This window comes from Sminthopsis crassicaudata, chromosome 3 (genome assembly GCF_048593235.1).
Source record: "Sminthopsis crassicaudata isolate SCR6 chromosome 3, ASM4859323v1, whole genome shotgun sequence".
NCBI classification, from domain to species: domain Eukaryota; kingdom Metazoa; phylum Chordata; class Mammalia; order Dasyuromorphia; family Dasyuridae; genus Sminthopsis; species Sminthopsis crassicaudata.
Window position 1 is genome coordinate 514,838,844 of NC_133619.1, and position 63,163 is coordinate 514,902,006.

Sequence of the window (63,163 nt, forward strand, 5' to 3'; positions counted from 1 at the left end):
CTAAAACAGAGAACATATAAGAAGGGAAGTGACATAAGATAAGGGCATTAAACTAGGCTGGAATCTTGAGTTATATAATTAATATAATAAAATATAACATTATATGCACATACACATATACATATGTTATTTGGTCAAACAATGGGAAACCACTAAAGGTTTTTGAGATGAATACAAGATAGGATAGGCTATCTACTAAACAGAGAGGACACAGTTACTACAGCTCCTTTAAGAATTCAGGAAAGTAAAAAAGAGTTGGATAGGCGTGGGTATGGGGGAAATGAAATTTGAATTTGAAGCCTGGTTAAAATCTGTCAAGCTGGAAAGAGGAAATGAGGGCATTCCTTCAGGAATAGATAGCATGAGTAGAGAAGTGGAAGGGAGGATGAAGTTGGTATATGCAGGGATTGCAGCATGGATTATAGAGTATGGCAAAAGGAGTATTGAGAAATGAGACTGGAAAGGTGGATAGCCTTGAATGTGACTCTTGACATTTACATATTTTTTGGTAAGAGGGTCTCAAAGTCCTTGAGCAGGAAGCAAGATGACAAAAGATTAATCTGTTTAAGTGTGTTTGGGGAGGAGAAGAAGAAACTAATTATGAAGTATAACAGCTACAGTGTGAGTTACTTGGTTTGAAAATCCCACAATAATCCAAAAGAGATCGTAAAAAGGGGGAAAGACCCACGTGTACAAAAATGTTTCTAGCAGCTCTTTTTGTGGTGGCAAAGAACTGATAATTGTTGGGATGCCTATCAGTTAAAGAATGCCGAACACGTTGTAGTAAATGAATATAATGTGATACTATTGTCTGTAAGAAACGAAAAGCAGATTTTAATTTCAGAAAAATATGGAAAGACTTAAATGAATGGATGTTGAGTAAAGTAAGCAGAACCAGGAGAATATTGTTACAGCCACCTTATGTGATCATCCACCATGATAGACTCAGTTCTTCTCAGCAATACAATGATCCAAAACAATTCCAAAAGACTCCTGATGGAAAAAGCTATCCATATCCACTGAAAGAACTATGGAGTTTGAATGCAGAATAAAACATACTATTTTAACTTTTTTGATTTTTCTTTCTCATGGTTTTTTCCTTTTATTCTGATTTTTCTATCACAACATGACTAATAAGGAAATATGATTAACATTATAGTAAATATATAACCTATATCAGATTGCTTGCTGTCTTGGGGGGAAGGGGAGAGAGGGGGGAAAATTTAGAACTCAAAGTGTTACAAAAATAAATGTTGAAAACTATATTTACTATAATTAATTGAAAAACATAAAATATTGGTAAATACCAAAAAAAAAAAAAAAAAAAAAGGTTTGGAAGAGACTTGAGGATCATATATCATTGTCTTCACTTTATTTTTTTAATTTGTTTTCTTTTTAATTTATTAACTAAAACAAGCATATCCATAACATAGGGGAATAAAAAAAGATGATTATAAAACAAAAAAGAAAATCTCACAATAATATGGCTCTTTAATCACTCAACAGAACCATAACTAGCAATTGTGGTTGCTACAATTATAACTTGCTAACTGGTGATTTATAAATTTCAGCACCTTGAGAAAAGACCCAGTTGTTCTGTCCTAGTTATAGCTATGACCCAGCACGTCCCAGAAGAAACCTACAAAAGGTCTGGGTAGAGATTAGCAGATTGGGGGGAACCACCCACATTCCCAGAGAGCGGGAGACTGAAGTTAGACTAGAAAGTCAGACTGTTTTAGACAAGGACAAAGTGACAGGCGTGATTCAGGGACAGATATCAATGATTCAGACCTGGGAGGAACCTCAGAAAACAGAACATTTTAGAACAGAGAATGCTGTTCTATTATGTCTGAGCTGGAAGGGTCTCAGAATATGGACGATCAGAGCTAGGAGGACACAGAACAGAAAGTATCAGACGTAGGAGAAGCCTTAAAACAGAGAATGTTAGAGTTTGGAAGGCAGAGCTGGGAGAGAGCTTAAAACAAAGAAGGCCTGAGCTGGAGATACCTTAGAACAGTGTCAGAGCTGGGAGGAGCCTTAGAACAGTGTATGGCAGTGTTGGAAGGGAGCTAAAACCACTGAACATCAGAGCTGGCCAAGACCTCAGAGACCATCCATTCTAACTTTCTTTATAAAAAAAGAAAAAAAAAACAGATGAAGAAATTGAGACTAAGTGACTTTCTTGAAGTCACACAAGGAGGGGAGTGGCAAGGCTGAGGCTCAAACACAGATCTCCTGATTTCTGACCTGTGGCTCTTTCTACTGTCCCATGTTCCATGTTATTGGAAGGAACGTTACACTTCAGAACATGGAGGAAGGAAAGTGAAGGGAACAAACAGCTAATAAGCGCCCAAGTGCTTTCCATATATTATCTCCATTTGGTCCTTGCAATCCTGAGAATGGAAAGTCTGAAAAGAAAGGATTGAGGATCTGTTCATCTCACTCCCTGATTTTACAGTGAAGGAAACAGTCTTAAAGAAGGTATTTCACAGTACCATGCACCGAGGGAATTTTGGCCTCTCTCTCTTCCTACGGCATCTTGGGGTCCACCTTGTGAGACTGACTCAGACTTTGTGGTGGCTTCTTGCCCAGCTAAGCTACCTTCCCTTCTCTGAAAGCTTGCCTAGGTCCTGGCTAGAGACAAGAAGCATGGAGAAGCCATTCCTCCATTCTCCTGCCTCTAGTTCTCTGCCATTAGCTTCAGCCTCCTAAAAGGCGCTCATCCCCTCCCACCACTCCTCCTCCGGGGTCCTGTGCCTGGGCAGCCCCAGGAAGCCACGTTCCGAGCAGAGAGGAAGGATTCCACTGACGAGATGAAGGAGGTTGAGAAGAAGCTGGGACGTCTGGCAGAGGGACAGGTAGAGACTCGAGGCTGAGATTTCACCACTTTGGGGGACAGGTTTTGTGGAAACAGCAGCATTCTTTCCCACATACACATACCAAAGGCAGCAGAGTTTCCCAGCCTCCCCCAGTCTGGGGCTTAGAGACAGCAATTTGTAGTCATGGGAGGGAGAACAGGGCAAGTCTTCTGTGCCAAAGGGAAAGTCAGCTGTGTGTATCAGAGAGGGTGCGGGATTTGGAGTCAGCAACGCTGGGTTACAACCCGTGCTCTGCTGCTTGTTACCTGTGTAGCCTTCACTTCCCCGCTGAGTATCAGTTTCCTTATATATAAAATGAGGTAGTGAACTAAATTGTCTCCCAGGCCCCTTCTCCAGCTCTCTTTGCCTATTAGATCCATGACTTCCCCCTGTGAGACATGAGTCATCAGAGACTAGAACAGACCCTTCCCCACCCCCAATAGAGTCTCAAGGGAGAAGCCATAACGCCCTGGATAGGGAATGACCTCACAAACCTTCCCAGTGCCGACAGGAGATGAGACTGCAGTGACTAACTGGCTGGGCTTTGTGCAAGCTACCCAGGGTCACCTCCCCACTGAGTGGGCATCCGTCCCCCCAGCAGCTCTCTAGAATTCTCTTTTTCCCACTGAGGAGTATTCTACTGTGGAATGAGAGCTGTTTCCCCCAGCCTGGGGGAAAGGGTACGGGACTTATAGCAGGAATCAAATTCATCTCTCCTTATATTCATACCTAATAGCAAACTGAATGTGTAGCAGGAGCTCAGGAAATATGTGCCAACTGGTCAATTGACTGATTTAAGACTTCATTGAAAAGGGAAGGTCGGGGCAGCTAGATGGTGCAATGACAGAGTACCAGCTCTGAAGTCAGGAGGACCTGAGTTCAAATCTAACCTCAGATACGTAAGACCTATGACCCTGGGCAAGTCACCAATTGCCTCAGGAAAAAAAGGAAGGAAGGAAGAAAAGGGAAGGTCGAGGTGAGGGCCCACAATCTTGGGTGCAAGGGTGAGGATCTGTGCAGGCAAAAAGCAGTAGAATATCATGAAAGAGTATTAGTCTAGAATTCAGAAGTCCTGGATCCTACTGCCATTTCTGCTCTTTAATCACTGTATGATAATAGAAAAGTTGCTTTACTGATGGAGATCTCAGTTTTTTCATCTGTAAAATAAGATAGTTGACCTAGAGGTTCCCCCCACAGCCACCCTTCAGCTTACACATTCTATGGCTTAAAGTCCCTACATCTCTGGCATTCTAGGATTCCTTCCAGTTCAACATTCTCAATTGTAAGGCCCTTTCCAGCTTTGGTATTCTCAGTTAATAAATGCTAATTAAGCAGTTACTCTGTGCCAAGCATTGTGCTAAGCTTTGTGGATACAAAGAGGAAAAAGAGCTTCTAAAGAAGCTCACAATCAACTCGGAGAAACAACATCAAAGTACAAACAAGCTATATAAGGATAAACTAGAAATAATCAACAGAGGAAAGGAACTACGAAATTCCATTCTAAGGTTCTCACTTTCTAAGTTCTAAGGTTCCTTCCAACTCTGACATTCAGTGTCCTAACGTCCCTTCCTTAGGCTCTCCTTCCTGCTAGCTCACACATTCTTCTAAGGTTTCCACATTGTGTCCTCAGCTTCCTTCCAGCTTTAATGTTCTAAGTTCTAAGAGTTTCCCCCAACTCTGATGCTCTCTGTTGAATGTCCTAAGATCCCTCAGCTCCGTCCTGCCATATTCTGTCTTCTTCTATGTCCCTGGTAGGCTCACGTGGCCCAGAGGCTGGGGCAGACATTTAAGGAATGATTAAAGGGAGCCTGGGTGTATGGCTTGACTGCCCACAGTGAGCTCTGGGGATGGAATAATGGTTCACAAATATTTGAGATATATAAACACCCTGGGGGAGGAGGAAGGAATGAGTTTGGGGGGAGGTAGAAAGGAAAAACTAACAGTAAGAAACCACCAAGAGAAACATCTTCAGCTTCATGAGACTCTTAACAGCGGCCTGACCAGGGCACCAAGCCTGAAAGTACTAACCTCGGAAAGAGGAAAAAAGAGGAAAAAATATTGAATCTGAAGTTAGGAAACCTGGACTCTGGTTCTTATTAGTTGTGTAAACCACAGACAAATCAGTTCACCTCACTGGGCCTCGGTTTACTCATCTGTAAAACAAGAAGATTGTATTTATGATTTCTCAGGTCTACTTTAACACTGACATTCTAAGATCCCATGACTCTTCTCTCTGGGGATCTTGTAGATGGATATGGGTATGATCAAAGGCAGCCAGATAAGTACAATGTTGAGTCTAGAGCAAATGTGTCCTCAGTCACTTACTGCATGTGTGAGCCTGAGAAAATCACTTAATCTCTATATCAACTGATGCTGAGTGAAATGAATAGAACCAGAAGATCGCTGTACACTTCAATGCTGTATGAAGAGGTATTCTGATGGAAGTGGAAATCTTCAACATAAAAAAAATCCAACTCACTTCCAGCTGATCAATGATGGACAGAAATAACTACACCCAGAGAAGGAACACTGGGAAGTGAATGTAAATTGTTAGCACTACTGTTTATCTACCCAGGTTACTTATACCTTCGGAATCTAATACTTAACGTGCAACAAGAAAATGGTATTTACACACATATATTGTATCTAGGTTATATTGTAACACATGTAAAATGTATGGGATTGCCTGTCATGGGGGGAGGGAATGGAGGGAGGGGGGAATAATTTGGAAAAATGAATACAAGGGATAATGTTATTTTAAAAATTGCTCATGCATATATAATGTCAAAAAATTTATAAATAAAATTTTAAAAAAAAGAAAAGAAAAGAAAATCACTTAGTCTCGGTTTGTTTTAGCTTCCTCAACTAGAAACGGGGGTCACAGTTAACATCTAATTCCCATGACAATTGTTCAGATCTGGAAGACAGTAATCCCATTCCCCTCCTTCTCCACACTAAGTAAGTTAGGTTGAGTGGAAGGACTGTTGGGAACTGGGGGTTCCTGCACTTCAAGAGGGAGCCCACCCACCCCAACCCCCAAGCCCAAAGTCCACAGGTAGAGAGAGCAGGATGGAGGGATACTGGTTACCCCGTCCCCAGGAGATTTGGATGGCCTTGACTACTCTGCCACCTATTGGTTATACGTTAGAAAAGCAGCTGGTCCCCAGAAGTAGCCTCTCTGGGTGTTATGAGGGGTTAGTGCAAGCTTTACAGACCTTTCTCACTTCCCACTTTGATGGGGAAGTTTGGGGAAGGAGGTGGTGGAATAATTCATAGTTCTCTGACCTATAAAATGCATTTCCTACGACAGGCCTATGACACGGGTATGATTGTCTCCATTTTACAGATGAGATAACTGAGGAGCAAAGATAGAAAGTAGCTTGCCCAAGATCCCATGCCTAGAAAGGATCAGATGGAGAAGTGGAGAAAGGAAGCGTTGGCTGCTTCTTCAGAGACTCCCAGGGTGCTGGGATCCCAGAGCTGGAACAAGGCTCAGAGGCTATTTAATCCTGGCTATTTCTGACAGGAATTATAGAGATTCTGATTGGACACCAACAGAGACAGATGCTCGTTCTGCAGCAGCCACAAACTGCACTGTTGGACAGCTCCAATTACGAGTTTCCTTCCATTCCTCTTGGACCTTGGATAGCAGAATCCAACCACATCACTTTACAGATGAAGCGCCAAGGTCAATGACTGGTTCTGGGTCACTCAGCTCAGAATCTGAACCCAGCTCTCGGGGACTCCCAGGATCCTAGCCACTACACCACCTTGTCTCAATCAAAAAGCGCTTATTAGACTGTGTGCTAGGCACTGAGCAAGACTTTAAATATGCAAAGGTAAAAGTGAGTCTGTGCCTGTCCTCAAGAAGCTTACGTTCTACTGAACTTGTGGGATTCTACAACTTACCAAGCACTTTCCTTAGGATGACCTGAGAGGGGAACAGATTGGGTATCATCCCCTTTTTAAAGATGGGCAAGTTAAGCCTCAAAGAAGTTAAATAAATTGACTTAAATGAAGTCAACTCAACTGCATAAGTCTTAAGCCCAGATCCTCTAACTTCAAGGCTCTTTCCATTTTCTCCTGCCAGCTCTGATAAAATGAAGTTAGAGAGATCAGTAGATAGATGAATACTGGATAAATGGATGGATAGTGGATGGATGGATTAACATATAAAGATTATAAATCTCTAACTTTCCATATGTTGAATTTGAAATTTACTATTTATATGACCTGAAGGAAATCACTTCCCTTTTCTTTTCATTTTCTTCTCATTTGTAGTTTAATAAATGCTAAGGTCCCTTGTAACTCTGCTGGGATTCCACGATCCTATGATTCAACCACTTGTCCAATCTGCCGCCCAAATGCCAGCCCTCTATCCTGCCCCATGTGTAGTCTGAGGCTCCCAGACTCCCAGACAGTCCCTGTGGCTTGGCTTGGCTAGCAGCCTGCATCTGAGGTTTCCTGGGCGGGACACACCCTCGGGGTTGATGAGTGAGCAGGAGAAGGCCCCTTTCAGAGGTCTCCTGCTGCCCAGGGTCCCAAAGAGAGCTCATAACCTGGTCCCATCCTCACTTGGGAATTCGGGGGCTTCTCTGGACTAAGGATACAAGGAGAGGTGTGTACAAGGAAAAGTTAGTCCCTGAGTTTCCTCGAAAGATGAAGAAGTCAAGGCTGTGGGCCCAGATCCTGGTGGTTGTAGATCTGAAAAGACAGCCTGTTGGGAGGCCTGAGGGAGAGCAACCACAGGAAAGTACACAGAGGTAGAGAGAGGGCAGCCAGCAGGGACAGAGTCATCATTGCTCTTTGGGTCGGAAAGACATGGCCTGCCTGGAATCCACCAGCCAAAGATGTCAGCACTTGAAGAGACCTTTGGACACAGAAGGGTGTAGAAGGGATGGAATGGCAGTCAGAGGAAAGGGGGCTTGGACTTGGAGTCAGAAGACTAGTTTCCAATTCCAAGTTGGCCACTTACTTCCTAGGTGAAAGTCATAAAAATGAAGGGGTTTTGTGATGTAAATTCATGACCCCATGAGCATAGAGTGTCAGAAAGAGAGGGGACCTTAGAACAAAAATTTGAGACCAGGGAAGTGCCTTAGAACACAATCTAGAATTTGAAAAGATGAAGAAATCTCTGGGATCCTTCACATTGGGGATGACACATCCAAAAAGATGGGAACATCCATAAGGAGGAAGAGGCTGTTAGAATTAGAAGAAACCTCGGAACACGGACTATCAGAGCTGGAAGGACCCTTAGAACATACAAATCCAGGCTGGCAGGAGCTGGGGAACAGTGTCAAAGCTAGGAGGTGCCTCAGGCTAGAAGGATAGGAACAGAGAAAGGCAGAGGTCATCCTTCCTCTCATTTTATACAGGACACTAAAGTCCAGAGTGGGATTTGCTTAGTGCACAGAAACCCAGATCTGCCAACAGTATTACCAGTGACATGTAGCTGCCTCTGACGTGGCCTGAGCAGGGAAAGCCACCCAGAAGCTATCCACAGTCTGGGAGCAAACTATCCTCTGAAATGTCTTCTGTGTGCCCAGAGAGGAGCATGGGGAGGGTACCTACTCAGGTTCTATCCAGGGAGAGGACTCACATGGAAAAACTCTCTGAGGGCACCATGACAACAGTAAGTGCATTTCTCCCCTTTCTACTGCCCCAGAGCATCTTCTGAACAATGAAAGCTCACACACAGAAGGTCACTGAACCTTGTGCTAATCCTTCCTGCTCAGTGGATCCCCAGTTGCCTACCTGTAAAGTGAAAGTGTGTGAGGGGCTGGAGGTAGGGACGGCCAGATCATCCCAAGAGCCCCTTCCAATTCTGACACTTTATAACTCACCCCTTACCTTCTTCCCACAGCATAAACTAGCCCACGGTTAAACATTAACCATAGAATGTCAGAAATGGAAAGGAACCTGAAAATCATCTAGTCCAACTCCCAAATTTTAAAGGGGGAAAACTGAGACCCAGAATGGGTAAATTACCTGTCTGAGGTCCCACGGAGAGTTAAAAGTTAGAGCTTGAACTTGTTTCCTGATCCCCAGCAGGGAATACTTTCAGCTCAGCAGAGACTTAGAGATTTATTACAAGAGCAGGAGTGGGGTGAGGTCAAAAGAACACAGGACTGCTTCTGCTACTTCCATGCTTGTGAACTTGACCCGTTCTGTCAGTCTCAGTTTTCTCTTTGGTAAAATAGCAAGTCTGGGCTAGATGGCTTCCGAGAACTGTTCCAATTCTAATAACCCACGTGTCTGTGAAATAAGTGGGGCGGGCGTTATTATCCCCATTTTCAGAAGAGGTGGGCGTGCTTCAGAGGGAGATTGATTTACCCAAGATATGGTTTTTCCTTTCTAAATGGGGGAGAGAGGGGGTGGAGGGGGAAGTCATTGGGGCACTACCCATCTCCCAGAGATGCTGCAAAGTGCCTTTTAATAGTTCTCCAAAAGCAAGGACGTGTTGCTAAGAATGAGACAGGTGTGAGCATCGTGGGTTCAGAGGGCAACGAGGAGAGTGTCCTGCACACCGTCCAAATACTGTAAAACATGAATTCTGCCCATTGGAAAATGGGAGGAAGCCAGGAGGCCCGTTGGAAACTGCGTTTCCTTCTGTACCCCCTCTGGGGCCCGTGAATATTTATGTACTGTTGGAGAGACCAGAAGAAAGTTACAGGCACAGAACTGCAGGGAATGGGAATGCAGCTGCTGGCCTCTGCAGCCCTGAGTGAGCTTCCTCTCAGCTTCCTCCCCCCAGAGCCAGGAGTGCTGAAAAGCGCAGCCCCCTGTATTCACCTGTGACTCAGGTGCTTTGTCAACAGATGATTAGGGCCCTCAAAGCGGCCCAGAGAAGCACCTCATTGCTGACCAGCAGTTCTATCTGTGCCAGCATGAGGGGCAGTGTGGGAGAAAAAACAAAATAAAATACTTGTAGAATCAGGATATCTCCTTTCCTGTCTTACCTAGCTCTGTGGCTGACTATTAGCTACCTTCCAACTATTCAGCTTTCCGTTGTGAATCTGAGTTATCTCTCCTATAAAATGGGAATAATGACACCTGAACTCAATAAATATTTATTAATTTTCTACTGTTCACATGGCCCTGTCCTCAGTCCTGAGGATACTAAAATGAAATGATCTAGCCTCAGTTCTTCCGTCAAGAATCTAATGCTCTACCTTCCTTAAAAGGCTGTAGAGGAGAGCAAAGGGCTCTTTGTAGATAGTAAATTGTTAGAGAAGTGGAATGTGTTGTTATTATTATCAAAGAATGTGAATGATTTTTAAAGTATTTTATTATTTAATTTTATTTATTTAAATTAAATTTTTTATTTGTTTTTATATATTTTTTAAAAATTATTTATTTAAAAATAATTTTATTTTATTTATTTAAAGTAATGTTTATTTGGCTTGTTTTTTTTTAAGTGATGAGGAGGTCACTCTCAGCATTTGCTTGCTCTGGGGGAGTAAGACTTGAATTGGTGGCTGCTATGTTGAGGAGTTCCTGCCTCTCTCTGAGGTATAAAAGGCCCAGTCTATGAGGAGTCAGAGGGCCTCAGTTTTGGGCGAGTCAATGGGATGCTACAACTGAGCGTCTCTGATGGCTGAGCTAGAAGCCGAAACAGAGGAGAGCTCTGATTCCACCTGAATCGCTGTTTTATCCCTATCCATCTTTTTTATGGTTGAGTAATTTCTCTTTGTTAAATATTTTATGGGTCACAAGTGCCTCATTGCATTCCAGTCCTGAGCTGAATCACTACATTGGCCTGAATTAGGTCTTTGTTGTCTTTGTGGTTCAGTTATTTTTCAGACACGTTCAACTCTTACGCCATTTGGGATTTTCTTGGCAAAGATACTAGAGTGGTTTGCCATTTCCTTCTCCAGCTCATTTTACAGATGAGGAAACTGAGGCAAGCAGGGTTAGATGATTAGCCCAGAGTCACAGGGACCCAAGAGAACATCCAGTCCAATCTGTACTAGAACCAGAACCTTTTCTATAGCAAACCTGACACAGACTCGTCCAGCCAGTGATGGGGGACTATCTACCAAAACTGGCCAATTTCACTTTCAAACAACTACAGATTTTTAGTCTTTATGTCAAGACTAAATCTGCTTCTCTGTAACTTCTTCCTTCCTCTTCTTTCTCCTCTTCCCCTCTCCTTCTCCAGGGACTAAAAGCAAGAAATTTAGCCCTTCAGATACTTGAAGACAATTCATATTCTTCTCTGTCTGCTCCTCTTGAAGCCCAGTGTCCCATTTCTTCAACTGATTTTTGTGCCAATGGTACAGTTATTAGTTGCCTTTCCCATCCTGCCTCATTCCACTGTGTCATTTTCCTTTTAAAATATGACCCCCAAATTAGGAATTTTACTATTAAGGCCAGGCGTTTCCTCAGAGTCATATTCTGACAATAGCTCAACCAGGCTGTTCCAAGGTCAATTCTATCAGTGGATGCTTCTTCTCCCCTCCCCCCATCCTAGTCCCATAATCAAATAGTCCTCGATGCCATCCTGGCTGGGTCCTCAGAAAAGTACCTTCTAATGGCATCAGGAGGCACACCTCCTCCTGGGCTTTCCTCCCTCTTTACCTCTTCTTCCATCCCTACAGCCTTGGCCCAGGGTCAGGCTCAGGAGGTAAGTTTCCTGGCAGAGGGAAAAGGAAATGTCTTTGATCTCTATGCCTGGAATGTCCTCCCTCCCCCTTTTCCACCTGTTGAAATCCATCCCAGCCTGTAAGCCCCAATTCCAAGGCCACTTTCTCCAGGAAATCATCTTTAATCCCTCTAAGCTTTTGCATAATTTATGGTTTGCCCCTTCCTAATGCATTTACATAATATTGTATATTATAGACATCTGTTTATGAGCTCCCTAAGAGCAGGGGCTTTGAATTGCTCCTAAGAACCAGAACAGAGTAAATGCTTTAAAAAAAATGCTTGTTATTGAATTAAGTGCAAATCAACAAGGAAAGATGGGGGCCTAGGCACATGAGCCATTTTTTGCTTTAGTCAATCCTTGATGTACACAGAAAGAAACATGTACAAGGAACAGCAAGGAGCCGGAGTCAGGAGCGGGCTCCGTTATTGGCTTTGCTCTGACTATTCATTTGACCTGGAGGGAATCAGTTGTCCCCTTGGGACCCGCTCTCAGTCTCACAGGGGACTGGCCTTACTATTAGCACAGCCCTTATGAGGATAAGCAGAGGGCTCAGCTAAGCCCATCCTCCCTTAACTTCGCAGCATTTTCACACATTCCAGGCCAGCCATGTGATAAAGAAGAGATTTTAAAACTGACTGAGCAGCCAGAACTCGGGCTGAGAAGCTTCCCAGAGGCACCCTGCCTCCCTGTGTGCCGGCGTTCTAGTGAGAGAGGGGAAAGGCTCGGCTCTGCTGGCCATGGCCTAGGGATGAGGGCCTTCATTATAAACCTTGTGTCCATTCTTCCATTCTAAGTAAAACAGATTAAAGATGCCGTTTTGGATGGCACAACTAATAATTTTTACACTTTTAATATATATACTATATTATTAGTATATAGTATAATATACTAATAATATTTATACTTTTGACCCCTAGGTAAAAGCTAATTGATGTTAATTGGATAAATGGAACTAAAGTATTAATCAATGGCAATTAAAAGTGGGACAAATGGGGCAGCTAGATGGCTCAGAGGATAGAGCACCAGCTCTGAAGTCAGGAGGACCCGAGTTCAAATCTGGCCTCAGCTGTGTGACCCTGAGCAAGTCATTTAACCCCAGTTGCCTCAGGAAAAGAAAAAGTAGGACAAACACAGCTTAGGGGAACAAGCTGATAGCATTCTAGAAATCGCTTCCACACCTTTGTGTTTCTGCATAACACAATATATGCAAATACACATAACACATACATCCTAGGATCCCGAGAGAAAGATACAGCAAGTCTGGCTCTCTGAAAGTGAAATCAGAGCAATCACTGGAATGGAATCGCAGCATGTCAGAGATGAAAGGGATTTTAGCTGTCATCCAGACCAGTCACTTGTTTAGTTTTCAGTTATGTCTAATTCTTCATGACCCCTTTTGGGTTTTTCTAGACAAAGACACCGGAGTGTTTTGCCATTTCCTTCTCCAACTCGATTTACAGATGGAGAAACTGAGGCAAACAGTGTGCCCAGGATCACATAACTTGATCTCTGGTCCTCCTGATTCCAGCTGGCACCCTATTCACTATGCTATCTAACTGCCCTAGCCCAATCAATATCTGAAAATAAATTCTCTTCTACATCATCTTAAATGAGGGTGCATTTAGCCTTGTCCAGGGAGCTTCTTCCATGTCTCCCTATTTAATCCGTCCTGTCTTTGCCTATAAGCAGCTCCAGATCTTCTCCCTCCTTCAAAAACCTTGATGCTCCTTTACCCTCAGTCACGTTACAATCCCTGTGCTTTCCACTGATGAAATCATCATCCTCATTTTTAATTAGCTGTTGGGAATGTCTTTCTGATCAGTAATTATGTACTTACTAGTTTGGAGTGTTAGTAATCTAATGATTTCAGATGAGCTGAATTATGTATAAAATATTATTTCTGGTATTTGTCCATACACTGTTGAGTAATTATTTTCAGGAGAACTAAAGCATGAAAATACTGTTTTCCTTGCATCAGATATTTCACGTACAACTTTCTTCAGTCCTTTAGTGCCATGGTAGGAATATGGACTTTTGATTCTTACAAAAGGTTGTATAGCAGATGGTGGGTAAGATTATACTAGGTTCCTTAAGCATGGCCCTGCAAGAGTTATCTGTCCCATCACAACTAGATTGAGTATCATTTTGTTCCAGAGTTTTTTTTTCTCATTCACTTCTCTGTATATTTATTTGCTAATCATTGGACCCATAAATAGACCCATACTATCCCACTGTGGAGAATCTTCTATTAACTGTGTCCCTGATTTAGTCCTTTTCCCACTGTAACTCCAAAGACTTTAGTTACTAGAATTTACCGAAAGGGCATTCTTTTTCCCTGAAACAGCACTTTGGCTAATCAAGGTATTCAACTCAGTAATTAGGACTGATGATAAAATGGAGAATGAGATTTGCCGCCTCTTGGTGGTATTCCAGATAGAATAGGACCTGCAGCATATTCCTCAATGATTATGAATGGGAAGTGAGATAATAGGAGCACTTTTCCTAACACTCTCTCTATATTTGCAAAAGTCACTACTTTCTCTGATACTCAGCTTCTGAGCAGCAAACAGTTGTTCCAAAGCTCAACTTTATCAAATACTGAGTGTGACTCTAGGACAGCACATAATATGTCTGAGACCCATAAAGGCATTATCTGCCCAAGATATTTGGTGGATGAGGATAACTGAGGAGGGGGAAATTATTTGCTCACCATCATAGAATGAGGCAAGGAAAGAACAAAGATTGAAACTCTATTCTCCTGATCTGAAGTCTGGGATAGTTTCCAGGAGGTCATATCAGATGGACAGAGCATCCAGCTAGTACAAGGAATAGAGCCCTGGGCCCAGAGTCAAGAAGTCTCCAATCCAGTCTCAGATGCTTACCAACTGGGTGACACTGAGCAAGTAACTGAATTTCTATTAGCCTCAGTTTTCTCATCTGGATAATGGAGATAATCATCCCTGTTTCCCAAAGTGGTTGAAGATAGAAGGATTTTTTTTTTTTTTTTGTGAAGTTCTTCGTGTTTTCATAGCCCTTTAAGATGGGCAAAGCTCCTCCTTTGGGGACACCTCTAAAGTCCCTTCCTCCTGTCCGGCTCAGGACAAGGGCGCTGAAGCCAGAGAGAAGTCACAGAGCCGGCACTCCGGGAGGGAAAGAAGGAGGGTCACCAAGGCGGGGAAGGGATGGGTGGCTCCTGGGAGGATCAGCGGAAGCAAAGCCAGAATTTCCTGGCCAGAAGTGTCTGCAGCATTCTCTGGGCGGCCATCCTTCTAATCAAACCCTTCCCCAGCTCAAGGTCTTGGGCTCCCAGCGGGCTCCAGCCGGAGGTGCTCCCAGCACTTTTTGGCTCTTCCTGAAGCTGCTCCCCGGGTCTTGCTAATTTAGTAACTGAGTTCAGGAAAGGGAATCCAGATTGATGGAACCGCAGCTGGGCCTGGGGCCTACCCTGAGGAGCTGAGCCTCCCTCAACAGAGGTCATAGTTGGGGAATGAGCACGGAGGAGAGCGGGCGACCCCCCCTTCCCCCCCTGCCCTGCCCACTCTTAGACCCACCAGTACCGACGCTTCTGACTTTTAAAACTTCCACAATCTTTGTAACCTCCTTATACAGTCTCCTCTCCTAATACCTCCACATGGGACAGTCCGTTAAGCCTGGGCTCTGTGAACCCTTTAAAAATATTTTGAAAGCTGTATTTCAATAGGATGGTTTCTCTATAATTCTATTTTATTTTTTGCATTTAAAAGCCTTGTTTTGAGAAGGGCTTCCCCACACTGCCAAAGGGGTCTGGGACCCAAGAGAGGTTACAAAGCCCTTTCCTTACATACAAATATGGCCTTTTTTTTGGTTGCTTCTCATACATGACCCTCTCTCCCATCTCTGTACCTTGGCACCGCTAATAATTTTATTGTCACTCAGTCATTTTCAGTCATACCTGACTCTTCATCACCCCATTTGGAGTTTTTTTGGCAGTGATAATGAAGTGGTTTGTCATTTCCTTCTCCAGGTCATTTTACAGATGAGGAAACTGAGGCACAGTTAAGTGACTTGTCCAAGATCACACAGCTAGTAAGGATTTAAGGCCAAATTTTAACTCAGGAAAACAAGTCTTCCTGATTCCAGGCCCAGGGTACCCCCTACATGCTCATATAGCACTTAGTGAGTGCTTAATAAATACTGACTGACTGGCTGGTTGAGTAATTGTTTCCCCTGTCTTGGTCTTCATTTCTAAATCAGCTAAGTGTGTTTTATAGTCAGCATGGTGCAGTGGAAAGGACTCCAGAGTCATTCAGGAGAACTGGGTTCAATTCCTACCTCTCCTGTTAACTCAGTATGATTTCAAACAATTCAATTACTTTAACACATTTTGTGATCAGCAGACACAGATTTAGGACTTGGAGAATGCATCTGATCTATCCCTTTATTGTGCAAGCCAGAAAACTAAATACAAAGAGAAGCACCAAGATTCCTCAGCTAGTAACAATTGGAAGAGCAAGTGTGACTACTCTTTCCCATAGGTCGTGCTACTATTCTCTACTCAGGGTCTCAGTTTCCTTGTCTGTAACTAGGGAGAGCAATACTTACCAGACTGAATACCTCAGGTTGTTATAAGAGTCACATGCACTATGGAGAAGAAAATCACATTAAAGTGAGACTTTGGTTATTGTAAATAATTTTTAATATTTTTATTGATGTCTTCTATTTTTACAATGCTAAGATCCCTCCATATTCATTCTCCTCCTCCCATTGTAGGCAGCCATCCTTGATAACATTTTTATTTTTTATAATAGCTTTTTTTGTTGTTGTTGCTGAGGCAATTGGGGTTAAGTGAGTTGCCCAGGGTCACACAGCTAGTCCAAATTTGAACTCAGGTCTTCCTGCAGGGATGGTGCAACTATTTTATTTTTCCAAATATATGCAAAGATAGTTTTCAACATTCACTTCTGCAAAACCTTATGTTCCAAATAATTCTCCCTCTCTTCGCCCCTTCCCCCTCCCCTGGACAGCAAGTAATCCAATATAGGTTAAACACCAGCAATTCTTCTAAACATATTTCCACATTCCTCATGCTAACAAGAAAAGTCTGATCAAAATTGGAGAAAAACATTTCAAAGAAAAAAACAAAAAGCAAACAAACAACATCACCAAAAAAAAAAAAAAAGTGGAAATACTCTGCTTTAATCCACATTCAGTCTCCATAGTTCTCTTTCTGGTTGCAGATGACTTTTTCTATCACACGTTTATGGAATTGCCTTGAACTTGATAACATTAAAAAAAAAGAAGAAAAATAATTCAATAAAAATGAATCAATATATTGAAGATATTACATAAGTAATATCTGCATAAAGGAGAGAGGTGTTTTCTCATATCTTTACTTTGAGGCTAAAATTATTCTTTGTAATGGTGCTCTATGTCATAGGGGGTTATCCTTTTATTTACATGGTTGTAGTCATTGTGAATATTTCTCAGCTCTGCTTACTTCCTTCTATATCAGTTCATAAAAATATTTCTATGATTTTCTGTGTTCCATTCACTCATCATTTCTTATAGGACAGTAATATTACATTCATGGACCACAAATTATTGAGCCATTCCCCAATGGAGATGCATCTATTTTGTTTCCTTTTTTTTTTTTTTTTTTGCTACCACAATACTGTCATAAATATCTTGATTTATATGATTTTTATCAATGACTTCATTGTATATCTGTCTAACAGTTTAATCTCTGGGTCAAATGATAGGAACATTTTAATCATTTTGCTTGAATAATTCCAAATTGCTTTCTAAAATGAATAATGTTGATTAAATAATTAATGTTATTACTCCCTTAGATTGTTAGTTTTCAAAGCACTTTTTCATCCATTATCTCATTTCATTCTCATCTATAGTTTAGGGGTAGGTAGTTTAGATGTATTTCCATTTGGGGTAGCTAGGTAGCCCAGTAGATAGAACACTGGGTCTGGAAGTAGGGAAGACCTGAGTTTAAAAATCCAGCCTCAAACATTTATTAGTTATGGTCCTGGGCAAGTTATTTATATCAGTTTCCTCATTTGTAAAATAAGCTGAAGAAGGAAATGAAAAACTATTATAGTATCTTTGCCAAGGTACTTAAATGGGCTCATGAAAAGTTGGATGGGATTGATCAACAACCTCCATTTTAAAGATATGGAAACTGAGACCTAGAGGAGGGTAAATGATTGGCCTAAAAATCATGCAATAAGTAGACAAGGTTAAAACTGTTTCTTTAACAACATGACCACCTACTGTGGGCGTTCCATTCTAGGAAAGATCACCTGGGCTAAACAGATCTCAGCACCTTCACCCCATTCCGTGTTCTATCCTTTGATGATGTTCCTGATGTCTTACCCTTATTTCCTCCTCACCTCAAATAACAAATGTGAATTTTAACAGGGGCCTCCTAAAGACAATGTGTTAAACTAAAGATAGGTTTTAAACATAGAATGTCAGACACCATGAAAGATGGCTTTGGTTCTCCAAAAGCACCAGAAGAAATAATCTTTAGATGATCACTGGGTCCAAGGGGTCAGGAAATCTGGAGCCTAATGCTGGTTAATTTATTATAGGTCTTGTCCAGAATACTTCCCTTCGCTGGGCATCTGTAAAAGTAATAGGTCAGGCTAGAGAGTTTATAAGTTTTCTTTCTCTCTCTAACATTTTCTGTCTAACTGCCACACTCTCAGTGTTTGGGGCACCAAGGTGATGTGAGGAAAATTACTTTTCTTCTTCCTCAGCTCCATTTTTCTTAGGTTGTTGTAAGGGCCAAATGAAACAATACATACTTAGCTCACCTTAAAGTGACATATAAATGTTAAATATTCTTATCATTCTGTAAACAAGAAAGTTGCACCAAATTATCTCTAAGATCGCTCATATCTGCATTCCATGTTTTAAGGTTGGACATTCTGTTCTAAGATTTTTCCTATCTCTGGCATTTGTATTTAAAAGTCCTTTTCAGCTTTGAAACCATATGTTCTTTTTTCTAAGCTCTCTTCTAGGTCTGACATTCCTGAGTCCTTTCCAGCTTCCAGATTCCACATTCCTTTTCAACTCTCACATTCTACTTTCTAACATTTATATTCTATATTTCTTGCAGAAGTGACATTCTATCTTCTATGTTCTAAAGTCCTTTCCAGATTTATGCTACTTTTAATGTCCTCAAGTCCTTTTTAGCTCTAATATTCTATTTTATGTCACTCTTATATTCTATGTTCTAAGTGCTCTTGCAGATCTGACATTCTATGTTCTAAGGTCCTTTCCAGATTGACTGTGCTACATTCAATATTCTCCGGTCTCTTTTAGCTCTAACATTCTATATTATATTCATTTTATGTCCTATGTTCTAAGTGCTGTTGCAGATCTGACATTCTATGTTCCAAGGTCCCTTCCAGATTGATCTGCTACATTCCATTTTCTAGGTTCCTTTTAGCGCTAATATTCTATACTGCGATATTTTATGCTCTGGGGTCTCAGATCCCTCCCACCTCTGACATTCCATGGTACTGTAGATTTAGATTTGATGCAAAAGACAATGCTGTCTAGGCCAGACGCTGACCACCAGTAATCCCCTGCACTGTTTTCCACATTGTAGATTTTCACAAACCCAGCCAGCCTCTGGTCTGACACCCTCTCCCCACTTCTGGATTTCTTTCCAGCATCCCTGGCTCTGGCAGAGAAATCAGTCTGCCCGGCGCCTCCACAGCCTTCCATGCCATTCATCTTGCTGGGCCCTGAAAGGGCTGGGCCCTCGGTCAATTTTCCTCTGCTGCCCTTTCCAGAGGAAATAGCTTCCTGTCTTTTCCCTTCCCCCACCCTAGAACCAACCATCACTGACTTTAAGGAGTGGGGGGTCAGCTCTCTAGTTAGGGAAGATAGATTCCCAGCTTTGCTTAGCACCCGTCCACAGTACTGAGCATGAAGGAATGATGTCATTCATCACAACAAATACCTGTAATTATGTTATATTATAATGATCAGGACCTTAAACACAGTAGGTGATTAAAAAAAAAATATTTATTCCTGAGGAGCAAAGTAGGGCTGATGTGCTTTATAAAATACACTAATTTATTTACAAGCAAATATTAAGCACCTACTATATGCAGAGCATGGTGTTGGACTCTGGAGGAGTTAGAATTATGAAAAGAGAGACTCTCCCCTGAAGTAAGGTAGTCTAATAAGAAGTTAAACAACGTAGAGAGTTGTATGGTAAATGTGATATCGAGGAGCAAAGTGCTATGGGATGTTGAATCCATGATTTCCAAGGCTCCTTCTGTCTCTAGTGTTCTGCGATCTAAGGTCCTTTCTGCTCAAGCATTTTCCAGCTCTGACTTTCCATGTTCTAAGTTCTAATATTGGCCAGAGAATGGACTGAGATACTGGGATTTATAGTTCAGAGGGATTTGGGACTATGATGATCTTTTACCCATAAGGCAGTCTTCATCTCTTCTCCTTCTCAGTCTGTCTCTCATATGTGCCCCCTTAAGAATTTCAGGCACACAAAAACTGGAAACTGAGTGGATGCCCATCAATTGAGAATGGCTGAATAAATTGTGGTATATGAATGTTATGGAATATTATTGTTCTGTAAGAAGTGATCATCAGGATGATTTCAGAAAGGCCTGGAGAGACTCACATGAACTGATGCTGAGTGAAATTAGCACGACCACGAGATCATTATATACCTCAACAATATTATATGATGATCAATTCTGACAGGCAGCCCTCTTTGGCGATAAGATGAACCAAATCAGTTCCAATAGACCAGTAATGAATTGAACCAGTTACACCTAGGGAAAGAACTCTGGGAGATGACTATGAACCACTACATAGAATTCCCAATCCCTCTATTTTTGTCCGCCTGCATTTTGGATTTCCTTCACAGGTTAATTGTACACTATTTCAAAGTCCGATTCTTTTTGTACCGCAAAACAACTGTTTGGACATGTATACATACATTGTATTTAATTTATACTTTAATATATTTAACATGTATTGGTCTACCTGCCATCTTGGGAGGGAGGAGGGAACAAGGGGAAAAATTGGAACAAAAGGTTTTGCAATTGTTATTGATGAAAAATTATGCATATATATAAATAAAAAGGTATAATAATAAAGAAAAAAAAGAATTTCAGGCACAATTCAAACTGCCTTCATGTTCAAAGATCTAATAGTCCCAAATCACTCTCATGGGGGGTGGGGTTGGTAGTTTTTATCCTTCAGTCTCAGAGGACCAAAATGACATCATTCTTTTAGAGTCAAGTTAGTGTATTCAACTGTGCTTGATGGATGGGAGGGTAATGCTTGTCCCTCTGAACCCCTAATCCCATATAGCTGATTAGTTCTCAAGTCACTACTACCTTTGATTCATCTTCATTCTTTATTCTGTTTGCTTTTAATTCTGAAATTCTGTGATTCTATGAATATTTTATGTCCCATTTAAACCCTCTGTAAATTTAATATTTAACCATTCTATTTTCTAAATACAAGGGTGGAACTGCACCCTTATAAAATTACTTATTTCTATTAAATAGAAATACTTCTTGAGTGAACAACCAACCAGACCCAAGTATGAATAGGCCCCATATACCTCCTTGAATTAATCAAAGTCAGTATATGAGTAATCAGATCATGCTCTAAGGAATCTGTATCTCAAGACTAGAGAGATATTCTGAGGATCTGGTTTTGGGTATGTTATTGTTAACTTGTATCCGACTCTTCATAACCCAATTTGAGGTTTTCTTAACAAACCACTGGAGGCTATTTCCTTTCCAGCTTATTTTACAGATGAGAAAACTGAGTCAAATAGGGTTAAGTGACTTGCCTAGAGTCAGTTAATAAGTGTCTGATGCTGGATTTTAATTCAGGCCTGACTCAGGCCCAGGGATCTATCTGTTTCACTACCTACCTGCCCTATCTGGATTTGAGAGATTGGAATAAACATGGAATTCCAAAATGCACTAAGGAGCAGAAGTAAAACGGAACAGTGACAAAGAATCAATCAATCAATATTTATTAAGCATCTATTATATACCAAGGAGGATAAAAGAGTCATATTCTATAGGCATCTAAGAAAAAAGTCTTGAAAAAGGTTGGCTCATTCCCCAACTTGTGTTCACAGTGACTGTCTATCCACAGATATAATCTGCTATTTAGTTACCCAAACATTTCCAGTAAACTGAATTTTGTCCCAACCACAAAGAGGCCAAGGATAAACTAGAGATAGATATAAATGTAAAGTTAGGCAGAAAGCCCAACCTCTTCCTAAATGTTAGGAATTTTACTGAGGGCTCAGAGCAATTGTGATTGAACTCATCATTTTTTTGTCTAAAATCAACTCTCTAAAGCTGAAGGAAGCATGAACCACATGGACCTTAGGAGTATTGTATTGCACCCTAGGCTTAAAGTGAGCAAAATCATAACAGGGTATTTCATCTGGTTCTCTTCATCCCTTACAGTTTGTGTTCTAAGGTCAATTCTATTTCTAATATTCTATGTTTTTGCTTTAATCATGTATGCTGTAAGGAACTGGTTCTCAATCTATGAACCATGTGGTTTCTATAGAAGGTCCATAAATTCATATGGACACCATGGATTATTATCTGATTACAGTAAGAGTTACAGTAGGAGTCACCTCACAGTTGGACAACACTATTTCAACACATGGACAACACTCTTCTCTTTTCTTTTTTCCCTTTCCTTTCCCTCTGTCCACATAGGGTATCAAACCCTACCTGCTGGCATTCTGCCCAAAGGAATATAAAATTTTGATTACTGAAACCTCCCAAGACACCTTGGGGTTTATGAGCTAGATTTCTTTCTTAAAGACTATGCTTTAAACCCAAATCATTCTGACTCTAGGTGATTGATCAATAATAACCTCAAAATGACCTGACCTCATTTGGCCATTATTTGGGCCCAGATTGTCTCAGAGTGAATGTAAATAGCAAGAGGTTCTGTTTTAGCCAGAAATCTTGAGGATCTTCCCTTCTCAGATGTGTGTGTATGTGTGTGTATTTTTACTAGATAAAAAAAGGCCATTCTCTGTCTCATTTCTTGCCTAATCTTAATCACTGATTAAGAGTTGCCTCAGTCAAGCTGAAATCTGTTAAAGACCTTAGCTTAGAAAGGACAAGGTCTCTCACTGCCGATAGAGCCATCTCCAGTCATCCTGATGTATAGCTTGTTACTGGACCCAGAAGACTCTGGAAGAGAAAGTGAGGTTCGTGACTTTACATCATCTTAAATCCAATTCACTTGTATGGCATAGCATCATCTCCATAATGTTATAGTTTTCTTCTAGAATGAAGGACAAATAAATATAGTTCCAACAGATTAGGCAACATGAAAATAAATCTTTCACACACTTATGTCAGTCAATCATTGAATGAGCATATGATATGATTAGTAAATCCTTGCAGTGTGTCTTACTAGGGATACTAGTACAAGGCATGAAACAATCCCTACTGGAAATGAATATGCCATCTAATTGGGGAGGACAAGAAATACAGATTATATAAAAATATAGATATACACACAGATATACTCATACATATACACTGGCTTTGATTCATTCAAAAAGATATACAGATCCTGTTCACATAAAGTTAATAAGACATTTATAAATGTCTTCAAAGTAGCTGAAAATAAGGTAATTTGAAGGATCAGGAAAACCTTCATAAGAAAGAACTGCATCTTAAAGAAAAGACACTATGAAGCAGAGTGAGAAGGGAAGTCATTCCACCAAAGCATGGTTCATAGGTATGTAGATGCTAGCGTAAGCAATGAAATATGAAAAGTATCAGTTACAATTTTAAAATCACTGATGAATCATAGTATCTTTTTAATCACTGAGTGCTTTCTCCATCAATGGTACAACTACTATCATGTTGGGGTGTCTGAATTTTTTAAGGTTTAATTGCTTATGGAATTATTCCCAAAGGCATTCTATGCACATCCTCTGATCCAGCAGTGTTTTTACTGAGCTTCTATCCCAAAGAGATCTTAAAGGACAGAAAGGGACCCACATGTGCAAAAGTGTTTGTGGCAGAAACTGGAAATTGAGTGGATATCCATCAGGTAGAGAATGGTTGAATAAATTGTGATATATGAGTGTTATGAAATATTATTGATTAAGATTGATTAAGAAATGATCTGCAGGATGATTTCAAAGAAGCCTAAAGAGACTTACATGAACCAATGGTGAATGAAATGAGCAGGACCAAGAGATCATTATATACAACAACAAAAAGACTATATGAAAATCAATTCTGATGGACATGGCTCTTTCCAACAGCAAGGTGATTCAGGTCAGTTCCAATGTTGTGATGAAGAGAGCCATCTGTACACAGAGAAAGGACTATAGGGATTGAGTATGACTCACAACATAGTATTTTTACTCTTTGTTGTTATTTGCTAACTTTTTGTTTTCTTTCTCATTTCTTATCCTTTTTGATCTGATTTTTCTTGTGCAGCATGATAAATGTGAAAATATGTAAAGAATTGCACATATTTAACATACTTGCTCTCTAGGGAAGGAGAGGAGGGGAAGAGATGGAGGAAAAAATTTGGAACACAAGGTTTTGAAAGGATGAATATCAAAAACTATGCATTTGTTTTGAAAATTAAAAGTTTTAATAAAAAAAGTTTAATTGCTGCCTTTTGCTTTTACATGACAATTATTTCTAATATAATTAGAAATAATTCAGTTTCCTACTTCTTATAATGAATTTTCCTCTATAACAAAAAAAAAAAAAAAAAGTAATTACATCTGATGGTTTTACTGCATTCCATATCCATAATTCCTGCAGAGAAGTTTTCAGTTGTGGGCATCTCTTTGGAACCCCATTTGGGGTTTTCTTGGCAAAGATATTGGAGCGGTTTGCCATTTCCTTCTCCAACTCATTTTCCAGATGAGAAAACTGAGGTAACAAGATTAAGTGCCTCTCTCGGGGTCACAGAACTAATTAAGTAATTAAGGTCAGATTTGAACTCAGGAAAATGAGTCTTCTTGACTCAAATCTAGCACTCTATCCACTGAACTCTCCCTTCAATGAAAGGAGGAGATATATTTCAATCCAAGTCAACAATCAAATGGTTCCTTTGTGCCAGGCATTGTGCTAAGTGCTGGGGATTCAAAGTAAGCAAAATAACTCTACTCCCAAGAAGCTCATAATCTAATGGGGGAGACAACATATAAACAAATTATGGATAAGATAAATTTGGGGTGATCTCAAAGAGAAGGGACTAAGATTAGGAAGGATTAGAAAAGGTTTTTTCCTTGTGAAAGATGATATTTTATCTGAAACTTAAAAGTAGCCAGAGAAGCCAAGGGGCAGAGATAAGAAGAAAGAGAATTCCAGTGATGGGGAGCAGGCAATAAAAATTCAGTCAGAAAATGAGTGTCTTTTAGGAGGAGCAGCAAGAAACTGCTAGACTGCAGAGTACATGAAGGGGAGTAAGATGTGAGAGGACTGGAAAGATAAGCAAAGACCATGTTATGAAGGGCTTTGGATGCCAAACAGGATTTTCTATTTGATCCTGGAGATGATAGGGAGCCACCCATGTTTGTTGAATGGGAGGAGCAACACAACCAAACCTGCATTTTAGGAAGAGGTGTTTCATTGCCAAAGAGGACAAATACCAACCAAAAATCTATTATGGTTCATCTAGGTATGAAGTGATGAGAGTCTGACAGGGTGGTTTCAGTGCCCTTATAATTCTCCCTCAGGGGCAATATATATGTCAGTATAATTTAGGTCGGTGAAATTTTAAGAGGTCCTTCTACTCCAACATAACAAGGAACCACTATTCTAACGTCTCTTCTAACGCTGTCTGACATTTTGTATGAAGTGAGGATGTTCCTCATTTTACAGGTAGAAAGGATCACCTTGAGAACTAAGAACTAAAATGGAAATAAATTGTAAGCACCTATCTGTGGTCAGAGCCCCAAATGGCAATACCATAATATATATTCACTGATAGATTCTTTCTATGGGAGACAATATTTAGCTTCATAAGCTCATTTAGAGCAGATTAAGGAGTGGAAAGGTAGAAAATTCTATATGATTATAAGAAAACATATCCCTTCTCAAAATCATCTTTAAGCATAATTTAAATGCATATAAAAGAGGAGTGGAGAGAGAAATGAGAATAAAAGAAGGGAAGGGGAGGCAAGGGAAGGGAAAAGGGAAGGGAAGAGACAGGAAGGGAAGGGAGAGGGAGAGAGAGAAGAATCATCTTCCCTTGGGAACTATCCCAGCGCTTTTGTGAACTGGCAAAATCACTCTTGAGCCCTAGGAGGGTGGCAAGGAAACAACCACCACCTATCACTACATGAAGTTCAATGACACCCAACAGATCACATGCCAAATCAATGGTTCTAGTGCAGGAAAAATAAGAAAGGCCATAATTCCAGTCCCAGTTCTGATACTTTTGTAGGACAAAATATTTCTATGGACTCCTGTTTACTCAACTCTAAAATAGCAATAATGCTATAGTCTTTATAAACTCTGAGGATCATCAAAACTCACATTCACCCCGATAAATCAGGTTCCTTAGAGCAAGGACAATCTCTCAAAATTCCAGGACATTCCCCTGAGGAGCTAGATTGATTTTTCTTTAATCCCATTGATTTAAGCTTCCATTGTGGTCTGTTTCCTCAATATCAATTGCCAGTTATAATTAATTTCTCTCATATCATTCATATAAGTGATTCTATCCAATGATTAGGTGCTCCAGTTTCATTTAACCAATTAATATCAATTTACTTACAAAATGATTTATTCTGAAGATATCTCAAGAACAGAAGCTATTAAATATTTCCCATCTATTGCTTCAAACCTTGGGAATAGAACCACTGGGCTGGGTCACAATGGTTCTTCAGAGTCTCTGTTTCCTCCTCACCTATGTATGCTCAGCCTCCAATAAATCACAACATGGCCTCCAGCTCCTAGACTTTTGGTACTTGCTATTCTAATTTTGTGACTGTCACAAGGTCACAGCCTAATCAAATATTCCTTCACCCAAAAATCAGAATGAGCCAATCCAAAGGGGCAAGAAGCAGAGGCTCATATACATGGAGCTACTTGATGACCATGGTGAAGGAAAAGGTAGATTGCAGAGGAGGCCATTATTGGTACTACCATTTCCTCTCTCAGCATCTGCAAGACCATGTCTTATAATGTCTTCAGGGAGGTTTTGAAAGGGACAACTGTAGCTCATTTTCCTTACTCACTGCCAGAGAGGAGAAAAGGGGTCAAATCCTCAATTCATGACTTTGTTAACATTCCCAGCTCTGGCTTAAAACAAAAGCCTCCTCTACTTCTCATGGTTCCCAGACCAGAAGCAATACTTTACAAGTTGCCAAGTCCATGTGGGGATTGCATCAGAAGAGCATTCTGTCCACAATTATAAGGGCTGAACCTTGCCGATCCCCTTTACAATAATACCCATTAAGGACATTTATATGGTGGTTAGAAGTTTAAAAATGAGAATGATAATACCTGCCTCCTTTCCGTGTCTGTTCATCAGATTTAAAATTGAAAGACATGTTACAGATCATTTAGTTCAATCCCCATTTTACAGAAGAAACAAGTTCTAAAAAAAAGTTGAATGATTTTCCGAAGATCATCTGTCTGGTAAATGGCAGGGCTGGTACCTCAAGCCAATAGTTCTCAAACCTTTTGATTTATAGAAAAAGATTCTTTACCATGATGACCAATATGTCAAATGCTTAAGCTGGCCTTTTATTTAAATAGTCCTTTTACTATTTTACTATTTGTTGGAATTATTGGTCACTGGCACTAACTTATCTGTTCCATAGAATATGGAAATGGGCAACCTATGAAAAGTGTCTAGCAAAGGGAGGTTCAGTGTATCTTTGATGATGATAGTAGTCTCTTCCTCTATAAAATGGGAATAATAGTTCTACCTCACAGAGTTTTTGTTAGTCTGGATAACCACTTGTAAGTCTTACTGTAAAGGAGATTGTTTGGCAGGTACCTGTTGGACTTTCAGATTCTTTCCAACTCTAAACTATAGACTATAAAAAGATCCTAAAACCCAGTAAGTCAGAGTATGAAGGAAGCAACAATATGCTCTATATGTCCCCAAGTCAAAGAATTCAAGTTTTGACTAAGAATCCAAAAGGATGGATTCCAGACTTAGCAGCTACTTGTCCTATAAGCTGCTCCTCAGTTATAAATGCAAGAAAAAGCTCTCAGGATAGCATTCTTGACAAAGTCCATTACAAAATGCCACTTACTTCCAGGAACAGGGTTGGTGATTGAATGTACAGATCCATGTACCCTAAGGTTCATTTTAGGGGAAAAAGTTTGAGTTCAGATAATTTTCCTCACTCTCAAGTGCTAATTGGTGTTGCATCTACAGCATTAAGAAAAAGAAAGGGGTTTGAAGAGACAAAAGGGAAGTAAAAAAATTTTAAAAGTAAGTATAGTTTTACATAACTACTAGTGCCTTACACTTCACAAAACACTTTGTTTATAACAATCCTATGAATGCAAATGACATTTCCTTTATAGAAAGAATAAAAGATATAGATGGGGTTGATAACAGGGAGAACAGATTAAGAGAGACATCAGTCAAAAGCAAAACAATCTTCTGAAAAGGAATGGGATTAAAAATAGAGGAAAAAAAAGAATAAACAGAAAAAAATAGAATGGATGGAAATACACAATTAGTAATCATAACTATGAATGTGAATGGGATGAGCTCACCCATAAAAAAAAAAGAAGATAGCAAAATGAATTAGAAACCAGAATCCAAAAATACATTGTTTACTAGATTTATATTGGAAACAGAAACACACACAGAGAATTTAAATAAAAGGCTGAAGCAGAATTTATTATGCTTCAACTGCAGTTTAAAAAAAAAAAAGGTGGAGGTGGCAATTATGATCTCATACAAAGCAAAAGCAAAAAAAAAGAAAAAAAGAAAAAAAAAGATCTAATTTAAAAAAAAATTAAGGAAATTGCATTTTGCTAAACTGTACCATAGACAATGAAGCAATATTAAAAAATAATTTACAGGAAGTTTCTCTGATAAAGACCTCATTTCTAAATATATAGGGAACTAAGTCAACTTTGTAAAAAAATAAATGCCATACTCCAGCTGATAAATGGTCAAAGGATGTGAACAGACAATTTTCAGAAGAAATCAAAGCCATGTATATATAAATCAAAGTCAGATAAAAATGCTCTAAATCATTATTGATTAGAGAAATGCAAATTAAAAGAGTTCCGTGGTACCATCTCACACCTATTAGAAACAACAAATGCTAGAAGGGATGTGGGAAAATAGATACACTGATAAACTGGTTACAACCATTCTGGAGAACAATTTGGAACTATGCCCAAAGGGACATACCCTACATAAGCATACATATCCTTTGACACAGCATTACCACCACTAGATGCTCAAAAAGTTATAAAACTGCTAGCTTTGACCTAGCAATGCCACTATTAAGTCTGTTTCCCAAGGTGCTTGGGGAAAAAGGAAATGATCCTATATGTTCTAAAATATTTATAGCAACTCTCTTTGTAGTAGCAAGAACCTGGAAATTAAGTGGATGCCCATCAATTGGAAACTGGCTGAATAAATTATAGTATATGAATGTTATGGAATATTATTGTTCTGTAAGAAATGACCAGCAGGATGATTTCAGAGAGGTCTGGAGAGACTTACATGAACTGACTGATGTTAAGTGAAATGAGCAGAACCAGGAGATCACTAATCAGGGCAACTATATAATGATCAATTCTGATGGATATGGCTCTTTTCAACAATGAGATGATTCAAGTTCCAATAATCTTGTGATGGTGAGAGCCATCTACACCCAGAGAGAGGAGTGTGGGAACTGAGGGTGGATCACAGCATAGTATTTTCACTTCTTTTGTTGTTGTTTGTTTTATTTTCTTTCTCATTTTTCTTCCTTTTTGATAAGATTTTTCTTGTGCAGCAAGATAATTGTATAAATACATATGACTTAAAAAAAAAAAAAAAGCTCAAGAGTAAGGAAAAATCATGGCCCAGTGAATTAAAGAGGAAGTTCAGAAGCAATCAAAAAAAGCATAGGTCAGACCCCAGGAATAGAGTTGTATCTCAGTGTCAGTTTTTAGTTTATTCTGATGCCTGTAGAGGAGTAACAAGGGTAGGAATCTGAAATATTTAAACATAATTAAAAGACTTCAAAAAATATAAGAGAATGTAATATCCTATAGCAATAACAAATGGCCTAAAAATGGAGGAGAAAAAAAATATAAGAATCGCTGGACTACCAGAAAGCCATGACCCTTTCCCCTGCCAAAAGAGCCTAGAAATCATATTTCAAGAACTCATGAAAGAAAACTGCTCAGATCTCTTAGAACCAGGGGCAAAATGGAAATAAAAGAAATCCACCAGTCACCTCTTAAAAGAAATCCCAAAATGAGAATTCCTGGGAACACCACAGTCAAAAAAAAGAAAAATTGCTGAAAGCAGCCAAATAGAATTCAAATGTCAAAGAGTCATAGTTAGGATCATATGTGATTTAGTAAACACCATTATTAAGGAGTAGAGAATTTGGAGTACAATATTCCTGAATGCAGAGGATATAGGCTTACAGCCAAGAATAACTTACCCACAAAACTGAATATAATCCCACAGGGGAAAATGGATATTTAATGTTATAGAGGACTTCTAAGCATTCTTGATGCTTAGAGACCAGAACTACATGGAAATAACCAAAGGGATTAAGAGAAATATAAAAATGAACACTCATAAGGGATTAAATATAGATAAACTAGTTCTGTTCTAATTTGGGGAAATGATACATGTGTTCTCTCTGACCCTTACCATCATCGGGTCATAGTAGAAACTTAATTAGACAGATAGCCTAAAAATGATTCTGTCATATCTTGAAAAATCTTAAGAAAAGAATGGAAAAAGAAGGGCATTGTCAGCTAACGAGAAAGGAAGGTTAAAGAAAAATTATCTCACAATCAGGACATGTCAGTCAACTTTTATACAAACAAGAGGAGGGAATGAATAAGGGGGTGAACAGTGGATAGTTACACTTCATTCCCACCTGAACTAGTTGAAGGAGGGAAACACACACACACACACACACACACACACACACACACACACACAGAAGTTGAGTAGGAAATTCACTTTACTCAATAGTTACATAGCAGAAAAAGGGGGGAAGGGTCATTTAGAGTATTCAGAAATTAAGGAATGAATTAGTTCTAAGCAAAACAAATTTTACTTAAGGATGTACAAAAAATTTTGCTGCTCTTTTTGAGGGAGTGCCCACTAATTGGGGAATGGGTGAAGGTTGTGGTATATAAAAATATATATATATAAAGTATATATACATATATAAAATAATAAAGGAATACTCTTGTGCTATAAGAAAAGGAGATGGTTTCAAAGAAATCTGGGAAAGCTTGTATGAACCAACACAGAGGGATGTGAATATGACCAGGAGAACATTTTATATGACAACAATATTGCAAAGATAAACAACTCTAAAAGACTTAGGAACTCTAGTCCGCATAATGATCAACTGTGATTTAGAGGAATTGTGATGAAACATGTTACCTAGCTTGAGAGGAAGGTAAAGGACTCAGAGTAAAACACACATATAATGTACATGTAGCAGGGTTAGCCCTTGACCATGAGAAAATCTCCTTCTTTCTTAGAGAAGGAAAGAAAATGTCAAGGAATTTGGGATGAAGAAAAAATAAGAGGGAGTTCACATCAAATAATCTGAATTTTCTCAACAAATAGACAAGATTCTCTACTGAAAGAGAAATAGCAGAGGAAGTGTAAGAGGCTTAAGGAAGGAAAAATATTTGGAATAGCTTTTTGAGGAGTGAGATAAGGAATCAATTAGGAAGGAATAAAAACAACTGTCTCATTTCAGTGAGGGTCAGTTGAAGCTGTAGAATATGAATTTAAAATATTCCAAATCAACACAATTATGAGAGGGCTTCCTCCAATTCCATTCGGTTATATTTTAAGTAGTAGTTGAAGAGGCAAGTGGAGGACATAATTCAGGGTGATGTTTGGCAAGAGATGAATAATGATAGGACATGAGGCAGGGCTTCTAGAGCAATGAATATCATTGAGGTAAAATGCCTAACAATGGAATCAATATTGAAAAGGGAATTTCGGAAGTTAGACCAGACTTGAGATTGATACTAAGGGATGGAGAGATTGGAGGTATTTACAAGAGCAAACAATAGGTGTAAGAGGATGAGATATAGAGAGCTAGAATGACAGGAGGTTTTACTCAAAGAAATGTCATAGCTTCTAATTAAAGGAGTGGAACACTAGACTGTGAGAGCCTTAGAAGCTAAGATTTTCTTTGTATTCCCAGTGTTTATCACAACCCCTCCCACATAGTAGGCACTTAGTAAACGTTTATTGGCTGAGTAATTGTCAATAATGGTGTAATACAATGCGCAACCATCATTATGTGTAGCTAAATTGGAGTGGAGGAGTAGATTATAGGATTGAAGGCGGTTGAGGAATTGGAGAGCCAGAGTCTTAGAGGAAGAATTAATTTCTCTAAATCACAAGATTATATTAATAGGTGCAAAAAAGACTTTTGAGACTGAATTTTTAAAAAAAAGACTAAAAAGCTCTGATATCTCTAGCAATTTGTTCAGTTCTACACTTTCCCTTTTAACTTTCTGATAGATTAGTCCAAATCTGAAAGGGAATTAAGGCTTCTATTACTACTGTGTTATTATGCACACACACACACACACACACACACACACACACACACACACACACACACATATATACATTCATAATTCAATGGGCTTTTCCTTTTTTTTTAATCTGAGTCAAAACGGTATACACAGCCTTATGGCTCTTGGAGCATGGTTCCAAATTGTTTTCCAGAACAGTCAAACCAGTTTAGAGCTCTATTAGTATACCTATTTCCCTTCATCTTCTTTAGCATGTCATTTTCCTTTTATGTCATCTTAGTCTAATGGGTATGAGATTGAGTATCAGATTTGTTTTAATTTTCATTTCTCTAATTTTTAGTGATTTAGAGCATTTTTTTTTTTTTTGAAGCTGGGGTTAAGTGACTTGCCCAGGGTCACACAGCTAGGAAGTGTTAAGTGTCTGAGACCAGATTTGAACTCGGGTCCTCCCGAATTCAAGGCTAGTGCTCTATCCACTGCTCCACCTAGCTGCCCCAATTTAGAGCATTTTTATATGTCTATGGTAGTTTTGATTTTTTCCTCTGGAAATTTCCTATTCATAGTGGTGGGACTTGGAGGCAGCCACAACAGCAGCAGAAGTAACTTTGGGAACTCTCGGTTCAGAGATGGTAAGAGAATTTTACAATTGGTTATAAAGAGATTATGAGGCACTCTGCTAACACTGGATACAGCTGATAATGATTGTCAACTCTATTGTCCATACATAGCTCTGTGTCATAGTTCCTGGGCAAAGAGGAGTAGCTTTGATTGGTCACAAGGGAGCAGGGATGCTGGTCACAATTCCTAGGCAAGGAGGAGAGCTAGTGCTTACCATTCAAGAGAGCAGTGGACCTGGTCATAGTTCCAGGGCCTTTTAAGATGCTAGCACTTGTAGCTGCAGGGGAGCAGGGTAAAGATCAGAGAGCAGACCAAGGGATCAGGACCACATTTCTCCCACTTTTGAGATACACCTTTTTGGTGTATCTTTGGAAACATAAAAAGCTTGTAGAATTCCAAGACTAGCTCTTAAAATAGCAGTATGAAAAAGCCTGAAGCTTAACAGTCCCTCCACATCCTCCAAAAGAGAAGAACCCAACTTTAACACAGTTAAAAGTTAAGAAATAGGTTGGAAAAAGTGACCAAACATGGATGCCCATCAATTGGAGAATGGTTGGGTAAATTATGGTATATGAATGTTATGGAATATTATTGTTCTATAAGAAATGACCAACAGGAGGAATACAGAGAGGCTTGGAGAGACATCAACTGTTGCTGAGTGAAACGAGCAGAACTAGGAGATCACTATATACTTCAACAACAATACTGTATGAGGATGTATTCTGATGGAAGTGGATATCTTCAACAAAGAGAAGATTTAGTCAGATCCAATTGATCAGTGATGGACAGAATCAGCTACACCCAGAGAAGGAACACTGGGAAATGAGTGTAAACTGTTTTCATTTTTGTTTTTCTTCCCAGATTATTTTTACCTTCTGGATCCAATTCTTCCTTTGCAACAACAACAAATTCAGTTCTGCACATATATATTGTACCAAGCATATACTATAACATATTTAATATGTATGGAAACGCCTGCCATCTAGGGGAGGAAGGTGAAGGAAAGGAGGGGAAAATTTGGAACAGAAGGGAGTGCAAGGGATAATATTGTAAAAAAAAATTACCTATGCATATGTACTGTCAAAAAAATGTTATAATTATAAATTAATAAAAAATACAATATTAAAAAACAAAAATAAATCCCCCCAAAAAAAGAAAAAAAAAGTGACCAATGATAAAAAAGAATTTCAACAATGTGAAAACTACCCAAAAAGCCTCAAAGAAAAATGCTAATTGGACCCAACTTCAACAAGAATTTCTGGAGTAGTTAAAGAGACAAATAGTAGAAATTTAGTAACAAAGATTTTTTTTTCCTTATTCTACTACTTTGCTTCTTAATTTTAGATGCCTTAATTTTTCATGTAAAAAAAAAAAACCCTTTTCAACTTCACATAATCAAAATTATCTATTATATCTTATGGAATTCCCTCTATTCCTTGTTTGATTAAGGATATTTTCCTTTCAGTTACATGAAAAGGATGTGATTTGTTAAAGATTATAATATTTAGTATTCTGAAGAAAAGTTGGGGGAAAATAAGAATAGTGCTAGCAATTTATGAAAAGAGAATTATAGCTTGGTTAAAAAAGGCACAAAAAATACTGAAAGAAATAACACCTTAAAAAACAGAATTGGCCAAATAGAAAAGGAGGTGCAAAAATTCACTAAATGACTTCTTTAAAAGCAGAATTGGCCAAACAGAAAAAGAGGTCCTAAAACTCACTGAAAAAAATTTCTGAAAAATTTGAATTGGGCAAGTGAAAGCTAATGATTCCATGACATAAAAAAACAATATAACAAAGGCAAAAGAGTGAAAAATAGAAAGGAAACTGAAATAACTCATTAGAAAAAACAACTGACTTGGAAGATAGATTAAGGAAAGATAATTTAACAATTATTAGACTACCTATGAGCCATGATCAAAGAAAAAGCCTAGACATCACATTTCAAGAAATTATGAAAGAAAACTACCCAGATACCTTAGAACTAGAGGGTAAGGTATAAATTGAAAAAAATTCACTAATTACCTCCTGAAAGAGATCCTGAAATGAAAACTTCCAGGAACATTACAGTCAAATTCCAAAGCTTCCAGGTCAAGGAGAAAATATATCAATTAGTCAGAAAAAAATTCAAATATTATGGAGCTATAGTTAAGATTACATAAGACTTAACAGCTTCCACAGTAAAAAAAAAAAAAAAGAGAGAGAGAGAGAGAGAGAGACAGAAACAGAGAGAGAAAGGGAAGGGAAGGAGGAAGGGATGGAAAGGGAAAGGAGGGAGAGAGGGAAGGAAGAGAAGAAAGGGAAGGGAGGGAGGGAGAGAAGGAAGAGAAGAAGAAAGGGAAGGGAGGGAGGGAGAGAAGGAAAGGGAGGGAGGAAAGGGAGGAAGGGAGGAAGAAAGGAAGGGAGGAAGAAGGAAGGAAGGAAGTACTTTGCTTGATTTCAGAGCCCAGAGGAAAAAGACCAGACACTTGGGAAGGCCTGATTGATTGGCCCAAGAGGGAATTGACCTCTCTGTAAATTTTAGATGACTAGGACACAAGGCTGTCACCTGCTGCCTGGGAGATGGGAATTCCTTCAATCCTAAAGAGTCCAGAGCAGGGATAGTGGAGGGATTATTCTATATTCTAGGGGTACAGACTCAGTTCAAAGCCACTTCTTCTGCAGACCCCAATTAATGCCTTTCCTTTTCAGAAGGCCTTCATCTATCCTCTCTCACATCTATACCTTATTATTTACATGCTGCCATCTTCAAGTATTTTCAATTTAAATGCAGGGCCTGTAAGGTTAGATTCAATTTTTTTTTTTTTTTTTTTTTTTTGGCTCTTACATTGTATCCCCAGAGCTTAGTACAATGGTTAGTGCTTGATAAATGTTTGCTGATTGAGAATGGAAAATTCCAGGTTTTTCAAGAGTTATATCATCAGTAAGAACAGCTGGAAGAAAGGATAGGATAAAAGCAGTTAGACTACAGAGAAAGCAGTCCATGAAATAGCCTATGATGAGTCTAAGTAAATATGTATTTTATAAATTTGATTTACAAAAAATTCAATTACATAAACTTCCCTTAGGGGCAAATCTATTGTATAGCAAGACCATGAAATCTAAGAGATCTAAGGTCCTCATATATATGTGAGATAAAGGAAGACTACTTCCTAAGTCTCCTCAGGAAGATATATTATCAGAGACTTACCTATTAGTGTAATCAAATTATATTGCTTCTGGAAGAGATATTGATATTTTAAGCATACTTTTACTTGCATAAAATAAGGTTTATCTCTATTTAAATAATTTCAAGGATCAAAGGACAAGTGAAAGGGTTTTTGTTGTTGGGATTTTTTGCCAGAGGAAGTGAGACTTAAAGGAGGTCAGAGACTTCCCATTGTACCACTAAAACAGGAGTAGATTGAGGCAGTGCAATATAAGGTAAAATAATATTCCCCTCCTCTTAAGAATTCCTCTGGAAATTAGACCTTAAAAGGGGTCATTAATATTGAAATCAGATTATCTGAAAACCTTTCACAGGAAGAGAACAGAAACTGTTTCTAAAGCAAATTTTCAAAATAGTTATTGTCATATATATTCTGATTGTCAGGCAAGGAAAATCCCTCTTCAAGGCAGACTAGTTCTCTCTATGCATCTCATCCTTAGACAACTATGAGGTTCCACCTCATACTCAATAGATTGGCCAAGATCAATTAACTGATTGATCCACATTTATTAAGGACCTATTATGTGTCAGGCACTAATAAAAAAAGAAAATGGCAAATGTTGAAAGAGCTGCAATACAAGTTATATTAACACATTATTGGTTCTGTGAATTAGTTTAGGTTTAGCCATTTGGAACTATAGCCCAAACGGCATTAAATCGTATACACCATTTGATCCAACAATGCTGCTACCAGGATCCATACATACAAAAATATTTACATAGTTCTTTTTGTAGTGGCAAAGAGCTTGATCCTAAAGAGGTGTCTAAAGAGGTGTCCATCAAGTAAGGAAACCATAATTTCTGAGAAAACTGGGAAGACTTGAATGATCAGGATGAGGAATAAATTTTTGGACAAGGAAAATACAGGAATTTGTTCTGCCTAGTTGTATTTGTTAAAAAGAGTTCTATTTTACTTATTTTATTTTCATTAAGGTGTTACTGAAGTTCATTTGGGGTAGAAAGAAAATAGGTACCTATTACCTGAAAAATTAAATATTTTTAAAACTGTGAGAGTTGCTTGGGCTTTGAGAAGTTAAGTGATTTGCCCATGGTCACATAGCCATGATGTGCAAGAGATGAGATCTGAACCCAGGTGATCCATGCTCCCAAACAAACTTTTTATTCACTATGCCATACTTCCTCTCATAATGTCTCATTAGACTAAAAATAATGAAAATTACTTGATAATTAAAGAAAATTCACATTTTATTTAGAATGAATAAACTATACAAAAATTGCTTTTTTTTTTTTTCACCAAAAATAACAGTAATATTTTCCTCATTACTCCTAGATAAACCACAAAATCCTAATTTGCAAGTTCTCCAGGTTAGGTTTACAAGTCAAGATGAGGCATGGAAAAAAGGCAGAATAAACACAAACAAAATCAGTTTTTTATGCTTGTGAGATTGGCTTCAAGATCATAGAACAGAATGTTTAATATATAACTGTGAAAAGTTCATGAAACAGTTAGTGTGGAGCCCCAACAGAGGAATGTAAACCACAACAATCACTCATTTATGAGGAACAACATTGGCTCTATCACTTAAATTTTAAGTGAACTCATTCATTTACATTCACTTGATGAAGTCAGAGTCAACATGGAAATGGTATGAGGTCGTGAATTAGAATAGACTCTTCTCCAATATATCTTTTTTTTTTTTTTTTTTTTTTTACTGTCAATGGTACAACATTAAAAAAGAAAAAAACAACCAACAAACAAACATAGGAGTCAGTGGTCAGTAGCGAGCTTCATTTTAACTTATTTTTTTTCTCCCACTTCTCCTCCCAATACTTATTTTTTTCACAATAACTAAGAAACCCAAAACCTGATAGTTGGATTCCTGGCAATCACAAATTATATGTCCAGAATGAAGATAACTAAAATATCTCCAGAGCATTAGCTACCAGCAGAAATCACCAAGAAATGAAATCAATTTTCAAAGACTTCCAATTCATCGAATAGCAGTTTTAACATACAGATTATCAGTGGCTAACATATCCAAATGGAGATCTAAAGGCAAACTTATCTTCAATGATTGATTATGTGACCTCCCAATGTGTAAATTCAGGGAAAAAACCTATTTTGGTCAATTTCCTTATGTATTTTCAGTTATTTCTGAATTAGTTGTGGGAAGAACTTCTTCTTGGAGGTCCAACTTACTCGTGTAGAGTTTAATGTAAGTGTCCACCATTAAATCTAAGTCATGTTTTATGTCAAAGTTTATGTTAAGTAAAGCCAAGTTACTTGACCTGTGAGATGTCAAAGTATCCCTTAAGTATGCTTTAAGACGTTTTCGACCATTTTCATATCTCTCATTCTCAACCTTCATCACTGGGAGTATGCAGAGGACTTTAAGTAATGCATAAACATTAGGAAAAAATTTGATATCTGGTAGATGCAAGGCTTCATAAATGGTTGCTGGGAGCTCAATATCTTTTCCTCTGTGTTTCCATTTGATTCTCCAACAGTGAAGTTCTGCAGAAAGAGTGTCTGGATTAGGAAGGTCACTTTTGTACATATCAGCATGGTGTTCTTCAGATGTATTAAATTTCAGCTGTCCCATAACAGAGGGCACTAAAGACAGACATTTCAGTGCTTTGAGGTGCTGTTCAGAGAAGATGTCCTTCAGCTCCTGGATGATGTGCTCCACAGTGGGGACACTAAGTACCTCTTTATAGTAGCTTTCAGATGTCACCTCAGGTTCTAGGTTAGCTTGCTGAGATCTGCGAAATTTTCCAGGGAGCTTAATTTCTATATCTAGCTTAGTGGCCAAATTTGTGGCTTCCTCAAACCAAAATTCATGATAAACTTCAATATTTTCCATCACTTCATTTAAAGAATGTAACACTGCAGTCAAACTGCTGGCTGCAAAGAAGACATCAGAGGTCTGACCCTGGAGATTCTTCCCAAAAGCTCTTGTAAAAGAGAGTATGTTTTTCAGAACCACAACAGTGACAATGAAATCAAAATCTACTAATGCACTCCCAAGAATAAAGGCTTGGCCAGCAATAAAGTTATCCCATCTAACAGTTGTATCGCTGTTGATATTATCTAAACATAAAACAAGTGCTTGTAGAAGGTCCACTAAAATCTCAAAGGCATCATGTCTGCCTGTCCATTGAGAACGGCAGATCTCCTTTAGCTCGTTACCCTTCTCTTCATTATTCTGAAAGAGAACAGAGATAACACTATCAAGTTCCACCAGCAACTGTGGAGACCGATGGAAAAAAGAACAAATTTCTTCAATGATCCCCAAAGCAACAGATACTCCCACCACAGGAATGGATTTTGCCAGCCACGTGTTTAAGGCACAGGAGGAGCAGAGGGTGTAGACAGCTTGGGGATATTTCTCCAAAAGTCTCATAGCCACAACTTTCATCTTTGAAGAAAACCCGCTGGAGACAATGTAGGCCTGGCCCCGACAGTACTCCATGTTCAAGCCCCACTTTTCAGTAATAGTAGTATGAAACTTAACAGCCAAAATTTCAGCATCAGCTTCATAAGGAAGAAAACCTATAAATTCTTCTCTCAAGTTATGAGAGTCGTCCACAAATCTGACTAACACTGGTAAGTGCTCCTCTCCGGCTATGTCCACTACATCATCAGTAACAATGGAGAAGAAGTGAGAGTCCCTTACTTCCCTGAGCGTTTCTTCTCGGATGCAGCTCTCACAGATCTCCAGCATTTGTTTTTGCTGAGTTTTAGAGCAGAACAACATGTTGACTGCTGTTGTCTCAAAACGTTTCCGCAAAACCTCATCACCAGCATTAATTCTACACTCAAGCAGAGCTTGGAAGTTATCTGGCATAAATATACCTTCTGGAATTTCATCCGTTTCATGGCCATCTAAGGGTATATTTTGTTTACCCATAAGAATCAAAATTTCAAACAAAGATTTAAGGTAATCTTTGTTTTCCTTCTCTTCTAGTGTTAAAGGTAAAACTTCTTCATCCTGTTCTCCTCCCCCTTCTGCAACTGCATTTTGAGTACTATTACTGTTATTTGTTTCTTGATTGGTTTGCTCCTGTTCAGAGGTTTCATCAACTAGAAGACAAAACATAAAGATTAATTTTATAAAGAGATCCAAAACTTAAAAACAAATGCTTTCTACACTATCCTTACTGACTAAACTTAGAAGAGAAAAAGAAATCAGTACAGGCAACTAGCTCAATGCATGAAATGTTAAGGACAGTGCTTTTGAGTTCATCCAGGAAAATTCCCACACTTTACAGATAAGAGAACTGAAGTAGAGTTTACACACTTTGCCTGAGCTCACAGGGAATAAGTTAGGATCCAGAAAAATGCATTCAACATAGAAAGTTCTTAAGATGTATTTTTAATAAATGTTTTCCAAACTTGCAATTAGTAACATTAGGATTAAACCCAAAGTTCTGAAATCTTGCTGAGACCTTTCCACTATACTAAGCAGCAACAACTTTTTAGTCATCAACATTTTGATAAGAATTTACATGGGTCATTCAGGATGGGAGAACAGTGTACAGATATGTCATCTATACTCATCAAAGGGAAAATGAATATAGCTGAACTTTATCACATAGAGTAATCAGATTGTCAGTGTTAGACTATTCCATTTTATATTAACATAAAATATTTAACCACTTACTTTTTCGTTCTTTCAGTGACTTGATTTCATCTTCACTCTAAAGACAAGGAAAAACCTCATTTAGTAAATAATTCCAAGTATATTACCTCAGAGTAACTTATTTTTTGCTTAATTACTAATTCTCTCAAGATCATAAATACACACATGAATATAAACTCAAACAATAAAATAACTCAAATTAAATAACTAAATTAATTTGAAAAAAATGAATTAATGAAATGTTATTACAGGAATCCTAGAGGGGAGAGACAGTACCAGAAGATCACTTTGTATTGCACTGGTAATGCACAAGTCTTTCTGAAAACCTGCCCATATTTAATTAATTAGGTTGAACATATCATATACATCTCTTTACAATTTCCTTATTGCTAGGTAAAGAAAACATATGGCATATCTCCTTCCTCCTTAATGCCACGATGCTGCAAGAATTGGTTAATATTGTCCTTGATCAATAACACCAAAAAAGGTTTAATCAAGCCACTAAATTTAATTAAGGAAAAGACGATTGCCCAAGGGTAAAAACCTTAAAAACAAAACAAAACAAAAGAACAACAACAAAAAAAAACACCTCAAATGTAGGTTACTACAATCCAAATTTTCAATTCTTCTGCCTTTGAAATTACAAATATCCTCAACTGATAAAATCTTGCAGTACAGATGAGCAGAATTTAAACATACCAACTCCTTTATTCGTTTTCTATGCCTACTATGTGGATTGTTCAGATGACTTGTAAGATCAAATATTGTTGGTACAGCATTATCTCGGAGAACTGTTCTATAAGGGCTCTAAAAAAAAAAAAAAAAAAAAAAAAAAAAGATATATGCCATAAGAATAAGACAATTAAATAGAATACAATTTTTTAAGCAATTCCTCAGCATTCTTTCAACTATTTAAAGGGTTTGGAACAATCTAACAGTGTCAATTTGGTCAACTACAACTCCTACCCCAATCTTAATTAAACTGTATTTGCTATCTCAGAAATTTAAGAATTAAAAAGAAGCTCCTGAGATGCTGTCTGAATATGCCAGACAAAGACCTGAATCCAGTTCCTCCTGACTCCACCTGAACTCAGGTCATCTTCCTGATTCTGAAGCTAGCTCTCTCTGCATAGCATAGTGAAGCCTCTCTATGAAGAATTTCTTCTAAAAGGCAATATAAAGTCTTTGGAATCCTTAATATACATACTGATGACTCCTCTAACATCTTGACTACATCATTTCTCCATCTCCTCAACATCTAGGAATTCTTTCTCTTGCTTGTTTAAATCACTTATCATCTATCAAACCTTTGTCTCAAGGAACTGCATTGCTTCCATAGTCCCTCTAAGGCCTAAATTTTAAAATTCAATTCCATCTTTACACTTTCACACAAATCTATAAATTTCTGGTCCCTCCACCCTAATTTGGGATCTCAGGGAAACTTTCTTCTTGACCCTACTACCTGCCACTTTGATGACTTGTCAACAATTATTTCCATTTCACTTTATAGCTTTTTTTTGGTAGAGGATGGGGGTGGATGGAAGGGGTGGAGGTAGAACTGGATAAGAAATAGACTGGAAGGGGAAGTTCCTACAGGGAATTTATTAATTCCAAATTAGCATCTTCTCTGCAATATATAGTGTCAGAGAATGGCTTGGGGACAATGAGAAATTATTTTATTTTTATTTTTCTCTAGGAAAAGCAAAATTGAGTCTTTAAGATTGATTGCAAAGTCTACTCTAAATATTCATCTTTTTCATTACTTCAATCTTGCATTCTAATCCTGTCACTAGTAATTAGGAGTTTCAGAGGGATGCACAGAGAAAAGGAAAGCAGATTAATTCAAACAGATCAATTTGCTATTTCTTAATAACTAAAAGGGATATAAGAATTTTACTGCTGGCTAACTTACTTTTAGATTACTTATTTTAAGTTACTAATGTTATTTTCTAGGTTTTTATTATAGTATTAATATAACTCAACAGGGATCTGTGATCTCATCAACATGGATTTATCAACTGTATTCTTCAAATGATGAAAATTATAATAAATCTATACTCTTTCATTCTATGTAATTCTTATCCATTTCCTCCTAATTACCTTTACTGGGGATCTACCTCCTTGACTTTTTATGGATGCAAATGACACCTGTAGGTTGTCTACTCATTATTCTTTGCTTTTTCGCCAGATAACCATTAAATATGAGGAAAAAAAAAAATTACAACCAAATACATACAAACACATGAAATTCCAAGATTTAGTTTATAAGAGATGAATTAAAGCTAATAAACTTCCTTTTTTTTATTAGCAAATCTAAGAAATAGTTTCAAAAAAGCAAAATTTTTAAGGATACTATCTAACTATGATAAAAGTTTCACGTGGATACTCCCACTTAAACCCTCTCCCCTATACAAATCCATTTCTCTTATAATTTAAGAAAATTATTAATTTCAAAAAAAGAGAAATTTACATAACTTTATTATATATTTTAAAGGAATAGCAAATTATATATATATAACAGATCTGCAGTTTCATGTGCAATCATCTTTTTCAAACTATGTTATGAAAATTTAAAATTAAATATCAATTAAAATTAAAATTAGTCAAAAATTAAAAATAAAATAAATGGGAAAAGAAAATTATTATATTTCAAGTTTTATAACTTACACTTTTACAAATCATAGATGTCTCAAAATGTTTGGCACAAAGCCGATAATGCTTATTGAGTTGATCAGGTGTTTTGTCTTCTAAGTCAGCTCTTCTACAATTCTCCACCCACTTTTGGCATCTAAAAATAAATTCAACAAATATTAACAAGGAGCTTATTGCACAGAAAGAGCTAAACTGATACTGGAGATAACAAAGACAAAATAAGCAAGTCTCTGCCAAGAGGCATTCATAAATTCAAATTATGCTCAGTTCCTAAGATGAAGCCAGAACCCCAGGACAGTGCTCTTCTACTTAAAGAAGTTTCAATAATCTTTAAACAAATAAGCATTAAACTCTCAAAAACAAGGGCCTATCACTGAGGAAATGTCTTGTTTGTTGAAAAATATTGAAAACTAATATGGGTGTAAGAAGGGGTCAAAATGGTCAGCGATAAGATACAATTTGACTAAATAATTATATATCTAAATTCTATAAAGGAGTATTAGTTTATCTGCTACTTTAAACAGACGCTATTTTATTAGATATTAGGATTCTATGCTTAGAGAACATAAGATATCCAAATATCCAAAGAAAAGATACTATTTACTATTTCTCCATGAAAATGGCATAATGCCTTTCCCCCAAACAGAATGATTAATGAGCTAGAACCTCCAAGGACAGATTTTCACCATTATCATTTATTCATCAACTAATCACATGTGTGTTATAAACAATAAATGAAAGACATAACTGGTTTTCTGAGCACTAATAAAATAACAAGTTTCAATTTTTCTTTTCCCCCCCTCTTCTTTTACAAAACATTAAAGTCAAGTTTTTTCAGCAAATAGATGTCTTTGCTCCTCTGTATGTTATCCTATTTTTAGAAGAGAAGGAAAAAAAAAAAAACCTAGAGAATTTCAGCTTTATGAAATACATTACAGTGATAACAATTCCAGAAAGTTAAAAAAAAAAAAATGAGGAAAAAACCTTGTATCAAACCAAATGCCTCAACTTTTAAAATCATAAGTACCTCAATCTTTGCTTAGCATTTGGCAGTTATAAATGTGAAACAAAGGGGGAAAAAAAAAGACAAATGAATAGTTAATACATTGCACTTATTACTAATATCTACATTAGGCAAATTTATAACCCATCTGTGGGGTAATCATAAAAAAATAAGCTCATACATAAGAATTCTTGCTCCCTCAGGACATAAGATGAAATAAGTAAAAGTCTATTATTCTAAATCCTATGATTCAAGCAGCTGCGGAAAAAAAATTGGATAAACTCAGTTTGGAGCTAGATTGTTAGATCACACAAATCAGAGCCACAACGGCAAGTCATTTTGTGGCTTAGGACTGGCACAGAAGAAGCGTCTAGTATGTAACTCAATTCAACAAACGAGAAGGCACTCCTCTATCAGGCGCCTGTGAGATGTGAAGTTTTCCTTTCCTTAGACCTTCTCTCTCCACAATGTAGGGAGTTCCTATCCCACTGCATATCAGTACTCTCTCTGACACCTAGAAAGTTATCTGCGAGAACTTGTCACAGTCAGTGTCCATCAGGGGATCAGAATCCAAATTTTTCTAAGTAAAGTCACCCATATATAGATAGTGACTTTACTTAGTCTCAGAATTTTAGAGTTTAAACAGACAATGAGAACAAAAAAAAAAAAAAAAAAAGGTTTCTGCCTTCAAGGGTTTTATATTCTACTAGTTAAATAATATGCACAGAGAAAAACAAATTACAAGTAATATGGTAGGAGAGTTTCAACAAACTCCATGTCGGAGGTGACACATGAACTGTGTTCTGAAGGTAGGGAGGGATGCTAGCAGCTAGCAGTGAGTAAGAGTTCCAGACCTGGGAAACCACCAGCACAAGGCAGAAAGCTGGCAAACAGAAACAGCCCATGTGATGAAAATGGCTGTCTGAAGGGGATAACATGAGGGGAAGGGGGCAGATTTTAAATGCTACGTAACTATTTTCTAATTGATCCTATGAGGAAAGGGAAACCATTGAAGATCTGTGCCTAAAGGAGTAGCATGGTCATCTGGGTTTTACTAATATCAATTTGACAGCTGTATGGAGATAAGAATGGAGAAGAAAGGGGAGAGACTGGAAGTAGAGACCAATTATGAGGCTACTGGAATAAATCCCAGCAAGAAGTGGGTGCCTAAAGTAGGCAGAGGGCCATACTGAGGGAGTAGAGAAAGGAGACAGATGTCACAGACACTAGGCAGAAAAAATTAACAATATTTGGTAACTAAATGGATAAGGGAGTTGAGGGAGAGGAAAGAATCATGAATGACTCCAAGATTTTATAAACCTGAGTGACTGGAAGGAGGGTGATGCCCTCAACAAAAACAGGCAAGTTCAGAGGAGGGTTAGGATTGAGGGGTGGGAAAGGAGAAACTGAAGTTTGGTTGTGGGGACACCTGTGAACTATTCTCTCTTTATACTCTCATCAACATGATGCCAGCCAGCTCTCCCAAGATTTTGTTTGTTCTATGAATATGATTCCCAGATCACTATCTTCTAGATCTTCTCCTGAGCTTCAGTCCTACACATCACCAAATGTCTATTAGACATTTTAAACCAGATGACCTCAAAAATCTCAAACTTAACATGACCAACACAAAACTTAATTCTCCCCCAAACCCACCCCTTTCTTATTTCTGTTACGGTTTCTATCATCTTTCTAATCACTCTGGTTTACAACCTCAGAGAGTCATCTTTAACTCTACATTCTCCTTACTCCTTCACATACAACCAGCAGCTAATTTTTACTGTTTCTAATTCCATAATATTTCTTGCATTCTTCCAAATTCTCTCTTCACACAGCTAACACCCTAGTTCCAGTCCTTACCATCTCTCTCCCCAGGGCCTCCTAATTGGGCCTCTTAACTAGCCTGTTATTTCGTTTCCCTGCCTCCAGTGTGTCCCCTCTGAAAATATAAAACAAAATTTCTAATAAAAAGGAAAAAAATAGGATTTGTCAAAAAAGACTAATGTGGATGGACAGCAAACTCTTAGGTTAAGCAATTGGGATTTAAAAAAAATACAGAAGATGAAAACAAATCTAGATAAAAGAAAAGGAACACACAACCATGGCACAGTACTACAAAAATAGTGACAAAAGTGCAAAACCTCACAGGAGCTGAGGCTGAGAAGGGAAACTAAGGACAATACAAAAAGGTTTTTGTTCTTGTGTTGAAAAAGGAAAATTAAAAAAAAAAAAGATTATTTGCATATGGTGTGTGCTATCTTGAGAACTGATGACAGAGAAGGCTCAGCTTCTCAATTTTTATTTTTCTTCTGTTTTCTCTGCTAAAGGGAATGGCTCTTTGTGCTGGAACAGACAATAAAAAATGGCTGATGAATTGATACATAAAATAAAGAAATAGTGTGAAAAAACATAGTGGTCCTTGATTAATTTCATTCCCCAGGTTACAACAAAAGTCAGCTGTCATTACCGGCCAGGCCACTCAGCACTATTTGAAAGATAATGGACTATAGGTAGCACAAGATTGGAAAAGAGTGAATGTCATATTAATATTCAAGAAAGAGAAGATAACACAATCTGCAAATTGCAGAGTTGGGAGTTTAACTTGAATTCCTTGGAAATTCTCAGAATAGGTCAGTAAAGACAAAATGAAAGAATACTTATCAGATTGGTTAAGATGACAGGCAAAGATAATAATTGATGTTGGGAGGGAATGTGGGTAAACTGGGGCATTAATGCATTATTGGTGGAGTTGTGAATTCTGGAGAGCAATTTGGAACTATGCCCAAAGGGCTATAAAACATTCTTTAATTCAGTAGTGTTGCTACTGGGTCTATGAAATGATTCCAAAAATATTTGTAGCAATTGTTTTTGAGTTGGCAAGGAACTGGAAACAATGCACTGTCCATCAATTGGGGAACAAAGAGGTAATGGTCTTGAACAGACTTGAACTAGAGTACTGCCTTTGGTTCTGGGAACCATCCATATGAAGAAGAGCAATGATAAAATGGAAAATATTCAGAACATGATAACGAAGGTGAAGGGATTTAATTAGATAACATATGATGACTAGATGAAGACAGAGTGGATAGAGCCTGAAGTAATGAATGAACACTCTTCTTCCTAGTTCAAATCTTGCCTCAGATATTTAACTAGCTGTGTGATCCTGAGTTTTCTTTGCCAAAAAGACTCCAAATGGAGTTACAAAGAATCAAGGATGATTGAAAAACAATACATCTCTAAACAGAGACTTGTATATAAATTGTATAACTATTTGGATATAGTTGGAATTCATTTCTCATATGGGCTGGACTAGATTGGGCTAGGCAATAACTGAAAGGTACAGAAGGCCAATTGTAGTAAGGTGTCAGCAAGTAAAAAAGCAGGATTAGATAGGCTGAAAGCAGAGAAGTTAAATGATTTGCCCTACATCTTTAGATTCTCAATCACTAGCTAAGAGAGAGGAGAAGAAAGATTTACATAACATCTTGAATCTGAATAGCTTTTAAAAAGCTGTGAGGTGCCTAAGGCATCAGAGAGAAAGTGGTTCCACAATTAACCCCGAGGTAACAACTGGTACTTTAACTTTACCAAAGAAATTTCCAAGTAGTTTCTAAATTCATTCATATGTAAATAAGATGGATATACACAGAAAAGTAACAAAGTCACATAGGAAAAGTAAGTTAGCTTCATTAGGCAACATAAACCCTTTCTAATTCCAGCCAATCTAAAAATCAACAGCAGAAATGACCAACAACTCACTTTCTGGACCAGTAAAATGAGGGAGATGGGAGGGAGTGATAGTGGAATATCAATCTTTTGGGGCTTTTATCCCATCTTTTCATGAACTGCTTCTTGAATATGCCCCCATAAACCTTAGAATTAGAGATGGAAGGGACCTTAGAAGGCATCAAGCCCAGCCTTCACTTTAAAAATTAGGAAATTAAAGCACATGGAGGATTAGTCAGTTAACATATTCATTAAAAGCTTGACACATCCTAGACATCATACTAAGAAAAGAAATGGAAAAAATCACAACCTTCAAGTAGTATACATTTAAAAGGGGTAGACAAAATGTAAACAATAAAGTAAATTCACATAATATTTCAAGTAGATTTACGAATTTTGAAGAGTAAGGCAATGGCAGCTGGAAAGAACAGGAAAGGCCTCCTGCAGAAGGTAAGATTCAATGAGTCTTGAAGAAAGCCAAACAAACTAAGAGGGGAAGACAAGAAAAAAGGCCATTCTAGACACAGGGAACAACCAGTAAAAAGGTGAAAAGAGATGGAATGTCTCAAGCTGGAGATTGTAGCTGGTTTGCAGTTATTTGGAGAGAGGGAAATGTAAAAAGGATAGAAAGGAAGAAAGGAGCCAGGCTATGAAAAGCTTTAAAGGACAAACAGATGGACCTTATAGTGATCCTGAAGAGAAGAGGCTGAGACATGGGTAAATTTGTACTTTATAAAAATCACCTTGCCTTACCTTACCCTGGAGAATGGATTAGAGTAGGGAAGATTGTTAGGATAGGAAGACTAATCAGAAGTCTATTGCAATAGTCCAGGTAAGAGGTGATAAGACAGGGACTGTCTCAGCTGAGTAAAGAGAGAATGGAAAACAAGAGGAATACTATGCAGGCAGAAACAAGAATTGCAATAGATTGGATATGTGGAGTAAAAGGAACCAAGGACTACATTAAGGTTGTGAGTCTGAGTGACTGAAAGGATGATAGTGCACTTGACAATGACAGAAAACTTCAGGGGTAAGGAGAATGTGAGGGAAAGATAATAAATTTTGCTTTAGACACACTGATTTTGAGATATTCAAGAGACAAATGGCAATGGATGATTATAATACAAAAGATAGACTAAGACCAAATAACATATCTGGGAAACACTAACACAGAGATAATTGAAATCTTGGAAGCGGATGAGATCACCATAAAGGAAGAGGGGGCCCAGAACAGAACCTTGGGCATCACCCAAAGTTAGAGTGACATGAAGAAATCTGAAAGGAGCATGCAAAGACATCAGACAGATAAGAGAATCTGTAGATAGGAGTGTCATGAAAACCTAGGTTTAATGATTTTCCCAAAGTCAAATAACTAATAAATGAAACAGGATTTGAGAGTTACTTAATAGCTGTGTGATCCAGTTCCCTTCAGTTTCCTCATCTGTAAAACAAGCTGAAGAAGGAAATGACCAATCATTCCAGTATCTCTGCCAAGAAAACCAGTATCTTCTGCCACGAAGAATTGGACACAACTGAACAATGGTGTCCTGATTCCAAGGATAGTACACGATCCATTACTTCGCACTAACTACATTCCATGTCTTCTCTCCTCTTCACCAGTAAATTCCTATCTATCTATCTTTTATTTCAAGTCATAAGCTACCCTCACAAAGGAAGCTTTTCCTTTTCCTCATAAACAACTTATTTCCTCTCAGACCAAACATGACACTTGGTATTTTTTTCTTGCCCCATTTGCCTTCTTATTATGTAGTCATTTGTTTTGTGGTTGTTGTTTTTCTGAATTTAAGTCATATCTGACTCTTTGTGATCCCATTTTCAACTGGTTTGCCATTTCCTTCTCCATCTCATTTATAGATGTGGAAATTGAGACAAACAGGTAAGTAACCCAGGGTCATAAAGTCATTAAAATATGTTTGAACTCAGAGCTTTCTGACAACAGGCCTAGTACTCAATTCACTATACCACCTAATAATGTATTTTATTAATCCACAAATCTTTTTATCAACTTATGTGAGAAATTTTGAATTATATCAGGAATTTAGCTATATACAATATCTAAACTCTAATAGAATTATAGCTGTGAACCACAAAATGCTATCTCTTCATTAAACTAAGGTTTTTTCACAAGGTTTTTATAGAGCAGATTCTAGAATCAGAGTCAAAGGGATGTTTGAGATCCCAAGGCCTGAAATCTGAGGGCTTACCACTTCACAAAGTGGCCTATTCCATTTTTAGTTATTAATAGCCTTGAAAAAAGCAACTGTCCATTCAGCAAATATTTGTAGAAACAACTTCTAGGCATTAATCAATCACAGGTTTAGCAAAGAGAAGGAAGATGTCCAGTAAAAGGAAAACAGGATGTTACAGTGTCTGAAAAACACATCTAAAATGCTGTCTTGTTCTAAGAGCAAAACTAAAATCAAGTTACAGGGAACAAGGAGATCCTTTCTAATGATCAGAGTTGCACTACAATGAAATGACTTCATCATCAGCTCTCTTCCTCCCTTTAAAGTAGTCAAGTAAAGGCTGGGCAAACATCTGTCCACAATACCCTAAAAAGACTGTCTCCCCAGTGCTCAGCATTTTGACTCACACATGCTAGGTGCTTAACTAAGAAACCCTCTTAAGGGATTTCAGAATTCTAATATTATTCCTCTAAATGGAGTGAGACATAAGGTTTACATGTATTATTTTTGCAGATGCAGATTAAGTCTGAGAAAGGTTAAGTGATTTGCCCAAAAAGTAAATGTCTGAAATAGTTGAATACTATTCAGTTCTTCTTGACTCTCTATCACTACACTACCTAATTCCCTCCAAGATAATTTATTAGGTTATGTGATGACATATGAATATCTATTTTTTAATCTAGAAAAAGAAAAATTCTTTCTTTCATTTCATGACTAATATGGAAATATGTTTAAAATAATTGTACATATATAACCTATATTGGAATGCTTGCTGTCTTGGGGTTGAGGGAGGGAAAAAAGAAGGGAGAGGGAAAAATTTGGAACTCAAAATCATACAAAAATGAATATTGAAAACTATCTGTTCATGTAATTGGGAAAAAAGAAAATACTATTAAGTAAAAAAAAAAAAAAAAAGAAAAAGTAAAATTAAGCTTTACTAATTCATAAATAGACTGACACATTGGCACCTTCCCTCAGTTACATATTAAAGGAGAAAGGCTGAGGGAATAGAAGCCAGAGTTCCACAAAAGTGAGAGATTCACAGCAATGTTTTCCATATATTGCACTGTACTGGTTAAGTAGATTTATGAATTATGTAATCTCATTTACACTTAAGTGACCCCCACAAAATGGACAAATGGCTTAAATAAATTTCTGCAAAGAAACCAGATTAAAAACAACTCTAAAGATAATTTATTCAAGAATGAATAAGAAAATGCCAGTCAGCATCCTCCTTACAAGGTTCAAGCCCTTTAGCCATATTCCAATCTAAAAATAATTTAAACTTAACAGATCTGGCAAGAAGTTAGCCAAAAACATTTAAATCTCTCAAAATTATTTGAAATATGGATTATATCTACTATGTTAAGTATAGACCTTGTCCTAAATGTGCATTCTGTGTTATGACAATTTAGCTAGCAACAATTATGAAAACTCATAATTAGCAAGACATTCAAAATGCTTTTGCTGACAAAAATAAAGTTGAAATGTAATTTTCCAACCTACTTAAAATATGAGCATTTCAATGGGTTTTTAATCTGTTTGCTAAAATAAAACCAAACATCTTCCAATTACTTTCCAAGAACAATTGATTTAATATCAGGGAAGATGGAAATATTTTAGCCAGATTTCAATAAAAACAGCATGATTGCTGGATAGGATTGAAAAATGAGTATCAAGATTTTAGTAAGCTCAGCTAACAACATACTTGTTTCATTTCAATCTATGGATCTTTTGATAAAGTTTCAGTTAAGATAGCCAATAAAATCAAATTAAAATAAACTGACCTTAGAACTTTAAATCACATCAAAATATTGAGCCAAAATTTTCCAAAAGAAATTAATCAATCATATCGCTCATCCTAAAAATATTAAATATTTTAGTTCAAGTGAGTTTGTTTCATTAATAAAAACTGTTTTTATACGCTTTTTTATTTCATCTTTAGTTTAACCTTTTTAGTTTCTATTTCAAGGTATGTTTTTTAATGTATACATTTAATATAGTATGTTTAAATAATTCATAAGTATAAACAAAGATGTACAGAAAATTAAAAGATTTATATGAACTGATGCAAAGTCAGCAAATCCACAGAAACAATATACATAAAGATGGTAACAATGAAAACAGAAAAAAACTCACCCCAAACATATCAAAAGAGAATGCAATAAAACTTATAAAGAACAAGCATGGCTCAAAAGAAATATGACAAGACACTTCCACCCTCCCTCTTTGCAGAGTGAGAGGTCTATAAATGTTGCATATTGCACACAATGTCAGATTTTTTCAACATACTGATCAGTTATGTTGGGATTTTTTTCTCTTTTCTTTCATTGTCTTAAAGTATACTTGTTATATGACAATTCTCTGGGAAAGGGATGGATATTGGGGTGGTGTAAAAAAACCAGATTAATAAAAACATACATGTTAAGAAGTGTATACTTAAAAAAAAAATGGAAAAGGATGTAAAAAATTTGAAGGCCACTGACTGCTAGATGGAAAGAGGACTAGAGTCCAAAAAAAACCTGAGTTCCAATTCAGCCTCGAATACTTACTAGCTGTAACCTTGAGTAAGTCATTTAACCCTGTTTAACTCGTTTCCGCATCTGTAACAAGAGCAGAAGGAAAAGGCAAACCATCCAGTATTTTTGCTAAACAAACCCAAATTGGGTCACACACAGAGTCCTTAGGGATTAATCCTTAGGGATTAAACAAAGTGAAGAACGGGCAGCCTATTATAGGTCCTAGACAGAGTAGGAAAGAGCCTCAGAGTAAAGTGGCCTCAACCCCAACCTAATTTTTTTTCTTTTTCTTTTCTTTTTTTTTTTTTAAACAGATGAACAGCTAAAGCCCAAGTTCACAAAAGGAAGAGCTGGCAAAAGCAGAATTTGAACTCAGATTCTCAAATAAAGAACCAGTACTCAAGCCATTTTGTATCCCATCTTCAGTCACTGAGAGGTGGGGCTCAAGGAGAATCCATCAGTAAAGAAGAATGGTGTGGAGATGTACTTTGTCCCACTTTGGGAGAAACAAGTAGGAGGTGGAAAGAGACCAGCAGGGAGATAAATAATTCAGTTTGATCAAATTCAACAATTGTATTAGATACAAATTGCTCAAAAAAACCAAGGTACAAGGATGAAAATCACTCACTGCCCACAAGGAGTTTATAATCTAGTAAACACAAGGACAAAATCAGGGAAATCACCAGGCAGAACAACCTAGAGGGAGAAGAGGGCCCCAGACAGGGAAGTCTTAGGGAAGCCCCAGAGTTAGTGGGAATGGCATAGCACACATGAAGACCCAGCAGAGGAGACTGGGGAGCAGTTTGGTAAGAGGATCAGGCAAGAGCAGCGTCTTGAAAAAAGAGAATGAAAGGGAAAAGAGAGTGACTGACCATGTCAAAGACGCAGGGAGGTTAAAAAAGGAAAAGGATTAAGATCTGGCAATTAAAAGAGCATTAGTAAGTGGAGAGAGCAGCCTTCTGGGGAATGGGACTGGAAGTGAGACTACAATGGGGAGGCAGTGAGAGAAAAGGCAGCAGAAGCACTGATTAGAGCTGGGCCACAAACAGGAGGAGAGATGTAGGGATGAAAAGAGGCATGAGACAAGAGGGATCAGAGACAAGATCAAATGAGGCTGCTCCGAGGAGGGGGGGAGGGGCCTCAGGTATCTTTACCGGCAGCAGAGAGGGAGAAGGGAGAGGTGGGGATGAGAGAGGGACAATCAGGAGAGATGGATGGAGCGGCCTCACCTTGGTAATGAGAAGGGATCCCCTCCTCATTCACAGCCGGTGAAGGAGATAATGGCAGAATTCATCATCTGAATGATGTGAGATAAGGGGGGAGAAGTAAGCACTCTTTTTTTCAGTGAACAATGAGGCAATATTCCTAGTTGAAAGAATGGAGAGAGGGGAGCCCTGAGAGGTCTGAGGAGGGATAAAAATGTTTGGAAAAGCCATTGTGATACTAAGCTCTGGGGATACAAAAGCCAACAACAGATGTTTAACCGTGAGCATGATAAATGAAGTTACATTTAGGTAAAAACATGGAAAATAAAGTGACTAGATTGTGCCTTGAATTTTGAATAATAAAAACTAGAAAAATATTCACAGAGAGACAGCTTGCAAACAACTACATACAAACAATAAAGAAAAAAGATAAACTGGGGGAAATCCAGAGAGACCATAAGATTCCCAGGACTGGGAAGGCAGTGTTCAGAAAACGGGTCTGTAGCTGAGATTTGAAGGAAGCTAGGAAGTAGTTCATGCCCCTCTCCACCGCACTAGCACCAAGAGAGCCAAGGCCCTCTCGCCTCCTCCCCAGCCTACAGCCACAGCTTTCATTCTTTCTGCCTCAAGTCTCTCCCCAGGCCAGGCCATCCTCATTCTACCGCCACGGCCATTTCCTAAAGCTCCTATCAGACGCTGCCTGACCTACTCAAACTCCAATGGCTCCTAGTGCTCTTCAGACCCTTGCTGACCAGCAGTCTCCAGTCTTTTCAGTCTTCTTACACTTTGGCCACACTGCAATTCAGGAACACTGGTCTACTTGCTGACTCTCTGGCTCATCTCTGCTTTCCTAGCTTCCTTCAAGTTCTAGCTAAAATCCCAACTCTTTAGGAAGTTATTCCCTAATTAATTCTAGCGCCTTTTCTCTAATTATCCCTTATCTTATATGTAACTTGTCTGTACATATGTTTACAAAGTGAAATTAAAAGTCCCAGGTTAAATGTTTTCCCTTCTCCCTCTCAGTTTCCATAGCTTCCTTCAGAACTTGGCTCAAAAGCCCAGTTTCTCTAGGTCTTTCCTGGCTGTCCCCCCACCCCCTTCCAATTACTCTGCACACATCTATTCCCATTTTGTGCCATTAGAAGCAGTCTTTGCTTTTCTTTGCATCACCATTCTTAAGCATACTACCCCTAGTAAGTACTAAACATGCTTCTTGAATGTCTGGGGTCAGACTACAGAGAACCATGAATACTAGGTCAAAGGGGGGTATCTTTTATCCACAGGCAAAGAGAAGTTGGGAAGTAAGAAAATGGGATAAATGGTATCTTTTACAACGTGGGGAAGTAGAAAGGGAACTAAATTAGGAGGCAGAAACTTGGGTTTTAAACCTTGCTTGGTGTGATCTCGGAAAATGACAAACGGCCTTCTTACCCATGCCTCAGATTCCTTCTCTGTAAAGTGATAGGTAGAACAGATGGTTTTTGTTCTATTGGACTCTGGTAGTCTTTTTTTTTTAAAACCCTTAGTTCAGTAAACAGTGTGTGTTTATCATTTGCAGAGCCCAGGTCCAGATATTGGGAAAATACAAAGTAAGGCTCGGCACCAGAGTTCAAAGCACAGCCTGACAGGTTAAAAAAGATCCCGGGCAGAAATGATGAGGAATATTGCAGGACTATAAAGGTGTTAGAGAGATTCGTTGTAAAGGGTTGCATGAGTTGGAAGATGAAAACCTTTCTCAAGAGAAGAGAGAGCAGAGGTCCTGGAGGAGCCAGTCAATTTATTCACTGAATAAACATCTCCGTGCCTATTACTACAACAGCATCAGGCAATGGCGGACGTCAGACATTTTACATGGCACCTGCTTTCAGGAAGGAGGGGTGGACAGAGTAAGGAAGGGACCCTTACCCGTGTGTATATTCCATGTTAGGTGCGTACACACACACACACACACACACACACACACACACACACGAGTAAGAGGAAGGCCAAGGAGACGGCCACAAGGTCTGATACGTTGGGCAAGTTTATCTCACCGAACTTACGTAACCCTGAGAGACACTGTTCTGCTCCTCCATTTACAGAAGGGGCTGAGGTAACTGGAGGCAGGTGACCCGCGAGGCAGAATCCGAACTCAGGCCTTGTGCCTGCGGGCCCTGCACCACCCGGCAGCCGGGGAATCATCTCGGATTAAAAGTACCAAAGCGAGGCTCCGCCGGCCGGGGCTCTCCGGGGGCACGGAGGGAGGCCGAGCGCAAGCCCCTCCTCCACAGAGCCCTCCTCGCGCCTCAGACCTCCGCGTCCTGCCCTTTCCACAGTAATTACTGTGGAGCTCTCGGCCGGCCCGTGTCACTTCCCTGCTCCCCACACTGGACGCTGGTCCGGCAGACCGGCTGTCACGCTGCCTAAGCGTCCAGAGGTCACGGCTGACCGGTGCGGTGTGCACGAGCTTTCCCCCACTAAGCAGTGACCTCCGGGGAGCAGGTGCTGGGTTTGGGGGGAGGTTTGCTTGTTTTTTTTATTTCCCCATCGCTTAACAAGGACAGTGGCTGGGTACACAGTAGGAGCCTAATAAAGGCACGTTGCCCGGCGTCCCTACAGAGCATGGAGCAGGAGTGCAATGAATAACCACTGACGGAGGTCTCCCTCAGGTCCGTGGTCAGCCTCGGGCGCCCGGCTTCTCCCCAAAGGCTTGACAAGTGGGGGCCCCTCCCCAGGGCGCACGTGCCCACCTCTGTTTCCTCCCGGGGTCGTTCCGACAGTCCAGGATCGGCGCCTGCGCACTACCCCCCCCCGCCCCCGCTCGGTCCCCGGCGGGGGACAGCTCGCGCCAGGAGGGGGTCCGGCTGGAAGGAGCGTCCGCTTGCTGGCTCCGGAGCCCGGGGCGAGGGGTGCGGGGTGTGGGGCGGCCGCGCCGCGGACACTCACCGGGCAGGGTCCCTCGGGAACCTGAAGAAGGCCAGGTCCGACTGCGTGCTCTTCCGCGTGCAGTTCGGGGCAGCGCAGAAGTTCGGCATCGTCGCCCGTCCAGCCGGCCGGGCCTCCTCCCCCTGCCCCCCGCCGGCCGCCTCCCGGCCCCCGGGGAGGCCGGCCCGGCTGGGCTCGGGGGGAAGGAGGAGGAGGGGAGGGGAAGAGAGGAAGGGAGGGAGGGTGAGAGGAGGAGGAGGAGGGGCGCCGTGGGCCGAGGCCGGGCTGGGCACGCAGCTCCACAGTGCTGTGAGCGGCCGGGAGGATTTACCGCCGCCGCCTTCGGCTCTAGACCGCCCGTCCGCCCGGGACGCTGCCGCCTCCTTCCCACAATGCACCCTGCCTCCCTCCCCCTCGCAGCTGCCGGGGGCTCTCTTCCCTTCGGCTTCCTCTCCTCCCCGCCTTTTCTCCGGGACTTCTGTCCTGAGAGCACGCGCAGTGAGGGCCGCACCAGGCCGACCGCGAACGGGGCGGAGAAGGGCGGTGTCTGGGGTGGGGGGGAGAAGCTCTCGCGACGCGCAGGCGCGGGGAGCCGGGGAACGCGGGGGTGGGGAGCGGAAAGTGAAGCCCGGGCGCCAGATGCTCACCTACACGAGCTGAGCGCCCCTTCCTTCCGAAAAGCGCCGCTCTCCCTGCTGCAGATCCCGCATGTCCTATTCGGCGTCGGGGTCTTTGGAGAGCCCACCTCACTCGTGAGGAGCTCTTTGGAGCGGGCCAAAGAAACAGACGCTGGGAATAAAGCAGCGCGGGAGACCCACTCGTTTTTTAAAAAGCTGGACAGAGGCTGAAAGCAGCATCTGTCCATGTAACACCCCTGTGACCTTGAGCACGTCCCTCGTGCAAGAGCAGATCTTACTTAGTGATCTCGAAGGTCAATTCTACATTCAGTCCAGTGGGTCGGAACCCATGGCCGCGCGTCTGTGTTGACAACCTTCTTGTCAAGGGCCCCGACAGCCGCCTCAGTCATTTTTTCTACCCTAAAGTCCCCGAGGACAAAAATGCCGAGTCTGCCCGCCGCGCCTGGAGAAGATGCAGCGCGCACAAAACGGGGCCTGGGTTTCTTGCCGGGCTTGAGAAAGCGCCGCTTTTGCGCGAGGCTTCAGCCTGCTGCAGCCGTGCTTCCAGTCTGGCCAGCCGTTCGTGTCCGCAGCGATGGGGAGACGTGGCTCTTGTGCCAGTTCTCAGAAAGGAGCAGATGCATTTAGAATAAAGTAGTAGTTTCACATTGTGTGGGAGGCGACGTCTTCAAAACGAGGCCGGTTAAAAGTTGTGGGAATGAAGATCGACTTTTGACAGGCACAAAAGGCTTGTGTGATCACCCGTTAGGACCAAAAGATATTTAAAATATTCAAATAGATGTTTAACCGTGAGCATGATAAATGAAGTTACATTTAGGTAAAAACATGGAAAATAAAGTGACTAGATTGTGCCTTGAATTTTGAATAGTAAAAACTAGAAAAATATTCTCATAATTAAAAGAAATCTGTACAACATGAATTTTTGAAGAAAAAAATTTTTGAAAAATGGTTGTATCACCTGAAACTCTCAAGAAAATGATTTTTCCTGCTCCACTTTCCCTTTTCTACTACTCAGTCTGCCAAGTGTTATAGTCGTCCTCACCAGTAATTCTCTGCGCCTAACATAATCTTTTCAGGATCAGCCTTTGTCCTGGTGAGATGAATAAAAAGCTTTCATAAATTTGTATAGCAAGGTTCCTTTTCTCTTTGCTATTGGTGTTTGTTAGAGCTGCATTTGTTGCGCCTACTAACGCTCTTTTCTTTAGAGGCTGATTTTTTTTTTGCCTGTGCATTTTTTTTTTTTTTTTTGCATATGATCACATGCCTCACTCTGGTCCAGAAGTTGTTTGCACTGATTTCATACACACTGTTTACCTTAGTAGTCTAGGTTTTAAGTATTTTACATGTCTATTGCTTACCTCTTTCTGATTTATTACCAATCATTTCTAATGGCCCTGATGCCCAGCTCAATATTTCCTACCAACTAAAACAACAGTATTCTGAGACAAGCCCTCAATCTCTTTGCACATGAAACATTTTAAAAGTCTACATATCCAAAATATTCCAGAACAAATGCCTTATTCTGAAGAAGAAAAAAAAAAAGTCTCTGTAGGTATAAAACTCATCTTTCAAAACCAAACTTGCCTTACCATTGATTTAAAAGTGCCATCTTTATTCTTCCCTTTCTAAAAATTTCAGGGGCTTCTAGAGCACCAGCCCTGTGTTAGGGGCCAGAACTCTGAACTTAAAACAAAGGATTCTTACAAGGTGCTAAGTCAGTGGAATTGATAGACACAACAGCTATCTAGTTTAGCCGGGTTCAGTATGATTGATTTAATCCTACAACAAATAATGATTTCCTAGTGATATAATGATTGGTTTATACTCAGTGTGGGGCATGTAAGCAAGGAACCTCAGCCAGGAGAGATTCAGAGGGCAGAGAAAACAAGCGGGAGCTCAAGCTGTTGGAATCAGGGAGAGAGCTAGGTCTCTAAGAAAGCTAACTGGGCTCCAGGAAAGGAGACAAGACTTTGAAAGAGATGATAAAGGATTTGGACTCTAACACCTGGCTGTACTTGTGGCGATTACTGAACTGAAACGAAGGCTGTTCCCAGAGACCCCAAGAAAAGCCCAACAAGAGAACATTACAGCCCTGGAGCCAAGAGACCCTAAATTGAAATCTGGTCACAGACAAATGTCTATATGACTCTGGTAAATCATTTAAGCCTAATTGCCTCAAAACAATTTTTTTTTTCTAAAACAAAACTGGGAGTCCTTTATTGAATATTCCCTTTCAGACTTGCCATTTGAGAAAAGTTAGTTCGGCTTTGACCTATATCTATGCATTGGAATTGCATTTCCCTGGGCCAGTGGCTATATTTTAATATTCCCTCTAAGAGGAAAAAAGACTTGAAATAATTTGGTAGTTGAGAAAAGCGGATGGACAGATGAATGTGAGAACCATTGGAGAAATAGACAATTATCGATCGTCAAGATCTAAATCTATAAACTAAACTCCAGCTCTAAGACTATGAATATATAATATATGCTGAGAAATAAAATGTTATAAAAGCAAAAATATAGTAATACATCATTTAAAAATATCTTCAGTCAGAAAAAGGTTGATCATTTTTGTGTTAAGATTTTAATTTTTAAAGTAATACACTGTTTGGGAATACATCACTAAATTAATTGTAGCTATTGATGGAGAGAAAAGAGAACTACTGAATTCTTATTTCACTTCTGCTTTCTTTACCAGAGAGAAAGGTCTGTAGCCTTGGGAGTATAAAACAAATAAATAATTAGCAGGGAGTAGAAATCCATCATAAGTTAGAAAATAAAAAGGCACCAAACTTTCCTTGGTAGTTCAGGTCATGAGACCTATGTCAGAGTACTAAAATAATATGGTTCTGCTTGAAAATGCATATTTGTTATAAGGATTTTCTTTTTCTTTTTTTCCCCAGTTGGATGAGGAAGAAAGATGAGAATTTTTGTTTGATTTTTGTTCATTGAAAAAAATTAATTTAAAAAATCTTAATAGAAGAAAAGATGATAAAAAAAAGAATAAATATGTACAGCTGCTTAGCTATGTCAATTATATTTGAAAAACTCTGGGAACCTTTGATCCAGCTGTGATACTACTGAGTCTATATCCCAAAGAGATCATAGAAGAGAGAAAAGGACCCACATGTGCAAAAATGTTTGCAGCAGCCTTTTTGTGGTAACAAGGAATTAGAAACTGAGTGGATGCTCTTCAGTTGGGCTGATATATGGTATATGAATGTTATAGAATATTATTATTGTATAAGAAATGATCTATAAGAAAGGCTAATTTCAGAAACCTGATTCTATTGCTAAGTGAAGTGAGTAATCAAGAGAACATTCTAGACAAGATTATATGATGAACGACTGTAATGGACTTGGCTCTTCTCAAGAGTTCAGTGATTGAAGACAATTCCAATAGACTTGGGATAAAAATGCCATTCTCATCCAGAGAAAAAATTATGGAGAATGAATGTAATGGAAGTGTTTTCGCCAATTTTTTTCCTTGTTCTTTTTTTCCCCCTTTCATATTCTTTTTCCTTTTTGGCCTGCTTTTTCTTGAACAACATGACAAATATGGAACTATGTTTAAAAGAATTGCACATATTTAACCTATAAAAGATTCCTCACCTTTTGGGGGAGGAGGAAGATAAGGAAAGGAAGGAATAAAATTTGAAACACAAAGACTTACAAAAATAAATGTTGAAAACTATTTTTACATGTATTTGAAAAAATGAAATGCTATAAAAAATTTTTTTAAAGAAAAGAAAAAAAGAAAAACCATGGGAAAAGGGGGGGGGGGGACAAAAATGGAGAAGAGAGAAGTCCCTACAAGAAATAGAGATGGTCAAATGTGCTGAGGCAGTAGCTATATTGGAAAATGTTGGATTTAATATCAAAAGAGAAAAAGGCTCAAATTCTTCTACTGACTAATTAGTTGTAGGACCATAAGCCAATCATTACACCTCCCTGAGTCACTTTTTTTATCTACAAAACGTTATCTTTGACTAAAAATGAGAACAATAATTCCTGCAAAACTTATTACCTGAAGTGGCTAGGTAATGCAGTGGTAGATTTCTGGAGTTAAGAAGATCTGAATTCAAATGTGACCTCAGTCACTTACTAACTGTGTGACTCTGGGTAAGTCATTTAACCTCTGTGCCTCAGTTTCCTTAATTGTAAAATGGAATAGTATCATACCTCTTTCTCAGGGTTATTGTATTGATCAAATGAGATATCTGTAAAGTCCCTGGTAGGTGCTATATAAATGCTTATTCTGTTTCCTCCCCCTCCCTTACGTGTCACTGGTATTTATATAATTTAAAAGAGTTTGATTTAATTCTTATCACGAGAAAAAAAACAAGTGGATGGAAAATGCTCATTGTCCAGGCTATGACATACAATTAGCTAAATACACAGTGCACATGTCAGTATATAAACCTTGTCTGATGGGTTAGTTCTTATCCTTTGTTGTCAAAGAGGACTAAGGTCAAGATACAGTTTGTCTGACTGGATGATCAGACCATTGTGAGCGCAATGTAAATAATAAACCTTAGAGCGACACCTCAAATGGCAATTAATTGAATCCAGAATTAGACAAGAAGAGCAGAATGGACATGAGCATCAAAGAGGAAGAGCTCCTTTAATGACCCTACACTTCTTCCTGATATTAAGGTTCCTTTTTAGTGACAATATTTTACAGATGGGAATTCTACAGTTTCTACAGAATTAAAAATGAGTATCTCTGTCACTGAGAGGGCAGTGGAAAGACAGATGGTAGGCAGGAACAGGCTTCAGTGGATAACTAGGAGCTAGGGAGAAGGAATAAAAGTATCAAAGAAATATGATCAAAAGAACATGGATGGTTATGCAGCAAAAATCAAGAAAAAATTAGTGGACAGCCGGCATGTCCTCCTATACTGGTAACCTCACAATTCAAGAGAAATCAAGGATGTTGGGTGTAGCCACTATGAGTGAACTTACTAGGGGAATTCCAGCAAGAGTTTTATTGAACAGGTAGATAGAGATGGATTTCTATCTTCATCATGGGAAGTAGATTCACATCAATGGAATTACAAATGCATTTAAGTATTTTGCTTATTCACAAGGTTGTTATGAGGCTGAAATGTGTATTTATATAAAATAATTTACAAATCTTAAAGTACTGTATAAATGCAAGTAGTCAATATATTAAAAAATGGAACAGACTAGAGTCTATAAACTACTGATTTTTTTATTTCAATTCCAGACAAAAGCCTAAAATACATTAACAAGGGATGGTCTATGAGCATTTTGGGAAAGGTTGTGCTCAATAAGTATTTGGCTTAATCAGGATCAGATTAGGTCAGACTAACCTAATTTCTTTATATAACTAAACCAAAGAGATAAACTGTTACATCAGGGAAATGTTATAGTCAAAAACATACCTAGATTCTAGCAAGGCATCTGAAAAAATCTCTTATGCTATCTTTGTGATAAAAATGAAAAAGAGATGGGCTAGAACAATAATATAGTTTTAGAGAATTTAGTGGCTAGTTAAGTGAATTTGGATCTAGTAAGTGAATCTAAAGAATAAGTGAATGACAGAGTAGCACCCCCTCTGGAATACCTCCCCCCAGGTTTTGTTCTTTAAAATCTGGATATTTTTAGTGGACTTG

General features: G+C 38.8%; 1 protein-coding gene across 1 annotated transcript; it reads right to left on the reverse strand.

The window, feature by feature from the left end:
* Positions 1-37,254: 37,254 nt before the first annotated feature.
* On the reverse strand, positions 37,255-57,275 carry THAP12 (THAP domain containing 12). Its single transcript, XM_074304116.1, has 5 exons — positions 56,908-57,275; positions 43,338-43,458; positions 41,370-41,477; positions 40,692-40,728; positions 37,255-40,111 (listed from the first exon to the last, which is right to left on the reverse strand). Exons 1-5 carry the CDS (start codon positions 56,994-56,996, stop codon positions 38,163-38,165), a joined length of 2,304 nt encoding a protein of 767 aa, XP_074160217.1. The 5' UTR covers positions 56,997-57,275; the 3' UTR covers positions 37,255-38,162.
* Positions 57,276-63,163: the final 5,888 nt, after the last annotated feature.

What these genes read in the sequence shown, in the direction of transcription:
- THAP12 (XM_074304116.1), bottom strand. Translation starts at nt 56,996, where the DNA reads ATGCCGAACTTCTGCGCTGCCCCGAACTGCACGCGGAAGAGCACGCAG. An exon ending in CATCTATGATTTGTAAAAGT is followed by an intron (nt 41,478 to 43,337) that starts GTAAGTTATAAA and finishes TTTTTTTTTTAG; the next exon opens with AGCCCTTATAGAACAGTTCT. An exon ending in GAAAACGAATAAAGGAGTTG is followed by an intron (nt 40,729 to 41,369) that starts GTATGTTTAAAT and finishes CCTTGTCTTTAG; the next exon opens with AGTGAAGATGAAATCAAGTC.